The sequence below is a fragment of the Hibiscus syriacus genome, unplaced genomic scaffold (assembly GCF_006381635.1).
Source record: "Hibiscus syriacus cultivar Baekdansim isolate YM2019G1 unplaced genomic scaffold, ASM638163v2 tig00112912_pilon, whole genome shotgun sequence".
NCBI classification, from domain to species: Eukaryota; Viridiplantae; Streptophyta; class Magnoliopsida; order Malvales; family Malvaceae; genus Hibiscus; species Hibiscus syriacus.
The window spans coordinates 54,516-126,604 of NW_024063418.1; the positions used below are offsets into that span (position 1 = coordinate 54,516).

Below are 72,089 nucleotides of genomic sequence, written 5' to 3' on the forward strand. Positions count from 1 at the left end.
ATCGACTCCCGAACCCATTTTAATCGAATCTTTGGTAAACGCAAACCAACTTTTGTCTTAAAAAATATTTTTTCTTAAAATTATTTTTAAAAGACATTTTTAGGTATTCGATCTACCTAACTTAAAGGTCGATGGCGACTCTATCCATTCATACAAATTAATTCAAAATCACCCAATTTTTCCAAATCAAAGACATAACTATTTTTAAAACAATAAACAATTGTTTCCACCCTAAAAACGGTTATGACAGCTTGGCGACTCTGCTGTGGATGACTTTTTTAGAGAGTCAGGCTGTAGGTCGATTACATTGTCGTTGTGGTCAAATTTATGAGTTTGAGTCTTTAGTTAATCTATGATCCTTTTATTGAAATTTTAATTGCTTCATTTTTTATTGTCATACTAACATTTTAATTTTTGCTTTCAGCTAAGTTTTTGTTGAGAGTTTTTATTTTTTCATCTTTTGCGTCAAAGGTAGGTAGGCTCCTCCCCACACACATCACGTGCATCTGCATAACATGAGCTCTAGAGACGAGCTTCGATCTAAATTAGTCAGGGTGATTACTTTACTCTCGTAAGAATTTATTCTTCGTATGAGTTTTAGCAATTAACCCTTGGGATAAATACCTTATACCTTCGTAGGGATTTATTCCTCGTATGGGTATAAGGCAGTGAATCCCCTCGAATTGAACTCTTTATGTTCAAAACCTATAATGGGTGAGGATCGAGGGTTTGGCAGCCCAAGGGGGCACCGACATCAAGGACAGTTCGAGTACCCTTTTCCTGTTAGAGCCGTAACCATGCATATAATGAATCGTAGAACGGTCACCCTAGGTATAGTCATACCAAACCTCTGTCCATCAGTAGGTACCCAAAATAGGTGTACACAAAGGAGGAATGTTTTTGAACCTTTCCTTTTTGCTTTAAATCCTGTTGAATAACAACATGCGAACTAGATATCATGTGGTTATGATTAATTTCTTGAAAATTATTTTGGGTAGATAGCATGTACAGGTAGGAATTTTATTTAATCAAAGCATGTTCGGGTATATATCATGACGGGATAGATTTATATTCATCTATGAATAACGTTTTTATATGTATTGATTGTCTCACTTGTATTAAATGATTTCTTTCCTTTTGTTTGTGTACATTAACTAATTTATTTCCTTTTGTTTATGTACACTAACCTATTTATTTTCTTTTGATTGTGTCATTTTTTCATCATTCTTTGCATTGCATTGCATCGACATGACATAATGCGAAAAGTATTGATCCGCAAGGGGATATTCATGAGAAAAATTTTTCAAAGAAGAGATAAAAGTTTTCAATCAAGAGGTTGCGTACACAGACATGCACCGAGGGCTAAAAGAAGTTGAGAGCACAAAATGAAACTTGTTTGAAGATCATGCTACATTCGAAATGGAAGTGGTGATCCACTGATTCGAGGAGTAATCCAGCAGTGGAGTCTTCTCTACAATCATGTCATCACTAGTCATCAAAAAGTGACGCACTGACTTCAGCAACGTCGAGGCATTAACAGAGTTAGTTTACAGAACATTGAGGGGCATTAGTTCCAAATACGAATATCCGAGACGAAACAGTCATCTCAACGATTGTGCATTATTCGAGACTGAAATGATGATTCATTGATCCGAGGAGTAACTCAACAGTAGATTCTTATCTACGATCATCTAATCGCTATGAGCGATGTATTGACTTCCGCACTGACTTCCACTTAAGATATAACGAATGAAAAACTTCATTAGATCAAGTGGGATGTAGAAAATAACATTGTAAATCCATATGACACTAGCTTATCCTCATCCTATTCCTTGAATCCTTGCAAATCCCCAGTTTGCATATACAACAATTAAAGTAGCAACCAACTGTCCAATAACAAAGGCAGTGACCAGTAGCAGTCTGGGACTCTCAACATAAGACCAATATGTGATCTAGTCTCAAAAATTAGAGTCTGGCTCATAATGTTTATTTGTAAATATAAAGCACTCATCATTTGATCATTCATGTCCCTTAGAGACCTTACATCAAATTTTTCTGAGAATAAGTCGGTATCATGCATAACTCAGAAGAACACAATACTCATTAATGCCAAGTAGCCTCCAAGCACAATTCTGGTGGCAAATATTTCTTTCAGTTTCCAGCATCAGGCAAGGGAGACAGCTTTACTCTGTCCTTTGAGATTGTCATGATGGTTCCATCGTTTAGAATGGAAATGATCAGATCCATAAATTACCAAGATTAAGAGCTCTATGAATGGTCTCTGCACTGTCATGCCATGAAGGATCAAACAGAGGCAACAAACCAACAAATTACCAAAGAGTACCATCACCTTCTTTTGTTTTTCTGGTACATGTTGTTTTGCAACACCAAATGACCGAAGTCCACAATATGCAAACTTATCTATGATAGAATGAACATTCTTCATAACATCTTCTTTTGCATTGAAAAGGGTTAAGATCTGTTCAATAGCACTTTTTCTTGCTCGGTGCCAGTTACCATTTGAATCAATCAAGAATTCCAACAATGGCAGCATCAATGGCATCTTGATTTTCAAATCTAGTGGCTATTACTGCAAGCAGGACAACATGCTCTTTATCGACATCCTTTACAAACACCTCAATCAAGTTTCTATCAACACTCAGTTTGTTAAAAGTCAATGTTCTTGTCTTATCACTATAAAGGACATCCATACCGTCCATTTCTTCAATGACAGTCATTCGTTTGATAATACACCCTGCTGAGATAGCTATGAGATTCGATTGACATGGTCATGATTTTCAAAAACAAGGATCTAAAATGAAACAGTGGTCTACTTCAGACTCAACCATCCAAGAGAAGGCATGTTTGTAAAGTGGTCTGTCTTATAATGTGAAAGCTTTTATCACTGGTGAAAATTGTTCTATGATATCCATCGTTGGGATCAATATTTTTGCATATGCATTTGCATATTTGCATTTTGCATCTGCATTTTATTTTTAAGCATTTTCATAAAAATAATAGGAGCTAATTCATGGAGGATTCGATGAAATGGCCCTAACCACGTGACACCACATAGAAGCAAGAAGCTAAAATCGATACAGTTGGAGCTTGTCCAGCTGGTTGTAGGACCGAGCCTTCCAGAATGATCTGAGAAAAGAGTCCCCATATCATGAGGGTTGCGATGTTGATCTCATGTACAATGACCACATAGGAAGTTCCAGACATTCCGCTAAAAACTGTAAGGCACTGAAGCGCAAGATCCAGAACTTGATAGATTCAGGGGCATGAACAATTGAAGAAGGATAAGGGCATGCCATCTACCACATTGCAATGAGAACATTATTTTGTTTGAAATCGTTTTTGTTATGTCTTTTATATTTGTTTAATCTTTTAAATGACTGAACTTATGTTACCTTCTAAGGTTAAATAATTGAGCGAAATTTTAATCTTTAGTTCTTCAAAAATCGAATGAATTAAGGATTCTTTTAATTCTTCAAGAATTATAGATTTTTGAACATATGACAAGATCAGACCTTTCTTATCCTGTCTAAAAAAATCCCTCAATTCTTTACCCAGAATAATTCATGGATATACAAAGAGTCATATTGATACCTTTGAGTCAATAAAGTCACACCATCGTCGTTTTAGATGTAAAACCAACATTTTTACCAATAAAACCTAAGGCATCAAGTACAAGATGTTCGCTTGAACATGAACCTTCATACCAGAAGACACAACTTAGGGGGCATCTCACATCAATTTTATGAAGTTGAGCTTGTACAATTGAGGCATGCTGAGAGCAGGAAGCAGAAAGTAGAATTAATTCAAAATAATTATATCATGCATTAATTACATTTTTTCATGTGAATAAAAATTATTCTTGAAAATCCATTCCCCTGGGGATACCTCTTCTTCTAAGACTCATGTGTATGAGATGATGAACGACTTTGTTTCATTTATCCATATATATATATATCTCTTGTTGTCCCCTTTTGAGCCTATAGTATTTTCTTCTGATCCAACCCTAACCAAGGATCACCCTCCACATTTGGGGGTGCAAGGTGGAAGAAATCTGCTCACATGAGTGAAGAAATTAAACCAGAGGAGATACCAAAAGGTGATTCCTTTTGGACTCAAGAATGTCGAGGTAACATATCAAAGAGCCATGTTTACTTTATTACATGACTTGATGCATAAAGAAATAGAAGTATACATGAATGATATGATTGACAAATGACAAACTAAAAAAGAACATGTAAAGGTCTTAGGGAAGCTATTTTTAAGATTGAGAAAATACCAGCTCAAACTTAATCCAGCCAAGTGCACTTTCGGAGCTACTTTAGAGAAATTATTGGGATTTGTAGTCAGTGAAAATGGAATGGAGATTGATCCTGATAAAGTCAAAGCGATCTTGGAATTACCAACTTCTAGAATGCAAAAAAGAAGTACGAGGATTTCTGGGGAGGTTAAATTATATTGCCAGATTCATCTTTCAGTTAACTGAGAAGTGTGATCCAGTCTTCCGATTATTGAGAAAGCAAAACCCAGGAGAATGGGATGATAGTTGCCAAGAATGTTTTGATAAAATTAAGAGTTACTTGACTAATGCTCTGGTTTTAATGCCACCAATCCCAAACAAATCATTGATCTTGTACCTGACTATCTTTGAGAAGCCAATGGGATGTGTACTAACACAACATGATGAAAATAAAAGAAGAGAATGAGCTATTTACTATCTCAGTAAGAAATTCACTGACTGTGAGAGTCGATATTCCTCAATTGAAAAGTTTTGTTGTGCTTTGGTATGGACTACTAAGAGACTAAGACAGTATTTGTTGTATCACACAACCTGGTTAATATCAAGATTGGATCCGTTAAAATATCTGATGAAATCAATTGCTTTAATCGGAAGAATGACAAGATGGCAAATGTTGTTGTCCGAATTTGACATAGTCTATATAAATCAGAAAGCAGTAAAAGGAGATGATATATTTGATTCCTGGCAAGCAGAGCATTAGAAGACTATGAGCCAGTAAAATTTGATTTTCCAAATGAGGACTTAATGAGTATATTTACGGCGGAAGTAGATGCTCCGAATAATGAAGCCTGGAAAATGAACTTTGATAGTTCCTCGAATGCTGTGAGACATGAAATTAGGGCAATACTAGTTTCACCATAAGGAGATCATTATCCTTTTACTAGTAGGCTCGTATTTGAATGCACAAACAACATGGCATAATATGAAGCATGTATCTTGGGTATTCAAGTAGTAATTGAGCGCAAAATTAAAAGCTTGGAAGTATTTGGTGATTATGCTATGGTTATTTATCAACATTGAGGGGAATGGATGACTCAAGACTCCAAATTGATAGAATACAAAGACTTGGTGTTGAATTTGATCAAGGAGTTTAAAGAAATTTCTTTCACTTATCTTCCCCATGAAGAAAATCAAATGGTGAATGCTCTGGTTACGTTGGCAGCCATGTTTAAGGCTGATGATCAATCTTGAATGATGCTTATTCAAATGAGTATAAGAGAAATAACAGCTCATTGTTGCAACATTGAGGAAGAGGAGGAAGACGGTCTCCTATAGTATTACGATATTCTACAGTTTGGGAAGTATCGAGTTTATCCAGCTGAGGCAACTGAGAATGACAAACGAACTTTAAGAAGATTGGAAATGGAGTATGTTCTCGATGGAGACATTTTGTAAAAAAATACATAAAAAAGAGGCAAAAGAAAAAAGGCAAAAGCGAAAAAAAGAAAAAAAAAAAAAACAAAGATCAGGTGCTTTTGAGATGTGTGGATAGAATCGATGCCAAGAAAATACTTGAAGATGTTCATGAAGGAGTTTGTGGAACACATGCAAATGGATTCACAATGGTTAGATAGATCATGGGTTTGGATACTACTGGTCCACTATGGAAGGAGATTACATCATATTTGCTCGAAGATATCATAAATGCTAGATCTATGATAACCAAATACATGTTCCTCCTTCTCCACTCCATATAATGAATGCACCTTGGCCATTTTCAATGTGGGGCATCGATTCTATTGGAGTAATTTCATCGAAGGCTTCAAATGGAAATTATTTTATCTTAGTGGCCATTGATTGCTTCACCAAATGGGTTGAAGCTGCCTCTTATGCTAATGTCACAAAAGGAGCAGTTTGCAGATTCTTTAAAAAAAGAAATCATTTTCAGATATGGAATACCAGAAAGGATCATTACATATAATGCGTTGAATTTGAACAATGATTTAATAAAGGAAGTCTACACAAAGCTGAAGATCAAACATCATAATTCGACTCCTTATCGCCCTAAAATGAATGGGCAGTAGAGGCAGCGAATAAAAACATCAAGAAGATCATCACAAAAGCAACTGAAACATATAGAGACTGGCATGAGAAATTACCTTTTGCACTGCTTGCTTATCACACATCCGTTCGTACATCTACTGGGGCAACACTATTTTCTTTGGTATATGGCATGGAAGCAGTTTTACCTGTTGAAGTAAAAATTCCTTCTTTGAGAGTATAGATGGAATTGAAACTTGATGAGGCTGATTGGGTAGAAAGTAGATTTGATTAGTTGAATTTAAAAGACTGAGAGCTATTTATCATGGCCAAATATACCAGAAAAGGATGATGCGAGCTTATGACAAGAAAGTCAGACCTCGAGAATTTCATGAAGGTGATTTAGTACTGAAAAAAGATCCTCCATTTGTAAAAAAGACTTTCGTGAGAAGTGGATGCCAAACTGGGAATGTCCTTTTGTTGTAAAAAAGGCCTTTTCAGGAGGAGCTTTGGTTTTGACTGAAATGGATGGAGAAGATTTGCCTAATCCTGTGAATCCTGATTCAGCCAAGCGATATTACACTTGAAGAAGAAGAAGAAAAAGAAAAGAAGCAAAGAGAAAATAAACAAAGAAAAAGGGACAAGAAGCACATGTAAATATTCCCTCGAGTCAAATGGTGCATCAAACTTCAAACAATGAAATTGATCAAGAACAATCATTCCAGAATCACTTCACTCGAAGATCATGGAGTATCTAGAAAGCATCAAGAGAGAGAGACATGCGAGCAGATTCAAATTGAGTAAGACATGATTGAAGGCATCAAATGAAATGATCATTGGTTCAATACCCTGAAATACTTATTTGGGCCTATTTATCATTTTCTTTCATAACCATGAACCATGGCCTACATTACGTGCCTTAAAAAGTCTCTTCTAATCATACATGGATTTCTAATAAAAAAGATTATCTTTAGATTTTGTCCCGCCCATCAGGATTAATCTTTATTTGCAAAAGGTTTTCTAAAATATTTAATGCATGATAGAGAAAATAAAAATGAGGGTTCAAAACATAAATTGAATGATGTTTTGAAACCAAAGGAGGATTCGAGTTGAAAACCTGAAAAGGCGGCTCGAATATAAAAATTGTGCATCTAAGACAATCTCACAAATTCCTTGATAAGGCTTCGCACACCGAGTGTGAACATGAGAACTGGGAGTTGGAGAACACTTCCAGTAGAGAAGCATACAAGCTACCCCATCAAATCAGTGAGCATCAAAGAAGCAAGAAGGCTAAACCATTGACAAAAAAAACAACCTTAGGCATTTTTCCTTTCCTTATCTAACCATTTCCCAAAGATAGCTTTGATCTTGACACATGTCAAATATCTATAATTTATTGAATGATTAACAGTGTAATTAATTCTTTGATATTCAATGAACTCTAGTTCTATGATTTGTCTCAATTGTAAAACCTAGAAAGAGGCAATATTTTCAAATCTTTGATTAAACATTTTTCAAAACACTTTTATCTGATATTTTCAAATCTTGAAAATAAAAGGAGAAGAAAAACATTTTTCAAACAAGACAATCTCTCTAGAGTAGATCTTGGTAAATGAAATGTGGCTCTCAGACACAAAGCTCATGCTTAGAATCAGCGCTGAAGCAATAGATGAGGAACAATAAGGGCATATTTAAATATTCAACATCAAATGTTGGGGCATCTTTGGAAATTCAACATCGAATATTGGGGCATCTTTGGGGATTTAACATCCTGATGCGAATGATCAGATCTTCTGAAGGCATTTCCTTCACAAGCAAGAACAAGCAGATTATCAGTATCCTTTGATGTTGTTTCTCTCGAAACAAAATGTTGTCCCGCTTGAGACAATTTTCTCTTAAAACAAATTTTGTTCATTTGAGACATAAAAAAATCCTTTGATTTGTTTCTCTAAAAACAAGGTTTTGTCTTTCTTGAGACAATTTCTTTAGAAAAAAATCTTCGAGTTTATTTACTTTGAAACAAAGTCGTCTCACTTGAGATAGTTTTCCTCAAAACACCAAATTCTGAGATTGTTTCACTCGAAATAAAAATCATCTTTGAGTCTGTTTCACTAGAAACAACAACCATCTTTGAGATCGTTTCTCTTGAAACAAATCTTATTTTCCTTGAGACTGAAATAATAACCATCTTTGAAATTGTTTCCCTTGAAATGAATTTTGTCTCTTTTGAGACAATTTCTTGAGAAATGCCCATCTTTAAGTCTGTTTCCCTTGAAACAAAACAAACATCTTTGAAATTATTTCCCTTGAAACGAATTAAATCTTTGAGTCTGTTTTTCTTGAAACAAAACAATCTTTGAGTCGTTTCCTTTGAAATGAATTTTATCTCTTTTGAGATAGATTCTCTTGAAGCATAATCTGTGAGTTGGTTTCTCTTGAAACCATTATTCCTAAAGATAACCATCATCCCCGTCAGAGTGGAACCGTGTTATCACCTTTAGATGATCAGAACTCTTCATCGCGGATGAGCCGTGTCATCCCCGACCTGATCTCCTCATCACGTAGGTGCCGTGTCACCCCTAGATAACCAGTTGTCCTCATCACGTAGGAACCGTGTTATCACTTTTAGATGGCCAGAACGCTTCATCACGTATGAGCCGTGTCATCACCTGACCAGATCTCCTCATCACGTAGGAACCGTGTCAATCCTTGATAACCATAACTCTTCATCGCGTATGATCCGTGCTATCACCCTTCCTAAAGATGGCGAAGAACTCTTCATCACGTATGAGCAGTGTCATCCCCTGACTAGATCTCCTCGTTATGTAGGAATTTTTCACCCTTAGACGACCCGAACTCTTCGTCACGTATGAGCAGTGTCGTCCCCAAAATCAAACATATCAATTCTCCAAAACAAAAAAAGAAAACCAGATAAAAACTGGTTATCTTTTTCGTCTTTGCCCTATTCTTGTTAACACAAGAATGTGCAAAGAGGGGCAGTTGTAGACACTCGTTTTTGTCCGGATCGATTATTATTATTATTATTATTATTATTACTACTACTACTATTATTAATTATTTATTTTAATTACATTTTACAGGACCAAATCATTGTAAACTCGAAGCCCAACAAGATAAATCTCTGAGCCCAAGTGCATTAACCCAATCTACTATAAGAGAGCTCAGCAACCCAAAGAAGATTACAACATCCAGGACACAACCCAAAGGAGATCCGACCCAGTTCAACTAATGTGTGAACCCGATTAGGGTTTCCCAGCCAACCCTCTCACCAACCATTGGATTTGGAATCAAATCAACGGTCCAATCAGGAGCTATTTAGGATTTCTAAACCCTGGTCTAACTGTCACCGCACATCATTTATTCTGCTTCTCCAGATCATTGTCGAGCCGTTAAAGCCGAGTCACCGCCGAGCCACCAAGCCATCATCGTCGTTATCATCTGCGAATAGTCCGAAAATCCCACAAACCAAAGTCAAAAGAAAATCCCACTAAACTAACACTTAATCCCAAAAATTAGGATTCAACCTAATCTTTCACCTACCCTAAACCTAATCCACCACCAAGCAATGACATGCAACCATAAAGTGAAGACAGATTCGAAGGGAGAAGGAGGAGGCTCGATCAGAAAAAAATAGAGGCAATCAAAGGATGAAAGATTCGATGTAGGGGCTCTCGAACGAATGAGAAAAAAAGGAAAATAGGAGAGATTCGAACCTATTTTAGAAATCATAGTGAAAAAATAGAAAATGAGAGACATACCTGAGTTGTGGGTTCATCAGAGCCAAGTAAATCGAGAAGTTTTCCCTTAGATCTACGCTTATCAGGGCTCCTTTTGGTTAAAAGAAGCTCGGATCTATAACTGGGGCAAAGCAACGTGTCAACTGTGCCTTTTTTCTATAATCTCTGACGCCGGCATACGGCGGGGCCGCCGACCAGGTGCGGCCGATGAGGCAGTTGTCCTCCTGTATTTGAGAGTTCTCTAAGAACTCTCTCATTTTCTCTCCCTTTCACGAAATGAGAGAATGTAACAAAAGAAAAGGGTAAGTGGAGACAAAGCCTGTTGTTGGGCTTATATTTTAACCATAAAACGACATAGTTTGCTGGGGGGCTCAGCGTGTTTTGGCATATGGTCGAATTACACTAAAGGTCATTTGTAACTTTGTATGAATTCATTTCAGCCACCGATGAATTTCCAATAATTTTTACTTTGAGCTCCTGATTTATTTATTTTCTATTTTAGTCATGTTTCATTTTATTAAATATGTTTATGTTTATATCTACATGTGGGCTACTATATTTTTAACTTGTTCATGACTAAGCATCATAAGTTTTATTGTTTCATTTTAACCATTTTGTTCATGTTGTCGAATATATTTTAAAGATTCTGTTTTAGGTATTACATTTTACCTTTTTATATTTTAGTCCTGCATGCTATTATGGCTTGTTTATATTTTCTCTACCTTTTAATTTTTTATTTGGTTTAGTCAACTATTTTATTTTATTCTTGCCTTTTGATGGGAGCATATTACGTTTTTTATATATTTCCTTTTATTCAGTACTTACCATTTACTACCTAATGTATTTATATTAGTATTTACATATTACCTTTGACATTTGCTTTTTATATTGACAATAATTAACGCAATTATATATATATTAGATTTGTTTCTTACCTCTATATATTAATGATATATTTTTCAATGTTGACTGAGTGGTTTCCTTTTCTATTCAACTAAGATTTCAAAAATTACGGAAATTAGAAAGAAGATATAAGATTTGATGAAGTAGAATCCCAATTTCAGAGACATTTGCACGATACTTACCCTAATTACATTTGTGGGGTTTAACCCTTGAGTTTGATACAAAGAACGACCTTTTTTTTTGTTAACAATAGAGCACTGCACACGATGAATCCTTTTTTTATATATGTGTTACCTTATATACTTTTGTATTTACGTCTTACATGTTACTTTATAATATATTAAGTATATCTTATATGCTTTATTTTTATCTGAAGAGTGTGTCCCTATGTTCAAATTATTTATGTATTTTTATTTGTGTTGTTTTACTTTCATTATTATACTTGTATTTATCTATTCATTAATCTTATTTAAATATTTTCTTATATTCGATATTAATGCTTGTTAATATTTCATTATATTCGAATGTTTTTCAAGAACAACGATTTGTAGAATGGGTGTGGAAAGCATTGCTTGATCGAAGTGGTGTAATTTGATACGACATTTGAACAAATATGAACTTGAAATAAAATTAATTACATTTTTTAATTATTAATTTATTTTATTTTAAGTCAAATAATGTAGTGAATGTTTCTAAATAATTATCTGTTTTATTCAATGTGAAAATGTTTTTTAAAATTTATATTCAATTGCATTTTTTTATATAAATGAGGAAAGAATATTCTTTAAAGATAAGAAATAGACGAATTAGTTTTCATGACGGAGGATTTCTAACATCTAGATTTCTTTTCAAGTTAAAGAATTTTCTTTAATTAATCAATCTGAAGGATATCAAATTAATTTCGATAAATGGATCATATTTTAATTGTCGACGCGAATTCATAATTTCCATCATTTACGACGATATGTGAGCGACACAGTACCAATTTTGGGCGTTGTGGGGTGCTTATCCTTCCCCACGCGTAATCGACTCCCGAACCCGTTTTAATCGAATCTTTGGTAAACGCAGACCATCTTTTGTCTTAAAAAAATATTTTTTCTTAAAATTGTTTTTAAAAGATATTTTTAGGTATTCGATCTACCTAAATTAAAGGTCGATGGCGACTCTATCATTTTCATACAAATTAATTCAAAATCACCCAATTTTTCCAAATCAAAGACATAACTATTTTTAAAACAATAAACAATTGTTTCCACCCTAAAAAACGGTTATGACAAATAAGATACTTGTATTCATGAATATTATGTAATCAAAACATTGGAAATAGACTCATCACAAATCTTCTTTCCATATGATCATATTTCATAGTAATATGCACTCAACTTGGCCTCATTTAGTAAAATCAACACTTATAACTCTTAAACACTCTTATAACTTCAAATCGTCCAGAACTTGCCTTCGCTCGCTATCTACATAAACATACGATCTATATGAAAGTCGGAGTTCATATTACTATTAATCAATTCTTAATAGCTTAAGCTTAAACAAAGCACTTAATTCCCCAATTTATTTTGAATAGTATCGATACCCCATGTCAAGTACCGATACTTCCTTATTATGGTATAGATATTATACTTCATAATCGATACTCATTCTACATTCTGAATTCTACTTCAAAAAATGATATCGATACTTGTCCCTTAGTATCTATATCCTTGGTATCGATGCTACTCATTCGGTATCGATACTAATTAAAGGATTTCATACAATTTTACCTTATGGTATCGATAATATTCTTCCAGTATCGATACCCAAACTCATATATCACCTATTTTTTCTTTGAAGTATCGGCACTGTTCATCCAGTACCGATACCTCTTGCCCAAAACTTACTCATTTAAACCCGAAAAATTTCCAAAACTTACTTAAATCTTCCACTTTAATATCCTTTCAAGCCTTTAAACTACAATACACTTATTAAAACTAACTTGTCTCACTTTAATACTCCTCAACACCCAAAATCTAACTAGAACACTTGGAAACATAAATCACACCAAATAATCTACATACCCCAAATCCATTTCTAACACTTTAGATTTCTTATTCCAACTTATGACAAGTCAAATATGATTTCTAAATCCATTTATTAGCTCTTTCTCATCAATTTACTTAAAAACCCTTTATATTCAATCAGCCATAACTTGTAAATCTTTTAGTTTCTACTTCTCTTTAAGCTTTCTTAAACTTATATACTGCCCAAAGACCAAAACCCAACTTAAAAAATCAAGAAATAACTAAGTCAAAAATCCTTTACCTTAGGTATGAAGACACGGTAGAGAGGAAGAAGAAAGGATAAAGAGAATTATAGATATCTATTTTCTTCATCTCCACGTGTATATATTACACCACTAAGAAATTTTAAATTTATTTCTTGTCTATTGACCTTTTTATCCTTCATTCTTTCAATTCTTATTAATCAATCCTACACAAATAATTTCCAAATAAACCGCTAAACTTTTCAATTTATCTAATTTGATCATGAAGTTTTAAAATCTTACAATTTGGTCACTAACCCGATGTTTGGGATGTTATAGACATAGACACTTTTTTCGTAAAACTTGATTGACTTTCATTAGCACTCACAGTTCTCCTGACAATGGAAGAGTATTCATCAAACAAGCAATGCAATTCCTTATCGTTAATCTTCATAACCTCGCTAGCAATATTAGGAAAAAACATGTATATGCCAAAATTCACAAAGCCCATTTTCTGTCTCGAATATAAGATAATGGCTAAGTAAACTATGAAGTTGATATTCTTGACATCACCCTAATACTTGTTGTACTTCTCCCTTATTTTTGAAGTCATGGAGATTATTTCTAAATACTCACAATTTATCCATTTATAAAGTAAACATGCATGTATGCCAATATTTCCCAAAAGAAATTAGAGGTGACATGTAATGATCCGGACACCTTCAATGTAAGATGATAAAAAGGCTCTAAAACTTTTGCAATTCTTCGAACATTTTCCCAATCATCAAATATAGGGACTCCATATCCAACTGTGAGGTCGAGAAAAAACTTTTGAAATCACGAGCATATGAATCAAATGTATGCTTATATTTTTTAGCCACCTTCAAAATCATATACGTTGAGTTCCACCTAGTAGGCACATCTAAACGCAAATGAACTTTAGTATTTATCATTTCTTCTTCTGCTCAATCATAGAATTATTTTCTTCCTTGAAGATTATGCTCTTATGTACCTTACAGCAGCTCTAACTCTATCAACAGAAAAAGAAGCATACTTAACACCTTCTTGCATTATAAGATTAATAACGTGTGCAACACATCTCACATGCATATATTTCCCATTTACAACACAGGTATTTCGATGGTTCAACTTCTTTCTCAAATATTCAATACCAACACCATTAGCATATGCATTATCAGCTGTAATAGTGAAGACTCTCTTAATACCCCAATCTCGGATGCACTTTTCAAGGGTTTGACCTATGCTTTCACCTCTATGACCAGATATCGGACAAAAGTTTATGATTCTCTTTTACAACATCCACTCATAATCTATCCAATGTGTCGTTAAAACCATATAAGATACCCTTTGCAGTGAAGTGCAAGTGTTAGTTGTCAAACAAAATTCTTCTTGTATCTTTTTCAAAAACATTCTTCATTAATCTCTTCATGGAGTTGAATAAATCGAGACAATTCCTTCTAATTGTAAAACGAGAAGGGAGATGAAATCTTGGGCATGTTAAAGAAAGAAATGACTTAAACCCTTCACCCTTTACAATTTGAAAAGGTAACTCATCCATGATTATAATGTGAATCAATTCCTTTCTAATAGTCTCTTCTTCAAACTTCCAAGTTGAAAGTTTTATCGCTTCACTTTCAAGGTCAGACCGAAGTATTGTTATTTTAGATTGTCTAGAATCTGAAGTGTTGCCTCGAGGATTTTTAAGCATGTCTTCAAATGATTATTCAAACTAGTTGTAGAACCCCTAGTTTCCATACAGTAAGTCGTGTCAATAATTGCATTTTGCCCTATTTTCCCCATCTTCAGTTACATATTTTTTGAAATGATTCCAATATGTTGCTCTTGGTTTTTGTCTCTTTCGGAAATTTTTATTACTTGTTCGATTATTGAATTTACATGTAGAACTTTGAGAACTTTTAGGTAAACTATGACCACATGGTTGTGAGCTTTGAGTCCCTTGTGATTCACTCATCTACAATATCATAAAAAATAAGAATTGTGATTAATATACGAAACATAAAAGGACAAAACCAAATGATTAAACACACATAAAAGAATCAAGAAATTCATAAAAGAACATATAAATTTTGATGTCCACATGAAAATGTATCAAACTACATTGTTCAAATTTGTTATTTGAAACAATGGGCACACCAAGAACAATTTAATGGAAGAATAACAATTAATTGAACTTTTCAAACTTTTTTAGTTTATTTATGGGGTATAACATCTCTATACAATGAAAGAAATTTAAGTTTAGATAGTTGTTAAATCCATCTAAGTCAACCAAGAACTTCACATAATCATTTTTCTATGTATGGCAGCACCCTAATGCATTTAGTTAGCTTCTGATTTTTTTCTTGATTCATATCAAGTATGATCATAATGATTCATATTCCAGTTAAATATTGAAATTACTTGACTTCAATAATCATATGTTTGTGGAAGTTTCATTTTTACAATTTCTTATTTTGGTTGTGTACATGTGAATATCTGCAAAGTTTCTAACAAAACAAATGTTGTAGAGCTCTTGCTTTTAATAACATAACGGTCCAATTTAGCGAAAACTTATACTTTTTTTTCAATTTATAATGGATATTATTAATGCTAATCATTTTGTGATATATATACAAGACTAATTGTGTAGTTAACTTTGTTTGGGGAATATATGCAATTTTCAAATTGCGAAAACTAATGATTATGGAAATTAGAAAAAAAAAATCCAAAACTGCTATCTAATCCCATATATCACGCTTAAAATTTTTGTTTCCACCTCATTTTTATCTATCCTATTGCTTTACTATGAAATGCTTTTATACTTTATGTCCGAGAGATATAGAAGATTCATAATATTATTTGCGAGATGGAGAGAGAACAAAAAATAAAGATGTTAAATACTGGATATAAATGAAATTAATTACTAATCAACAAAGGAAAGCAACCAGCAACTTACTTGAATTCGTGAGGCTTCCTTAATAACAACACAGATATCAATTGTTGTTGATGAGAAAAGTTTTAGGGAATGACTTTTGCTGAATGTTGGTGTTGTTGGGCGTTGTTCGTTAGGTCAAGGTGGTCTGCAAAGGGATTTACAAAACTAAATGACATAGTTTTGAAATATTTAAACTAAATAGAAAAATGCCGTCGTTTTAAATTTAGGTTTTTCGGTTTTTTGAGTTGGCAAAATCTGAACTCGACTCGAACTCGAAAACCGAATTAAAATTTTGAGTTGAATCGAATAACTCAAACATAAAAAATTAATTTTTCTAGTCGAGTCAAGTTTTGCTCACCCCTAATTGTAAGTGATGTGGTTGAAACTATGAGTTTAACTGGGGTAAAACATTATTACAAGAGGCAAGCGTATGAACAGCAAAGCAGGCGTATAGTAAATAGTATTATTATAAGGGACTTTGACTCTATGAAGAGAGTTGTAAATACACGTGTTGGCCTGAGGGGTAGAAGTATAACTCCTACTATTTTGAGTGTTCCTAGCAAATTCATTCTTATATTTCATATCAAATCTATAGTAACACCTATCCACAAGATGTCTCATTTGACCACACAACTAACTTTGTGGTCTAGAAGAATTACGCCCACGACCCATTCCTCTATTACTATGAGTGTAACCAATATTATCATTTTGAACATTCTTATAGGAATTAGAATCAATACAGGCACTAGGAGCAACAACTTGACTAGGCATGGATGGCACATGATTAGTATACTATTGTGCAGTAATGTAAGCAGCAACACTAATGAAATCCACTATGTTCACCAGTTGCATCAACATCAAGAAGAATGGTACTAACAGTAGTTAAATATGGTGAAGTTTAACTTGCAGTTATGACAGTAACAATAGACTGTTATTGAATAAATCTCGATATATGTAGTAGGTGTGTATGATTAAGATATGATTTTTCCTTCCTACAAAATAGGAAATATATCACATGCCACTTGATTGAGTGAGACTAGAAATGCATGGCCATCCTCGAATAAGTTGATATGAGATATCACAAATTATTCGTTAATTAAAGTCTACTCTAGATATCAAGAAACAATAGATGGGCTATACAAGTGCGACTATTCCAAGACTTGTTCCTATTTTAGATATAAAGGACAAAAGGATATAATACATAAAAGAGTTAATCACGAAGATGATATGTCGAATCATATTTTCTTGTAACTAGGTGACAATGATATATTGTTAGATGTCACTCATTGTATGTAATATTAGAATTGTTCTAATAATTAATGCTAACGTTACAAGAACCTACAGGGTCACCCTAGGATTGGAATGAGTAAAGATGTTCAATTTGTTGTATGTTACTAAAATATATCTAGAGTTAATATATGTATATTTGATATACATATGTTTTAATTATCCCAAATATTTAATTTGAATTAATTAAATAAAGATTTAATTAATTCGAAATAAAAAATCCCTAATATGTTAGGGCAACTTGGATATAAAAGGAGGTGTAAGATTTAGAAGCCATTTTTTACATCATCTTCAGCAAACAGTTTTGGGAAAAGCAAATATTGCTCTCAATCGGGTGAACTGAGTAGAGGTCGAGACGTGGTTTTGTGGAGGTTTATGATTCGAACCGATCGTCACCACCATTAGTCGTTGTTGTCCTTGTTGTTTTTCAAGGAACCCGCTGTAAGTATTCGTATCTTTTCCTCCCGATTTTGGTTTATCATACTTGGATTGCTGGTATGACCATCAAATTTTTGTTTCTGTTGTGTCATGGGGTGAGCCGACGGTCCCAACACCGAAAGACTTATTAAGTAAGAAACTTTGGAAATCATTTTCTTACTTTTCAAAATCAATTTTCAGAAAATATTTAAATGAGAAACTTTGGAAATTGCTTTCTCATTTTTTTTAAAATCATGTGAAAACATCCTGCTCGAAAGTCTTATGGATGGCCCGAAAGACTTGCTTATCAAGAAACCCTTGAAAATCAAGATTATATTCTTTAAAAATTAATTGGAAATAATGATCTAAAAACCCCTGAAAATTATGCTTAGCTTATTTAAAAATTCATCATGTCAAGAAACCTCTGAAAATCAGACTTAGTGTCATTGAAAGCTCATTTAAAAATCATCAAGAAACTTCAAAAAACCTTACATAGTTTCTTTAAAAACTCATTTGAAATCAGACCCAGTTTCTTTAAAAACTCATTTAAAAATCATCAAGAAACTTTTGAAAAGAATACTTAGTTTCTTTGAAAGCTCGTTTAATAATCATGAAGAAACTTCTGAAAATCAAACTTAGTTTCTTTAAAAACTCATCTGAAAATAATCAAGAAACTTTCGAAAATCAATCTTAGCTTCTTTTAAAATTCATTTAAAAATATCAAGAAACCCCTGAAAATTAGGCTTAGTTTCTAAAAAAATAGCGTTAGCCAGGTAACATGCCCTACTTCAAAAATGATGATTATTCTGTGTATTGAGTTTCTCAATTCTTGAGGTTCTACCACTCTTAATGTAATTCCCTCCATTTGAGGCTTGAATTCTAATTTTTCTTTTCTTTCTCTTATTTCCCTAAAAGATATGTAAGAATTATGTATATGTATAACGATATGAATGCACTTAAATGTCTCTAAACGTACTGCATGACTTTCTTGTATGCAAAATGATTATCATTAATCCTCTTTTGACTTCAAAGTGGAGATCTCGGTCCTCCTTCACTTGATCCCTCTTGTATAGAGTTTGTCCCAATATCAATATGGTCAATCTAATCATCTTGTACAATCATGTCCTTCTTGTATTCTATCTTTTGTCTTGTTTCTTCAATATAATTTTGGAAGAAATGTTTTCTCTCTTGAATTCTTGTTGCGATCAGGTAGACAATTGGGCACCTTACTTGTCCCTGACTCGATTGTTCAATAAAATTGTTTCTCAAGAATCCTTTGCCAAATGAAGCATAAATGGTCAATTTCGTAAGGTAAGCTCTTTTTTGTTTTTCATCTTTTGAATATGGTACAGTGATGATCTCCTTCATGGTCTTCTTGATATCAATCTTGTTGTCTCCACATGATTGAGATTTTCTGGAAATGCCCTAATGTGGGACCATTAAGCCAATATTTGATTTTGGAAGACTTGATCCTCGTACCATTCGTTAATGACAACAAACTATCATCTTGTGCAAACGGAAGTGTCACATGCTTTCCCTTTCTATAAGGTTTTAAAACATATAGACATTTGAAGTGACCAATTTTTCCTTGATGTGAATTGAGATACCAGGAAATCTCGAGGTAAGTTGTGGCCCTTCTTGTTTAGTCCGTTGTCTCAATGCTTCCTCGTTGCTCATTTTTTGGCTTTGGTTTCTATTTATAAGCCTCGTCAAGTTCAATGACCTTTTTCTCGAGGGATTATCTTATTTGAAAATGTTTTTCTAATTTCTTTCATTTAAAAAAAATCAAAGAACGAAAGAATTTTGTAAAATATTGCCCCTTAATTCAAGCTCACAATGAAACAAATTATAAACATGAGTTTACAGAATATAAAAAAAATCAATTATTCTTTAAATTTTCACAGTTATACTCTTTTGAAAAGTGTCAGGACTAGTGGGTTGCCTTAAGATTGGCTTCATATTTTATAAGGTTTCAACCATCTATATATCTTCATTTGTTTATACGCTCATGTAAACCTTGTGACATGCCCCTCTTTCTTGGCTTGGCATATTAAGCGGATGCAGACAAAATGAAGTAATTAGCATATTTAATTGGTAGACTTTTTGAAACACTTCTATTTCAGTTCTTTGAAATCTTTCATTTGTTCAAGTTTTGTAAACTCCCTCGGTAAAGGCAGTGTCGAAAATATCAGTATAAATATAAAATTACTAAGTGTTTTTGTGAGGTCGACTTTAACAGATGTTCCTCAACTCCCTTAGTATATTTTCATCCAAACTCATTATTAGATTAACATAGGCATTAGAGACTTTATTTATTGGAATTTATTTAGTTTGATTTTGTTCAAACATAGCTGAATAATTCATCTCATAACAAAGTCTTCAACTTGACAATCGCAATGGAACAAACACCAAAGTGCCAAGTATCCGATCAATGTCATGGTTTGAATATAATCTATTCATAAAGTTAGGGCCTTTAAGTTGCCTAAATAACCAATTAGTTTAGTGGAATAGCTGAGCTTTATTATATACATATATGGGTATGTCATTTCAATTTCTTAAGCTCGTCGAGAAGAATCTGTTATAGTCTTGATGTCGTAAAGGTCAGGAAATCTCATCTTTAAAATTCAATTCCCAAGCAGCTGATCTAAACTAAAATCATGTACTCAATTATTACATCTGAATAGATTATAATCATCATTGAACATCATCAATATAAGTAAAACTCAATTAGTTTTCAACCTCGTATGCAATATGCCCCATTTTGTTTGGTCCTATAATACTTGAATGCCAAGCCCATAATTGCCTCTTCATGCAAGGAGAAGGATAGGTTGGTCCCTGCAAGAGAAGGGTATGTATTCGAGTTTATTTTTTGGGGTATGGTTAAGGGTCCTTGCTTTATCAATTTACAATATTGTCACTTTGTCAAAGATTTACAACTCTAATTATTTAAAGAACCTTTAATTCATTTGATATTCAAAGAATTTCAAGATTGCAAATTTGATTCCATGCTCACAATCCTTAAAGTAGCATAAGTTCATTTAAATATCATTTACAAGAAAGTTAATAAAGGACAAAAACAAATTCAAACAAGACAATGCGAGTAAAATAAGGCTTCATGATGGATGAAATGATATCTTTCTTAATTAGAATGCCCCATTATTTATCTAATGTAGTGGCATTTGACTTGATCAGATGCTACATATTATGATTTGATACCCTAATTGAGTTCGTCATCCACTGTTCAACCAACTCTTGAGTTAACGTTCCATTACTGAGAAGCCTCTCTATTTCTTTTATTAATGGGCTGCAGTTCCCTATAGAATGCCCATGTGCTCCCATGTGCAAATCACAGACATTATCTTTGTCATAGCTATGACCAAAAGGGCTTGTCATTACTTTCATTGGTCTCGGAGTGATATGTTGACCTTTAACAAGATGAGGGAACAATTCTGATATGGGTGTTTGGAACACCTCTAAAGCTTTTCTAACTCAAAGAATCTTCTTTGGTCGATCTGGCCGACTAGCTGTCCTTTTTCTTTTACAATTGTAAAAACTCGGGGACATGACATTCATTCACCTCAACATCTTTTTATTTTTGAATGGATGATCTTTCAAAGGCAATTTTCATATTCCTTTTGGTGATTATATACTCTATTTGCTCCCCACTTCACACAAGATCTTCAAAATCATTTATCGAATCTGCAAGCAATAACTCGAAGAAAGGGTTCAAAATGGTGCTATGAAACATACGTGACATTTCATTTTTCAGCATCAGAGGTTAAACTTGTGCTGCCATGCTTCTCCATCTCAATATGTATTCTCTAAAGCTTTTAATAGCTTTCATCTTCAATTTTGGAGGTCTTGGACAATTTGGAGCCAAGTCTTTGACATATTTGTATTTCTCACATTGGCCAAATCGATCCATGACTTAATTTGCTCTTTGCTCAAGCGACTATACCATACCGCATCCGATCTAATAAGACTGTTGTGGAAGCAATGAATCAACAAATCATTGTCAATCAAGTACCCCCTCCATCTTTCTACAGAGCATCTTCAAATGGATTAAAGGGCAAATGATACCATTATACTTTTCAAACTCAAGTACCCTAAACTCGTAGGGAATGACCAAGGTGGGGACTAAGCTTAGCTCTCTCGTGTTTAAATTTTTATGGGATACCTCACCAATCTTTATTGCCTCAATCGACCCTTCTAACTGTTTAATTTTTCCTTTGAAATACTTGGTAACCCCGAGATTCTTCCCCTTATCCAAATAGGATGCCCTAGGGTGGTCAACCAAACTTGGTGTGTCAATTTGTTGACATTAACGCCTTTCAGCAGACGCTTTTTCTTTGTTAACGGATATTGTAGCTAATATTTCAGCCATATGACCCAACACTTCTTCTTGAGAAACTAATGTTTGATTTATCATACTCTATTGCAGTGCGACCATCGGGTCTCGTATTTGAGCTCGTAAATAACCCTGGGACTGCTCTATTAATTCTAACCTTTTTTTCATAACGAGAGTAGAGGAGAATATGAATGGGTGATCTTGGTATTACTATCATGTAACCTTCTATAGCCAAACTACAGATAGTAAATAGCTTTAGCTCCTAGCTTTTCTATCTTATTTAGGAGCCAGGTTATCTTACAGGCATGATCTGGTGTTGAACCATCCATATGCTTCAAATCACTTGCAAAGACAGCTAAGTCGACCAACTTTGAGCCACGTTGCTTGCTTGAGTAATTTCCTCATTCATTTGTTGTCTTTTTTCTCCACTTTACATTTCAACCTTTGAAGTTGTAGGCAACATTAACCATTCTCTCTCGTAAGTGACTCGATACGGCCATGAAGTTCTCGTGCAAGATTTCTATAATCATGTACCTTTGAAGCTGTAGGCAATATTGTTTTATTGTCTGCTCTACTGGATTCTAGTTCAACATTTTTCTTATGATTATGGTTTTGAAACGAGGCCTCTGCATTGGTAAGGGCTATTCTCAATATTTCATTCTTTGTTTGCCATGTCCCCAACTCTTGTAAGGTTGTTTTACGTTCATTTTCTACAATATGTAAATCACGAGAGCACCTCATTGGTTTTCCTTCGTGCATTTTACAATTCAAGTTCCATTGTTCGATGTCACTCTTCAATTTAGAGGATTTTTTTACCCACACTTTTGGAGTATTGCCTAAACCCACACTTTGAAAGACTTGACTGATTCTTTGAGAACCATCTTGTATCCAATGCTCTATTCAAAATGTCCTTTTTGTTTTGCAATTGACATATTTGATCTTCTTATTTCAATAGACGATCTTTGTTTTGGATACTCTCATTGATTCTTTTGTACTTGGACTCTCTCGGCTTCACCTCGACCAGAAGTTCAACTACTGAACCAGGTTGACCCTCCTTCTCTAATTCCAATGCTCCATGCTCTAGCAGGCAATAAATTCGATGCTTGAAGGCAACACAGGTCTTGATATAATATCCTTGAGCTCATCTGTGATATTCACAGTTGGCATTGGCATCAAACCACTGTATAAATCTCCGTACGCAATAGGAGTAATATCAAAGTCAGGATCACTACCTTTTAACTTTCGGTCATCAATGAGGTGAGTTTCTGTTGAGTGAACATTAGTTTTTGAAGATGGATTCAAATGCTGAGCAGTTGTAGTTGGATTCCTGTTATCATTTATTTTCACATACCCATGTACCTTTGTGGCATCTGGATCTTTAGGGAACATGAATTTACCACGTTTGAAACGATCATGTGCCTTCTCTTCCTTTATCTTTCCTTGAAATTTTACAGTTGTCATTGTTTTCTTTGTACTTCTTGAAACTTGTTGATGAAATAATGATTGCACGTGGTTCCTCAAGTTCGCTTGGATCACCTTGTTCAAACGTAGCCTCTTATGTTACGAAATTATTCTTGTTAGGTTCTTTCTCCCTTTGCGTAAAAGCCTCTTTTCCTTTGGCCAACACAACTATTTTATCCATCATCTTGGACATTTCTCTCTTATTTGTTGCAGTTCGCTTTGTTCTTCGTTATGCATGCAATCTTTAGACATACAAATCTCTATTCTTCTTGGAACTTCTTTCGGATGCCCTTTCTTAGTTGTATCGTGGTCTACCTGATCATGAAACCCCTTGTCTATTGTGAAAACCTTTTATTTGGTGACCACTCAGAATCGACACCCTTTTGCACATGTCATGACCATATAATGCAAGAAAAACAAAGGAAGAAAGAAAACCAGTTAGGATATATAGCAACAGGTAAGGTGTAAAGGTAAATGCAAATGCTGATGCAAATGCAACAAAGCACAAGACCAGACAAAAAGAAATCGAGTTAATTAAAAACAAGACAAAAAGAATTAAGTTAGTTAAAATGATTATTCAAAGAAATGTAAGCTTAGCAAAAATAATTAAATACAATTCGATGATGAGATTGAAAAATAAAGCATTCAAAGGAAATTAAGAGTCTTAACCACATGCGTTCTAGTTCTCTTAGGTTATCCACATGGCTCTAGTGGGGTAGGTTTACTAAATTCTCTACATGAGGTTGGGTTCTCGCAAAGGGGTCCCAAACCATCTTTACAACCTGCTAAGGTTGACTCTGATTCTGGCCCATTACAAATTTGCGAATCAGATTCTTCTTAGGGGATAACACTGCTAAAAGCATGCCATGAAACTGATATTCAGACTGGCAACTTAGGATGCTTTCCAGAGGTAATTTGTCAGACCCACAAGAGAAAGCCCAATGCTCCCCATAAGGTGTGACGTTTCCCCTACTTAGGTAAATCAAGATTGAGCTCGGGTTTAGAGCTATGATATGAAACAGTCCTAAATATCCACAAAAGTGTAAGTATTAACCAGAGAAAAATCATTTTTTCTTTGTTTCTTTGAAATAACAAAACGTCCCCATCAGAGTCATCAAGCTGTCGACATCGTTTTTCACTCGGGCGAGGAAAAACAAGTATCGACTTGGGGGGTTTTTCTTTGAAAAGGTTTGGAAATATCAAGAGTCGCCACCAATCATTTTAAGGTGCGATTGGAACACCATAAAAACCGGGTGATTTTAATAGAACATTTTATTTTTATCAAAATACCAAGTTTTGAGGTATGTAAAAATCCAAAAATCAGGTTCGGGAGTTGGTTACGCGTGGGGAAGGATTAGCACCCTCCACAAGCGTCCAAAAATTGGTACCTAGTTGATTACCTCATATTTAGAATCGAAAATTTTGAGTTCGAAATTTATTTAATTAAAAAATCATTACGGATGCCAAGTTGAAAAGGGTATTTGTTTATTAAAGCCAATAGCATTCGTCGCTAGCATGAATGTGGAAGATCATCTATTGTAGCATATAATCGGACATTACCTTGATATTTTAGAAAATCATGATGCGAGCTTGAAAAGGATGTCGACCTATTTCGAGAATCACCTATAGGCACCCCCTAAGCATACTTGCGGTAGATATACTATTGACTCTCTAATAAGTTAACATTGCCTTAGGTTTTAAAATAAGATGCAATCAAACAATTTATTACTAACCCTAATTAAACTAAAGATATATTAAGGCTTATTTTAGCTTAAAGTGTCAAATTATGAAAATTAAAGAACACAGAGATATAAACCTAAAAATGTTGGCTCTAATATTATTCTTATTTGATTTTAATTAATTATTAAATCAAATAATCGAGATGGTTCCTTGAGCATTTAGCCGAAGGCCAACTCGAATTATTCCCTAAATTAAAAGGACTAAATTGAAATCATATCTAAAATGGAGGCTCTAATATTAATTTAAATTAATTTTATGATTTGAATAATTAAATTGGAATCTCGAGCAATAGCGAGGACCAAATTAAGAATTCACCTGATTTAAGGATTAAATCTAAAATAAAAACAATCTAGATTAGTACTAGAATATTCTAAATCTAAATTGAAAGGTTGAATAATTATATTTAAAATTGGGACTAAATGTAAAGAAATTTAAAATTAAAGGCAAAAGCTTAAAATTAATTACCAAGTAAAGGACTAAATATGAATTGAATAATTAAAAGGTTCTAGACTAAATCTAAAAAAATCTATCAAGGACTAAATTAAAATAATATAAATATTAAAGCCAATTAAATTATATAAAATGACTAAAATTAAAGTACTGAAAAATGAAGGGTAGAAATAAAATTAAAAATTAAAAGTAACAAAATTTAAGTACTGAAATTAAATAAATAAAAGTAATGGCATAAATTTGAATGTGCATAAAATAAAAAATCAAAAATAAAATAACAATAAAAATAAAATGTTAGTGTTAATTTTAATATGTAACTCGGACCGTAAATAATATGAGACGTACTCGGGGTGGGTCGTCACAAGGTCGTACTATGGGTCAACATAAAATAAATATATAAATAAAAAGTTAACGGTTACAAGTTAGTGGTTAACAGAGTCCGGATCGTAATAATGTGGATCATACTCTGGATCGGGTCACCACAAGGTTATATAATAATTCGAAAGTAAAATAAAATACATAAATAAAAAGTTAGCGGTTAAAAGTTAGCCTTTAGTGGTTAGATGTTAACATACTCCGGACCATAATAATGTGGATTGTACCTTGGATTGAGTCACTACAGGGTATAATAATTCAAACAAATTAATAAAAATTAACATTTAGAAGTAAATAGAGTCCGTACCATAATAATATGGATCATATCCCGAATCGGGTCACGACAAGGTCATATAATGATTAGGAGCGATAAAATAAAGTTAATGGTTAATAAATAAAACAAAACAAAATCGAATAAACATAAAACAACGTATAGAATTGAACATAATTAAATACTAATGGACATCGTAATAGAATATAAATGCAAGTAAATAAAACAACCAGCAGATGACCAGAATGCAATTAACACAAAATGATGCGTCAATTATAAAATAAACAGAAAGCCAGATGGTGATCGGAATGTAAAATATTGAAATTAATATGTGAAAATAAAAATAAAAAATAAAATTTGGTGACTAAAAACGGAAAATACAGCAATACTTTGGGGACTAAAAAATATTTATCATTTTTTAACTTTAATAATATCTAAGAAAACAAAAAGAAAAAAAAACATAGTTAGACCCTAAAAAATCAGAATAAAATTAAAATAACGCATAATCAGTGACTAAGATGCAAATATGCGGCTAAATTTTGGAGGATTGAAGTGTAGTTTTCCTCTTAAATAGGTAGCCATATTACAAAAGAGTACTAAATGAGGGGCCTAGGCGTGATTTACGCTTTTACACAAAACACAAAATATTCACCCTATCCATATCACGTAGCCCAGCCGAGAAGCTTACCAGGCTTCAACAACTCACTCGGTTGCCGCTCGCCAGCCCTCCCACGCCAGACATTGGAACAGTGACCAACCTACACCAACCGGCGATACCGACACGAGCGGAGGAGGATTGGCCGAACTACTTTAACCGGCGAAAAAACTCCCCGTTCCATTCCTATCTTACTCTTTCTCTTCCCCATTCAGCGGCCGAGAAGGCAAAAAAAGCGAGCCTCAACGTCGACCACCATGCCTTGGTGACCCCCTCACTCCCTCACGGTCGGCGTCAACCGAACGGAGAAGACCTAAACGACGTAAACCCCCGCCCCACGTTCGCTCATCACTCACAAAATCGAACCCCAAAAATGAAGCTTCAAACGTCAACCTCTTGGCCAAAACTCCCATACATTAGCCGGCCACCAACAACCGGTGTTTCTTGACTGTAAGTCGATCTCTCTTGCACGCTGGCCACCGCTCAACGGTGGCCACCCACCTATACTATGCTATCACGAAAACAGAAGAAGGAAAGAAAGAAAGAAATAAAGAAAGTCTGGAGAAGGAAAATGAAGAGCAAGTTACCTTTTTTTTTCTATTCTTTTCACAGATTTTGGGGAGAAAAAAGGGATATGATACATGGGTTGGTTGGGGTTATTATACCCCAACTACTACAATATTATATTGTTTTTTATAAATTATAAAATAATAAAAATGAAAATATATGATGGTTACAATGACCATGAGTGTATTTTACCCAAACAAATATTGTTTATTTTGATTAGGTGAAACTAAGACTTAAAAGCTACAACTATAAGGATTTCGTAGCCCATCAAAAATAATCTAGTTGCTGTCTTAAAGTAGTCATTCGGATTGCGCAAGTAGTTATCACTTGAATTTGTCTTTGTTAGTCGATCCACGCAACAATACTTCTTTACCACATTTTATTTATTTTAGGATAAACTATGTATTTACCCTAATTATCACTTTAGTTTCGTTTTGGTCACTTAACTATTTTCTTTAAAATCATGCCTAACGTTATGCTTTAGTTTTATTTTGGTCACTTATTGTTAAAAAATTAATGGTGATACTGACGTGACATGACATGCCAATTTTTTTAAATTTCCATGTCAGCATTGTCGTTCACTTTTTTAATGGCGAGTGACCAAAATGAAATTAAAATGTAACATTGGGAGTGGTTTTAAAAAAATTATTGAGTGACCAAAACGGAATTAAAGTGATAATTAAGGGTACAAAACATGTAGTTTACCCTTTATTTTATAATGAGAAGAGGATTATTTCTCTTATCAAAGTATCACATATATCTTTACAACATTATAAATTTTTGGAGTGCCACTAAGAAACTCTACAATTATTCTAAAGAATAATCAGTCTAGTATAATTATATATATAATTTCAATTTGATTTACATAAACCATTAATAACATTTTTGATACGATATTATTTTAAACGCAATCATATTTAATAAATATATAAATAATATTTTTTAAAGGGTTAGGATTCACTTACATAATATAATTTTTTTAATTTTATACAGATTTAGGGCTGTTAGATGAGTGAAAATAGATGATTGAGATTAACTCCTTTTTTTTTTACAGTGAACATCTTCTCATTTTCTAATATTAATCTTAGTTTTAAATATGTATAAAATTAAAAAAGTTTTATATTGTATAATAAGATTTTGCTTTTTATATAAATTGAATTAAAATCAAATTTGAGATATATATTTTAAAAAAATTGTCTACGTCTAATTAAAAATAAATAAATTCTCATATAAAAAACAGAATCAATGTATATTTTTGAAATTTAGTTTAATTTAATGAAAACATGTATCATCCAATCCTAGGGATGAGTGTTCGATCGAGTTAAGCTGAGTTAAAAATTTTTGAGTTATTCAATTGATGAATCTATTTTATAATTCAATCTTGTTTTTAAATTTTTTCAAATCGAATTGTTCGAATTTATATTTAAATTTAATTATAAATATTTATAATATTATGAAACTATTTTATTTCAATTTAAATGATTTTCTATAACTGTATACAATACATATATAGTTATTTATATTTTTTTTCATTTGTTATACATATATCATATAAGATCGAAGAATTCGAGTCAAACTTGAAAATCAATATACTAATTACTGAATTTTTTGAATTATTTGAGTTAATATTCGAATTATTCGAGTTTAAATTTTTTTAAATCAAATCGAGTTTTGCTCACCTATCCAATCTTATACGAAGCTTGAAAACCTAGTGAGCAATGCTTGAAGGAAAAGGCTCAATCTTCTAGAAGCAAAATTCTCCAATTCTGCACTTCAAAGCAACAAATCAAAATCTATAATCCAATCCCAATCCCAATCCCATCCTCAAATTAACTCATTAGTCTCTCTTAGAAACCAGAGTTATATGGCTCTCTCTTTGCTTTCCAAACTCTCCATTCTAACATTCACCGCATCAGTTTTCATAGTTTCATCTCTGGCTCATGATTTCTCCATTGTGGGATACTCACCAGAGCATTTGAGTTCCAGGGATAATCTTCTTCACCTCTTTGATTCATGGGTATCTAAGCATTCCAAATTTTATGACTCCATTGAAGACCAGCTGTTGAGGTTCGAGGTTTTCACAGATAACTTGAAGCATATAGACAAGAGGAACAAGGAACTCAGCAGCTATTGGCTTGGGTTGAACGAGTTCGCTGATTTAACACATGATGAGTTCAAGAACAAGTATTTAGGATTCAAACCAGACGTTTTCAGAAACAAGCAATCACCTAGAGAGTTCACTTATAGAGATTTTATTGATTTGCCCAAGTCTGTGGACTGGAGAAAGAAAGGAGCTGTTACTCAAGTCAAGAATCAACGTAACTGCGGTAATTTGTTAAACCAAAGGTTCGTAATTGCACTTTTCATGGCAGTTTTGGTTAAAAAAGAAACATGAATGCAGGTAGCTGTTGGGCTTTTTCAGCGGTGGCGGCTATTGAGGGCGTAAACAAGATTTTGACGGGGAACTTAACTTCGTTATCTGAACAAGAACTGATTGATTGCGATACGAGTTTCGACGACGGCTGCAATGGAGGTCTGATGGATTACGCATTCAAGTTCATCGTCACCAATGGTGGACTTCGCAAAGATGAAGACTACCCCTACCTTATGGAGCAAGGCATCTGTGAAGAAAAGAAGGTCCACCACGTACATGCATAAACAATTCAATGAAAGCTGCGTAACCTGTTTTGCAAGCAAGGGTTGATTGATTAATCATGTCTTTGATTGTTTCATATTCAGGAGCAAATGGAAGTGGTGACGATTAGTGGTTACCGTGACGTGCCTGAAAATGATGAGCAAAGTCTTTTGAAAGCACTGGCTCATCAACCAGTAAGTGTAGCCATAGAGGCTTCTGGCAGAGATTTCCAATTCTATAGTGGGGTAAGCTTCTTTTTAATATATTAATATATTGATAATGTATGTACAGAAACATAACTACTCGAACTCCGGTAGGAAAAACAACATTCTCTTTCTTTTACTTAAACTGGGTTTACAGGGAGTATTCGACGGGAAATGTGGAACGGACTTAGATCATGGAGTAGCAGCAATTGGGTATGGAACATCAAAGGGATCAGATTACATAATCGTAAAGAATTCGTGGGGGCAATCATGGGGAGAAAAAGGGTACATAAGGATGAAGAGGAACACTGGAAAACCTCAAGGCCTCTGTGGAATCAATAAAATGGCTTCGTATCCCACCAAGATGAAGTGATTATAATTTCTATCTACTAATAGTAAGCAAGGTTCAGCATCGAACAGCATAAAAATCCTTATTTTTAAGAGTATAAAAACCCTGTTTCATGTTAACTATGAACACAGCTCAAATTTGTATAATGATCAAATTGTCCAGGCAGGGATAGCTGGCAAAAAATCATCACAAATTGCGTACATATACATGCATAAACAGACGATAAATGGATGTATGATCGCTTCCCAGCAGTCAAATGGATCTCCAACCTACCATAGAAATGTCGAGTTACCTCTGTACTTACAGAGCTATAAGTTACCCCCAAGGACCAATCGGGTCTATCGCTATCCTTATGAGCGACAAAACACATCAGCGTGAGCGTCTAAAAGCTTATGCCACACGCATAGAGGACCCAACAGTCAAGGAGCCACGTATGCACCAGTCGCGACTCTGCGAAGGGATAAATGGTCAATCATCAACACAACTCATTTCTTCTCTAATCAGAAAATAGGCCTCCAGAAACCTACTAGCCTTCGTCAGGCTGGACACTATAAAAACTGTCAACACTCTAACAATCAACTATAGTGTATAGGTCACTTCAAAAAAAAAAAACTATAGTGTATAGACAAAATCTTTAATTGATTTAATAAAATGAAATTCAAAATCTGAATATCAATCTATCTAACCCATCAATCTGCTAATAATTATGATGACCTTACACTAAAACACACTGAAATAACCCCTCAACCCAATTAAAGAGGGGCTAACACATTTTACATTCATATTCATGATTAACTTTATGCTACAATGACTTTTTTTTACTGATCATAATTATCCATGAGTCAGAAGAGATGATAAGTTTGTTGTCATCAACCCTATGCAACAAGATGTATGACAACAATTATGATGATTTTGAATGAAATTCTTACTCTTTCAATCCTTTCTTCTCTACAACATTCTCGAAATTCTTCAATTTATACAACAATTCCACCATTTCACATTTAAACTGGGATGGTAAAAAGAACTTCAATCAAAAGCGGTTAAATGTTAGGTTTTCTTCTACCTTTATCACCCATACACTTATTATTTTCTATTTCCATCTATAAATTCACAGTTTTAATGAAATTTGAACTCAAGATCGGTCATTGTGTATATGACTGTCACTAATTAAGGATGTGAATAAGATGAGATAGATCGTAAGTTACTTAAGATTGATTCATTTAAAACTTGATAAATGCTCAATTTTGAATGGATTCGACTCGAGTTCGAGCTCAAATCGATTTCTTCACGAGCCGAAATGAGTTGTTTGATACTCGACTTAAAAATGTCGCAAGCAAATCGAAAAAATAGTACATTAAAATTTTATTTTATAAAAATTAAATTATTAATAATATTAAAATTTATGTGTTTTTTTAAATGTAATATAAGATTTTCATATATTTAAAGTTCGAGTTCGAGTTTCAACTTTAATCGAGTTAATTTAATAATTTTTTATTTCAAGTTTTTTCGAACTTCAATTTCTAATTTCGAGTTTTAGTCAAACTTAAAAATATTAATCTCACAAATTTTTAAACTAAATCAAATTCTATTTTAAAATTTTTAAATTAAATCAAACTCAATAACAGTCAAACTAGACTCGGCTCCTTTACGACCCTACATGCTAATGAGAGCTTCACAACAGTCAAAGGGCCCCTATTTTTTTCACCGTGAAGTCCATCACCTCTTTCTTTTGGTTGCATAAAAAGACGAGAAATGGATGTATCTTGACTTTATTTGCACAAACAAATCTAATTATGTTATTAGGATTCTTAATTATTTTAGTATAATCATATTTATTGATTAATTAATTTTAATAAAGTATTGATAAAGAAATGATAATATTATTAACTGCTTTATTTATAAACACCAATTTTTTAATATTTAACTTTACTTAAAAGATCTAATGACTTATTATATTAAACATATTAAACTAATTGATAGTTGGTATTAAGATTCTTAATTTAAATTTTACTCTTTTGTTTTTCTTATTCCCTCAAGACTTTCCGCCTTTCCTGTCTGCCACCACCACTTAAACCCTTATGGCCCTTTCATCTGTACCAAAATGCAGCCTTCTCTCTCTCATTTTCCACTACAAACAAAACAATATATGAAATTGGGACAAAAAAGAAACATACGTTGTTTTGTTTTCCATACGTAGACAAATACACATATTTTAAATCAGAAATTTAAATTGCAATTGTGGTTAGTTTTTTATATTGTTATGTTTATTGCTATTACAGTCATAACATAGGTTGTTGCGTTCATTTTGAGTATTGAAGCATACAATGACGGTATCGCTACCATTATTCGATAGTGGGGTGCTATTTAAATAGCTGGTTTAAACTGTTTTGGGGTACAACCCCATAATGTGAACTAAGGACTTCCAAATCCTGCTTGTCCTTTTGCCTAACTTCGAAATTATGTATTGGAATGCGGTTTCCACCCTACTACCAGGGGTTTGAGGTCCTTTCCTAAGGGAAGAAGGCTTTCTTTAATTACCCTTCTCACAACAATCCCAATTATTCGATAGTGGGGTGCTATTTAAATAGCTGGTTTAAACTGTTTTGGGGTACAACCCATAATGTGAACTAAGGACTTCCAAATCCTGCTTGTCCTTTTGCCTAACTTCGAAATTATGTACTTGGAATGCGGTTTCCACCTATACTACCAGGGGTTTGAGGTCCTTTCCTAAGGGAAGAAGGCTTTCTTTAATTACCCAGGCCATTCCCAAGGATGAACAATGGAAGTCAGCTTCTGCAACATATACCAAAGAAACAGATGGATCCATCGTCACAGGTACTTTCTTTCTAACAATTCTCTAATTTCATATTGGCCCTTAAATATCTTTCACTGGCCTCATCTTGCAGAAGGAGCTTGTGGTTATGGGGACCTTCATAAGGCCAGCTTTGGGAAATACAGTGCTGGACTAAGCACCATGTTGTTCAACAAAGGGAGCACATGTGGAGCTTGCTTTGAGATCAGATGTGTTGACCACATCTTATGGTGTCTCCAAGGGAGCCCTTCCGTCATTCTCACCGCTACCGACTTTTGTCCGCCGAATTACGGTCTTTCGTCCGATTACGGTGGTTGGTGTAACTTCCCCAAGGAACACTTTGAGATGTCTGAGGCTGCATTTGCTGAAATTGCAGAGAAAAGAGCTGATACTGTGCCTGTTCAGTATAAGAGGTAAAAACATGTTCAAACTAAACAACACTTTTTGGCACATGAAGGGAACAGAAATGAATGAAATGAGTGTTTGATGTGTAGGGTGAAGTGTGAAAGGAGGGGTGGGATTAGATTCCGCATGAGTGGCAGTGCTCACTTCTTTCAGGTGCTGATTACCAATGTGGGATTGGGTGGGGAAGTGGTGGGAGTCAAAGTGAAGGGCTCTAAAACAGGGTGGATACCAATGGCCAGGAACTGGGGACAGAACTGGCACTGCAACATTAATCTTATCGGACAACCGCTCTCTTTCGAGGTGACGGCGAGTTCCGGCCGGACGGTTGCGTCTTACGGTGTTGCACCGTCGAATTGGCAGTTTGATGGGACGTATGAAGGGAAACAATTCAAGTAAGGGAACTCTCTCTATATATTGAGATTTTAATGTACTGAAAAGATGGTAAGAGAACCATTGTTTACAGCAGTAACCTCATCTTCATCCCCTCTTAGCTGCCTATGCAGTGGTGAACAGAGTTTTTGGTGCTTTGGAAGACAACTTTTATACATTGTTATTTTTGGGAGATGAATTTATTTTACGGAATTTGGTTTTCGTGAAACAAACATATCAGCTTCAATTACGCAATTCAGCCTCTACTTTTTTTTTAAACTCAAAGCGTACAACTTTGAAAGCGGCCTGCAGATGAGAAATCGACCAACCAATTTATTAATTATTTTAATTAAAACACTAAGAGTTGAATAAAATAAAAATCAACCCAACAATAAAATTAAGCTTCATGGGAAATCAACCTCAATCGATCCAAGAACATACTTGTTCTCTTTAAGCTTCATCCTGCACCAATTTGCCCCACCTTATTCGGTACATATCAAACTTTCAGATTCGAAATTATAATTGTAAGAAAAATATTGTAACATCTATAGATTCTCAAACTGGAATTCTTTTAACTTAGATGATCAAAAAAGCATTCTATGGATTAATTTATTAAATTTAATTATCGAGAAGTGTGTTTTATTCAATTAAGTCAATACGATAAAAAGAAAGTTCGATTTGGGATTAAATTGAAAATCGAAAAGTGAAAACGGAAATTTGAGGACCAAAGTGTAAAGAAAGAAAATGTTGCACAGCAATTATCCCAAAATTTCCATTTAGTGGAAAATGAAGAAAATGGAAATTTAAGTGTCAAGTATATATAGTATCGAATTTAGTATTTTTTTTTTCTAATACAGAAACAACTAGAAGTTAACTAGGCCCTTTTACAGAATAGCATTCAGATCCTTCGACGGCACCATGAACTCAATTACACCAATGTCAGCACCACGACTCAATGCAGCCAGCCAATCAATCTACAACAGCGTTCTGCTCTGGACGGACATGCCATATCTTTGTAACCCAATCACGATCTCGAAATTCATATATGTCATCTACCAATGCACTTCCCTATAATTTAGTATTTTGATGATTAATAAGTGAGTTTATAATTTATTTTTATTGATTCTTTTAAATATGTTTGCATCAAAATATGTTTATGACCAATTTTCAAATAATATGTCAATATGGCTAAGGAAATGAGAAAATCTGAATTTATCGAATAATATGTCAATTCAAGAAATATCATAAGCTCAAATTAGATGATTTTAATTAAAATTGAGTATGTTTATGTTTAATACTTTGTTTGAATTTGACTTCAGTATGGCATAAATTGCTAAAATGTGATTTTGGTTCGAGCAATTAAATAGCATATATGATGTTAAGTTTTGCTATTGAATATTTCAATATGATTCTTTTATGTTTTGATATGTTCAAACATGCCAGTATATATGTGAAATGTGAAAATGTGTTAATTACAATGTTTGATAAGTCTTGTCATTGGTAAGAAGAACGAGAGGGTCTTTTGTCTCTCTTATTACGACAAAGGCATCTCTACACTCATAGTTGCAACAGAGAAATTCTTGTTGTTGAGCGGAGGCATCTCAACACTCTTTGGAGAACCCGTAAAACTGTGACAGAGTGTGAGGTAATCCCTTATCGGTATGAGTTATGCAGAGACATCTTGACACTTTCGGGTGGAGGCTTTTCTACGTCGTATGGAGAGGTAATGTGATGCAAGGGAGGTGTGCACGCCTTGTTTGATGATGAAGACGACAAAATCTTTGATTGTGGATCTATGTAGGAATTAAGCAAACATGCAAGTAAGATAGGCTCAAAAGAGAATGGTTAAGGTAGGTTGATGTAAGGTTATAAAGGTGTGCTAGAAATGATAGAAGAAAGAAGATAGAATGTTGATAGAGTGAGCTGGTTTAGTAATGATATGGGAGTGGTGATGGTTCAAAGAAAGAATGGAAATGGTGAAGGATAGTATGAATAAGAACAAGGAAGAAACAACTAGGTTATATGGAAGCCTAACCCCAGACCTACCTTATAAGTTAAAGATCGGGTGGTAACAATGACTTGGATCCACTAGCTATAAGAGAATTAGGAACCACAAGTATATATGAAATAGAGAGGTAGTTGAAGCCACAAGCACCAGGCTTAATAATTCGACAAAGTTCACAAAAGAACTTAAGAGAGAAATATCTCACAAGAGTTTTAATTTGATGCAGAATAAGATGCCTTACAAAGCCAAGGCATTTGCTATTCATAATAAATGAAAGGGCATACTGAATGGTTACAAGAGGATTCGACCAAGTTTGCACCCTTATGAAGATACATAATGTTTGAATGATAAATGATGTTTTTAGGAGAATGTACTTGGCTAAAAAAGCATGGTGTTGTTTCAATAATTCTCTTGTATGATTAGAACTCCTCATGGTCGAATGGAAGTGATGTTTTGGCCTTGGATGATGCTCAGTGAAGGTTTTATCGAATGGTGATGTCTTCTCATGCTTAGGCACTTAAGTGAATGCACATGTCTTTCTAAGGCCGAATAGGCTTGTGATGGTTTAGGTAAGGGTGTGCCTTGCACATGACATAGGTTTTGTGCCAAGGTAGGTGATTAGGTAGCTAGCTAGGTGACTTGTAACAAGGTAGGTCCAAGCTAGGTGCCTAGTGTCGCTCCAACTACTCAGCTCACACTCTAGCTCACTTGCAGCTAGCTACACTTCAGTGGTCAACTACTTGGTACTCAGCCCCCCTTCAGCTTCTTGGATTAGCTCTAAGCTATCCTTTAGCTGGTTCAGCTACTCTCCTTATGCATTGAACTTCTTTTAAGCTAGGTGAGCTATTATTCTTTGTCAATAAGCTATTTAAGCTTTTATTCTTTATTAATGAGGTTCCTTAGCTTTCATATTCAAGCCTTGCACCTATGAAAGACATGTAAACAGCCAAGTTAGCTAAGTATAAGCTAAGAACATTAAGGAAACAACATGCACGCCTATGCTAAGTATGCAAATGTTATGAAAACATAGGTAAATGATGTGTAACATAAAATATGCATGACATAGCTATGTATAAACATAATATACATATGTGGAACATATAATCATTCATGTAACTTATGTAATATGCAAAATATAAAGAGTAGGATATAAGAACATAAATCCTAATATAAGATGCATATTATATAGTATATTAATGACATGATAATGTTTGATATGCAAGACATAAACATCAATGCATAGAATGATATGGATGATATAAGTAATAATATTGTCATAACATCTCCTTGGGGATCCTTTAGACTTAAAAAATTGGTTTTCGGGGAAGGTGATGAAATTCAATTTGGAAAACAATTTGATCTTCGAGTTGCCACTTGGAAACCTTAAACATCAAAAAATGGTTTGTGTTTTACCAAAGATTCGTTTTTAAGAGTTCGAGAGTCAGTTACGTGTGGGGAAGGGTTAGCACTCCCACAACGCCCAAATTTTGGTACTAAAAGATTATATGTTGTTTAAATACTGGGAATTAAAAACTTAAAAATGTGTATTTAAATTACGATCCTTCTATTTATTTGAATTTATTCAAAAAGTGTCAATTTTCGGATAATTAATGCCCTTTTGTGTGAACAATCTTCAGGAATGCACTTCCTTTATAGTTAGGAGACTTTCCCATATATTCCCCTCACAAAAGATATTATTTCACAATTTTTCGCAAAGATAAAATGAAATAAAATAAAATAAAACAAAATAAAAGTGAAAAGCGGTGAAAACTACTTGAAATAAATAAACGTGGAACAAATAAAATTATCGAATATAAAACAACATTTATGCGAAAAATCCTCGAAAATACATCTTCCCTTTAGTTGGGAGATGTATTCGTAGATTTCCCTCACAATGAAACTTTCTCATTTTTATATATTAGAAAACAAAATGAAATATATATATAAAATAAGGAATAATCATATTCGATTTAAAGGACATAAATAGCAAAAACATAAACTTAAAGGGCTAAAATAGTAAAACCTAAAACTTAAGGGTCTAAAATGGTATTAACAGAAACTTAAAGGACTAACAAAACAAAACAAAAATTTAAAGGAATAAAATGCCAAAAACTGAAACTTAAAGGATTAAAATAACTAAAACAGAAAGTTAAAGGACTAAAATAGAAAAAATATAAAGTTAAAGGACTTAAATAGAAAAATAGAAATTTGAAGGGCTAAACAATAATTACAAATAAACCAGAACCAAAATCACAAATATTAAGCAGTACAAATAATATAAATGAAAATAACCCATAAATAATATTAAGGACTAAAAAGAAATAAACAGAAACATAAAGGGTCGAACTATAATTAAACCAAATGCTAACAGTGACTAAAATAAAATATTTACAAATGTGGTGGCCAAATTCGAATAAAAACAAAAATTATACAAATACATGGAATTAGTGGCTAAAACATATATATTGTAAATATCATAGTCAAAATCAAACATTAATAAAAGTTTAATAGTCAACCAGATAAGGACTAAAATGATCTAACATGAAAACATACAACTTAATTATAAATAAAATAAGGAACGATGGCCCATGCTTAAATAAAACCATAAAACATTCAAATGTAAATAAGGACAAAGATACAACATAGGAGACCAAAACAGAAAATATTAAAAGTTTCATTGATGATAATAATAAGAAGGTTACAAACAGTGGCGGACCTATATTGTAAATCACCCATATTCTAAATTACTTTCTGGGTCCTTCATAAAACAACGTCGTTTCACATTTATATAAATGGCTTAAGCCTAAGCCAAAATTGACCCAACTCCTCACTTCCCTCATTCTCTCTTCATCCCACGACAAAACACAGAAAAAAACTCTCTCAAAACTTAACCCCCTTTCACTCCCCTAGACAACCGAGTACCTTAAAACTCCACAGCCGGCCACCGACCACCGTACTTCATAAAACGGTGGCCCAAATGAACCCCATACTCCCTATTCCAATAAAAAATAACACTTTTCTCCTTTCCCCTCTTTGACATGGTTCAACCGAGCCTAATAAAGCTCGATGAACCCCATAGCCAAATCTCTTGGCCACGAAACAACCCCTCAATCGAGACCCAATGGCTCGTAACTTCGACGAGGGCCTAGGAAAGGTAAGCTCTCACCCCTCTCATCTATATTTTCTCTGTTTTTCTTCGTTAGTTTGAATGGGTTTTTGGTTTTCTGTTTTTACTATTTTTTTCTTCCCACTTTTTCTTCTCACCCGAATACTCTGTGATTTTTTTCTCTCCCGAAAACTTTGAACCCCCTATTTATTCTTTCCCTTATTCCTTTATATTTGCATCTTGATGCCTCCCATGGCTTCGTGATTGATGGTGGCTTTATAGTCACTAAGAATATAGGATTTGATTACCCTATATTTCTATTTGACAGAATCAGATTACATTGGGATTTCTTGGATTTGTCTTGATTTTCTGACCGATTTTGGGTCACTGTAGGTGATGGAAACAACTTGAAAGATGTTCGACAGTGGCTTGGGGTCAACAGCGGTAGCTCACACGGGTGGAGTGATGGACAATGGAGTCCACGCGTCGGTTGGGAGCTGGAAGGCCAAGCGATGATGATTGATGATATTTTAGGGTTAGAGAACCCTAATCTAATAGGCTTCGGGTCAGGTCAGTTGAACGGGTTGGATCGGGTTTGATCTTGGGTTCTGGGTTGGTTGTTGTTGGGTTGTAATCACTTTTGGGCTCTGGGTTGGATGCTGGGCCTGCTGAGTGTTGAGTGGGCTAAGTGATTGATATTGTAGTTGGGCTCGGGTTTAAGCCTATAAAAATGTAAAATGTAATATATGATAAATAATAATAATAAACATAATAATAATAATAGTAGTAATAATAATAATAATAATAATAATAAATTAATAATATTTTTGGTAGACCAAAAAAATGGGTGTCTACAGCTGCCCCTCTTTGCACATTCTTGTGTTAACAAGAATAGGGCAAAGACGAAAAAGACAACCAGTTTTTTTCTGATTCTTCTTTTTTTGTTTTGAAAATTTGATAGGGTTTGATTTAGGGACAACACTGCTCATACGTGATAAAGAGGTCTGTTCGTCTAAGGGTGACACGACTCCTACGTGATGAGGAGATCTAGTGGTGGATGACACGTCTCATACGTTATGAAGGGTTTTGGACATCTTTAGGAAGGGAGATAACACGGTTCCTACGCGATAAGGACGACTGGTTATCTTGGGGCGATACGACTCCTACTTAATGAGGAGGTCTGGTCGAGGGATGGCACAGTTCCTATGTGATGAGGACGGTAGGCCATCTTTAGGGATGATAACACGATTCCTACGTGATGAGGACGACATGTTATCTAGGGGTGACACAGCTCCTACACGATGAGGAGGTCTGGTCCGTGGATGACAAAGTTTATATGTAATGAGGATGGCAGGCCATCTTTAGGAATGGTGATAACACAGTTCCTACGTGATGAGGACTGATGGTTATCTAGGGGTGACATGAATCCTACGTGATGAGGAGTTCTGGTTGGTGGATGACAAAGTTCCTACACGATTAGGACTGCATATCATCTTTAAGAATGGTGATAACACGGTTCCTACGCGTTGATGACGTCTGGTTATCTAGGGGTGACGCGGCTCCTACGTGATGAGGAGGTCTAGTCGGTGGATGACACGGTTCCTACGTGATGATGACGACAGGCCATCTTTAAGGATGATGGTTTCTAGAGAAACCGACTCACATATGATGTTTCAAAAGAAACTATCTCAAAGAATACAAAATATGTTTTAAGGGAAACGACCTCAAAGATGTTTGTTTCAAGAGAAACAGACTCAAAGTCTATTGTTTCAAGAGAAACAAACTCAAAGATTTTTCTTCAAAAGAAACTATCTCAAGAACAAAATTTTTTTTCCAAAGAAATAAACTCAAAGATAGGTCATGTCTCAAGTGAGACGAAATTTGTTTTGACAAAATCTGTCTCAAACGAGATAACATTTTGTTTCGAGAGAAAAAAACATCAAAGGATACTGATAGTCTACTTGTTCCTACTGGTGGAGGAAATTCCTTCAGAAGATTTGATCGTTCACATCAGGATGTTAAATCCCCAAAGATGCCCCAATATTCGATATCTCCAAAGATGTCCCATTATTCATTATTCTTGCTTCATCACTGATTCTAAGAACGAGCTTTGTGTTTGAGAGCCACATGTTAACTATCAAGATCCACTCCAGAGAGATTGTCTTGTTTGAAAAACATTTTTCTTCTTCTTTTATTTTCAAAAGTCTAAAAATATTAATTAAAAAGTATGTTAAAAAATGTTTAATCAAAGATTTTGAAAATGCTGCCCCTTTCTAGATTTTACAACTGACACAAATCATAAAACAAGAGTTCATTAGATATCAAAGAATTAATTACACTTTTAATCCTTCAATAAATTAAATCTATCTAACAAGTGTCAAGGTCAATTCTATCATTGAGGTATGGCTAATTAAGGAAATGATAAAATGTCGTAGGTTATTTTTTTGTCAAAGGTATGATGTTATCATTTTTTTGATGTTCACTGTCTAATGAAGTAGCTTGTATGCTCATATACTGGAAGTGTTCTCCAACTCTCAGCTCTCATGATGACACTCAGGTTTGCAATGCCTTATCAAAGGACAATAGTTGCATAGTCTTTATATCTGAGCCACCTTTTTCAGGTTTTCAACTCGAATTCTCATTTGGTTTCAAAACGTTATTAAGAATTTATGTCTTGAACCCCCTTTGTTATTTTTTATCATGCATTAAAGATTTTAGAAAACCTTTTGTAAATAAAAGATTAATCCTGATGCACAGGATGAAATCTGAAGATAGTCTCTTCTGTTTACAAATCCATGTAGGATTAGAAGGGACTTTTAAGGCACGTAATGTATGTCCTGGTTCATGGTTATGAAAGAAAGGGATAAACATGCATAAATAAGTGTTTGAGGGTAATTGAACCAATGATCAATTCATTATGATGCTTTTAATCTTGTATTGCTCAATTTGAATATGCTCGTATGTGTCTTTCTCTTGATGATCCATGATCTTCGAGTGAAGTGATTATGAAATGATTGTGCTTGATCAATCTCATAGTTTGAAACTTGATGTGTCCTTTGACTCGAGAGAATCTTTGCATATGCTTGTTGTCTCTTTTTTTCTTCTTTTTGTTCTTTTTTTTCGCTTTTGATTTGATCTTTGCACTCTGCATTTAGTTCACCTTTTGGTATCTTCTTTGTATTGGTATCTTCACTCATGTGAGCAAATTTCTTTCACCTTGCCCCCAGTGTAGAGGGTGATCCTTGGTTAGGGTTGAATCAGAAGAAAATATCATCCAAGCTCAAATGGGGACACAAGGGATATATTTTCTCCTTTTCCGAAGAGATAATGAAAGAATGTCGTTCATTATTTCATACACAGAAGTCCTTGCAGAAGAGGTATCCCAGGGGGATAGATTTTCAGGATTAATTTTTATTCACATGAAAACAATGTAATTAATACATGACATAATTTATTTCGAATTAATTTCCTTTTTCTGCTTATTGCTCTCAGCATGTCTCAATTGCTCAGGCTCATCCTCAGAAAATTGCTTTGAGATGCCCCACATGGTTTTCTTCGAAGAAAGTTCATGTTCAAGTGAACATCTTTTACTCAATGTCTTCAGGTTTTATTGGTAGAAGAAAATGTTGGTTTTGAATCTAAAAAGACGATGCTGTGATTTTATTGGCTCAAGGAAAGGTATATGTATGACTTTTATGTCTCAAAAAGATAAAAGCAATGTTTCAAAGTCTCAAGGAAATATAATGTCAAAATTTGGTCTTTTGGTAATGACCATGAATTATTTCGGGTAAAAAAATCAAGATATTTTATTTTTGGTTTTGGATGGTATAAAATGGGTATAATCTTGTCAAATGTAAAAAATTCATAATTCTTGAAGAATTAAGAGAATACGTAATTCATTTGATATTCTAAGAACTAAAGATTAAAACTTGTTCAAATATTTAACCTTATAAAGTAGTATAAGTTCGATCATTAAAAGGTTAAAAATATTTAAGAAAATATGAAAGACCGAACAAAAATGAGTTAAAAAAACAATGCTCTCAATGCAAGTATAGAGGCAATGCCCCCATTATTCTTCGATTGTCCATGCCCCTGAATCCATCAGGTTATAGATCTTGCACTTCAGTGCCTTACAGTTTTCAATGGAATGCAAGTATAGAGGCAATGCCCCCATCATTCTTCGATTGTCCATGCCCCTGAATCCATCAGGTTATAGATCTTGCACTTCAGTGCCTTACAGTTTTCAATGGAATGTCTGGATCTTCCTATGTGATAGCTGCATATGGTTTTAACATCATAAACCTCAAGGTATAAGGACTCTTTTCTCAGATCATCTCAGAAGGCTCAGTCCTATAACCAACAAAATATCTCCCACCGTACTGATTTTAGATTGTTCTTTTAATTTGTTCGTATCTTGCTTCTATTCTCAATGTGGTGTCACCTGATCATGATCACTTCCATCGAATCCTCCATGAACTAATTCCATGTTTTTTATGAATGATGCCTATGAAAATACTTAAATGAATGCCATGCAGAATGCAAATGCAAAAGGTATTGATTTCCAAAAGTAATCATTCCTAGAAAGAGTTCCATTCCTCTAAAAGAGTTTTCATTTTTACAAGATATATCAATCTATGAATGTGATTTGACCCTTTTATTTGGCTCAATGATCTCAGTCATGATCCCAACAACTTTATCTTCTTTCTAGAAATAACTCCAAATCCAGACGGTGAGTAGTTGAGCGCAAGCTCTGAATCAACTTCCCTCTAATCTACGGCAGTTATTTAAGATCAGAATGTCTATGTCAAGACAGCCGGTTTAAGATTTATACATCCCTCCAATTTGTCAAAGAAATATTCTTGAGATAATGTCACGAAAAGACACTCGCTTTTGTTGGATGTGCTCTTCTATCCAATCTTCAACTCTACTCATAATCTTCAAAAGCTTACTTTTAAAGTATTGGACTTTTGATGCAAGCACGTTTTCACCTACAAAGGGAGTACTCTTGAACATCTTTATATTGGATTTACTTTATATTAGTTATATACTATATGCTTTTATAATACGTTTCATGATAAGAATACTTGTTATGTAGTTAATGAATAACTTATTATGAACACAACATATACTTGATATTTAAACATGTTAGGATAGTCTTAAAATCATATTAAGCATGATTATCATATATACATCAAGGCAACATCATTATAAATCATTTCATTAGTTCTTATGCATTCATATTAGCTCTTATGCTTCATACATTATCTTACACATATTTTGAGATGATATAATTAGCTCATGACCTTCAAACATAGCTCACATCACCATAATCATACATGACAGCAAGGTATTTAGCTCAAAACAGCTCAATATCATGGACTTACCTTGTTTTCTTGCACATATAGGTACATTGGAGTGTGATACATGTTAAGGTAGCTTGGTGGATGATTTGGACGTCATATGCAGCTCACAAACAGCTCCCAAAGTACAAGGCAGCTCATGGAACACTAAGGAAAGCTTGATTCAGCTGGAGGAGCTTAAGGCTATCTAAACTCGGTTAGTTGGACTATTTGAAGCTAAGTTACCAAAAGTGATGTCAAAGGTAGCTGAATGTAGCTGAACATGCTGTTATGGAGCTCATAAGGACTCGGCTAGGAAGCTTGTTCACAAACAGCCCATGCTTGTTAGCTAGCTCCACACTCAAGCTAGCTTGTAAGGAGACACATGCACGCCCAAGATGGAGCATATGATCAGCCATCATTCCATGTACAAGGCTTCACCACAAGGTTCCCTAGAACACCCATGTGCGTGCCATATGACCAGCCCCCATGTGCCTTGCATGTGGTCTTATTTAGGCGCCAAGATGAAGAGTCTTCTCCCTATTCGGCCAAGCATCATCTCCCATCCAAATTAGCGCCAACATGAAGGGACACAAGAGCTATTCGGCCAAGGGTTATCACCCTCCATTTAAATTAAACCATCATCTCTATTTTGTAATTAATTATGACTTTATAGGAAGGCACAAGGATGGTCGAATCCCCTTGTAACTATTCGGCCATGCCTCTCCATTTCCTATAAATAGGAAAGCATATATCATTTGTACTCAGACCTTTTTGATTAATATAAGTGAGATTATTCTCTTCCTTAAGTCCTGGTGACTTTTATCGACTTATCAAGTATTTTATACTTGTGGCGTCAACCCCCTTTTCACCTTGATACTTCTGGTTCCTAGTTCCTATAACTAGTGGGTCAAAGTACTTAATACCACCCTTTGAAGAAGCTATATAAAGTCTGGGTCTTTGCTCTCTATAGCATTGGTTCTTCTTTGAGTCTTATTTGAGATACTATCCTCACAACCATCCCTTTGTTTCATCATCCATAACCCATATCCATATCAATCATATTACGCTTCCATCTCTCATTTAAACAGCCCACATATTCACCCTAACGTCCACCACCCTTAACCATCTCTTTTTGAACCATTCACTTGTTCATGTTGTTTTGCTTCCTTTCTAGATCCACAATCAATTGTTAAGGTACAAGTGCCTTACATCAAGCGGTAAAGCAACGTGCAACAACAACAAAAAGAAAAATACAAAAAGAAGTGCAAAGTCAAAGAAAAAGAAAAATCAGAAAAGAAAGTGAAGCACTCAAAAGAAAGAAAAATCCACCACTCAGAAGAAGAAAAAGCAAAGAAAAGAAAGAAAAGAAGTTAAAGTACTCATCAACAATTATCATCACCAAGCAATTCAAGTAAGCCGTTTAAATTAATTGTGGTGATAGAAGGTTGTGAAGTGACCTGTGTAAGTAACCCTTTTTGTTCTCTTCTTTCTATTTCTAAGTCACCCTTTCATTATATTTGTTTTTTTATTCCTACTAACCCTTTTGTAGCCGACGCCAAACAAGTAGAAATTTACTTGATACGGTCTTGAGTAAAGTTCTCTAGAACTTGGGACAAGAGAATTGAGAGGAAAAAGGCTGGAGTGTGTGTGAGATAAGAAGAGGACAAGTAAAAGCCATTAAGTCCTAGAGTGCAAACACGAGCGGATTGAATGACCTTCAAGTTTTCTTGGAGTGACTCGTGAGGCTTTATGAGAGTATATTCTGGTAAGGTCTTTTACACATCTTATTATTTTCTTATTTCACTAACCATGTATCGAAGTCCAGGACGAACCCCTGAAAGAGAACCCACTAATTTGCAAACTCAAGCAATCATGCATGAAATGACCAGATTGCTGAAATTAGAATTGGAGCCTTTGCATGATCGTATGGACCAATTTGAAGCATCCCTAGGCAATCGAAGAGTAAATCGCCCTATAATGGAAGAAGAAGTCAAAGAAGAGGAGGCTGAAGTACCATCAGTAGCAAGAAGAGATGTTCATCGAAATCAGAATGAAAACTTCAGCAACATCAAAGTGACCATTCCTCCATTTGAAGGACGAACTAATCCAGAAGCCTATCTTGATTGGGTAATCAAGATTGAACACATTTTTTAATGCCAAAATTATACGGAGCAAAAGAAGGTCAGGCTTGCTGTTATGGAATTCGTAGACTATGCCTTAGTTTGGTGGGACCAATTGGTGAGTTCAAGAAGGCGAAATGGTGAACGCCCCATCAATACGTGGGAAGAAATGAAGGCCATTATGAGGAAAAGGTTCATGCATACGTATCACCGAGATCTTTACCATAAATTACAAAATTTGAAACAAGGAAGCAAGAGTGTTGAAGATTATTTCAAAGAAATGGAGATAGCCATGATCCGAGCCAATGTTGATGAAGACAGAGAAGAAACCATGGCAAGGTTTTTATCTGGCCTAAATCTTGATATTGCTAACCTTGTTGAACTTCAGCATTATGTAGAGATTGAAGAGATGGTACATGTGGTCATGAAAATTGAAAGACAACTCAAAAGGAAATCTTACACTAGGAGCAGTCCAAGTTCGACCACCAAATGGAAGCAAGTGCCTATCACCTTTAGGAAACTAATTCCAGCACAACCAAAGGATCATATAGAAGTTTCTAAAACAAAACAAGTGGGCGAATCAAGTAAGGGAAAGAAAAGCAAACCAGTACTTTCGAGAGATCCAGAGACATCAAATATTTCAAATGTTTTGGGAAATGACATGTTGCTAGTCAATGTCCCAACCGAAATGCTATGATGGTACTAAAAAATAGAGATATTGTATCGGATTCTGATGAGCCTATTTTTGATGAGGAACCTGAAACAAGACAAGAAGAAGAAACTGAAGAAAATGCAGACCATGGTGAGATGATTGTTTCGAAAAAGTGCCTACAATCACAAACATCCCAAGAGGATATTCAAAGAAACAATATCTTCCATACAAGATGCCGTGTCAAGGACAAGGTTTGCATAATGATCATCGATGGAGGAAGTTGCACAAACGTAGCCAGCACTCTTATGGTTGAAAAACTTAGATTGACAACATCAAAGCATCCCACTCCATATAAACTCCAATGGCTCAGTGAAGGAGGTGAGTTAAACGTTACCAAACAGGTTCTAATTCCTTTTTCAGTTGGTAGGTACAAGGATGAGGTGCTTTGTGACATTGATCCTATGCATGCTAGCCACATCTTACTTGGAAGACCATGGCAGTATGTCAAAAAGGCCATTCATGATTGTTATCATAATCAATACATTTTTAAGCATGATGGACGCAAGGTAACCTTGATGCCTTTGACGCAAAAAGAGGTACAACAAGATCAGATGTATATGCGAAAGAGTGTACAAGCATGGCGCAAGGACAAAACCCCAATGAAGAATGAAGAGGAACGAAACATGACACCAAACTTCTTCATAGAGAAACACGATGGTTCAATGTTGGAAAATGAAGAGTCTCCTATGAAAATTGGTGATGGTTGGAATTTAAAGTCACAACTCTTCACCAAGGGATTTAATTACCAAAAGGTAAGTAACTCTTCATTTGAAACCTCTTCTCTCCTCACTTTTCAAGACCAACCATGTGAAAGGTCACTTTCAAAAAGAATATCCTTAAAGGAAGATCACTCTCAAAAGGTACATGTTGGTAAATCATATTTCAAAAAAAGACCTAAAGGGAAATCTTATGAAAGGATACCTAATGGAAGAACACAAACGTTCAAAGGATGTTTTTTTAGCAAGGAGATGTGAAGCTATGCAAGGATAGAATAAACTCGATTTGTGGACAAATCTCCCTAAAGAAGGGGGAATGATGCAAGCACGTTTTCACCTACAAAGGGAGTACTCTTGAACATCTTTATATTGGATTTACTTTATATTAGTTATATACTATATGCTTTTATAATACATTTCATGATAAGAATACTTGTTATGTAGTTAATGAATAACTTATTATGAACACAACATGTACTTGATATTTAAACATGTTAGGATAGTTTTATAATCATATTAAGCATGATTATCATATATACATCAAGGCAACATCATTATAAATCATTTCATTAGTTCATATGCATTCATATTAGCTCTTAAGCTTCATACATTATCTCACACATATTTTGAGATGTGACAACTGTCGTTTCGAAGTCAAAATAAATTCCTTATTCTCAATCAATAAATAAAGGAAATATGTAGTAAAGAGAAGTAAGGGTCGATTCCACAAGGACTTAAAAAATTATAAATTTCTGTCTGATTTATTTATGCCAGGCGTGAAACAGTAAAAATTGGGGGGAATTTTGGTAAAAAGATATTAAAATAATAAAAGCGATTAAATAAATAAAAATAATTAAAGTAAAAATAAGAAGATGAAGATTGTGAATAAATTCGGTAAAAGTAGCCTCAAGCTTCGCTTTGAATCAATTTCCTTATGATCATCGAATAAGATTTTATCTTCGGGATTCACGTCGGTTACTTTGTCAACAAGGGCTATCCCCATGACTCTATCTTGTATACCGAACACCCAAGGCAATCTTTGATTCCGGCTTTGATAATTGATTCTAACGGCATCAATTGTTATAGATCAATTACCGTTTAAGTTCGTAGCGTCCGACTCGGATTGTTGCTTCTGTAATCGTCAAATCCGATCTCAATTCCCTCTTGGCGAAACTTTCTCGCCAAGTGTGTTCCCAGGAACTTGAATTCCTTTCTATAAGCTGAATCTTCCTTCCACACATTTAATCGCAACAACCTCTTGACCAAAGTCAATCTTTGATTTTGAAAACTGTTTTGATTTTGAAAAATAAGCGCAGAGATTGAGAGAGATATTTCGAAGATATTAAGGGACAGTTTTAATTCTCCCGTTGGAATTGAATCATCGCGACAATTCTCGGCTTTTGAAAAGTTTAGCTAAGCATGACAAAAGTCATACTTAGCATTTTGAAAACAAAGCTTGAAAATAAAAGAAAAAAGGGAAAAACTTGAAAAGTAAAAAGAGAAAACTTTACTAAAACTAGAGAGAAAAGAAGAATGTAATTTGAGTGATGAGTTTAGGCCCCCAAGTGGGTATTTATAGCCTCTCAAAGACTAAGAGATAAACAAAGAAAATAAATAAAATAATCCTAAAAGATAATTGTTTTAAATTTAAATTCAAACTTAAACTAGTCTCCTAATGCAACTCTGCTCTTCAATCTTCCAGAAGGCGTGCGGAGGAAGTCTTTAGAAACCATCACTGATTGGACCTTCTAGAAACTACCACGTCAGACCGTGTCATGCCCAGAGTCGTGCCCATGTCTCCAGCCGTGACCAAATAATAAAAAAATGTAGAATGCGCCTGTTTTGTCACTAATTCTGGAAAGTAAGGACATGCACGAAAACAAGCATAACACAACCAATTTAGCAGTAATAATTCCTCAAAACCGAAGAATTAACGACCAAAGATTAACGATTCTGAAACTCATCAAATTCCCCCTCACTTATCTCATGCTTGTCCTCAAGTATGATTAATCAAACTAGTCAAAAATTTCATTTACCGTTGTTTGTCAAGTTTCACATTCGAGGAAGCAAGGTAAAGACCACAATAACTATTCAAGTCAAGAAATCAATTAATTGAACATCACTAATTGGAACAACTCAAATGCAATTGTAATATCCATTCATTCATTAATCTCAATGCTCATAACTCAACACCTTACCGGGATTCACTCAAATCACTCAATGTGTTTGGGGTAAAGAAACGCTCAATGTCAAAATTTACACGGTATTACCATAAGCCTGCAAGTAAATCAAATCTCCACTATAATAAGAACAAAATGCATAAATCAAAGGGTCTTTTATTGGTTGTAATGGGGCTTAGGTAAAGGTGGGGAAAAGGCTAAAAATATGGCCAAAAATTCAAGGCAAGGAACTAACAAATAATAATCTTAACTCCATCAAAACATTAAGCACAACAAGATAAAAAGACGACATATCAAACAACAAATTTCTTATCAAAATGCATTTTTTCACACTTTTGTTGTTTTTTTTCCATTTTTTTTCTTTCATGTTTTTTTTTCTCTTTTTCTTTCGAACAACTTTTTTTTTTTCTTTTTTTTTCTTTCATTCAACATTTTTTTGATAGAGAATACAACGGTAAAATTATTCACTTGCCCTGAAAAAGGTAGAAAAGAGGGATAAAATAAAAAGGCTCGGGTTTATGAATATGGTGAAAATAAAGAAGCGGGAATAGGCTCAAAAGTGGTTAACTAAGGGGAAAATGTATGGGTAGGCAATTTAGTAGGGAAACGAATTGTTAATCCTAAGGTACCCAAATCATCTTTAAGCATCATGTTCATGTGTAATCTCGACAGTATTTAACATACAGGTTCTATAATACCAATGTCAAATTCGACACATTCAATCCAACAAAATGAGAGCGAAAATGATATGCTCGTAAAGGCTCAAATCTCACCAAATTATTTCATGCATTGAGCTAATCACATTTCAACCAATAAAATCATGGAATATCACAAAAACACCAACTTATCACAATTCATGCTATTCACTATCAAGAACATCCTAACCTAAACAATTATGTGTTCCCAAACAAGCATAACATTCCAAAAAATATTCAATAAGACAAAAAAATTCAATAAAATTTCTGACAAATCCAATCAACAGATACTAGCATCGAAACATAAAGATAAGCAAGGTGAAATTCAATCCTACACTCTACTCCCCCTCACTTAAAGCGTTTTGCCTCAAAACAAAAACTAAAGTGCAAGAAAAGGAATAGAGTACTCCCTGGATTTCATGTCGGTTTTGCTAACGTGCGCCGTTTAATTAAACGGTGCGCACGACTGGGGCATTATTTTTTCTACTTTTTCGATTGTTCACTGCTTAGTAGTCTCCAAAATTAGCACTGTTCGAATCATAATTTCGTAAATCTTCGTCGTTCAAGTTTGAATAAAAAATTTGACTCCTACAAAATAAAAATAAAATAAAATAAAACATGCTCGATCGAAATGAAAAATAAAACAAAAAAAATGTAATGGAATTAAAAACAATGGGTTGCCTCCCATGAAGCGCTTTTGTTTAACGTTGTTAGCTCGACGACCTGGTTCAGACTACAGGTTCTTCTAAGTTGAGATATTCAACCAAGCAAACTTCGCTATTCGCATAATACGGTTTAATCCTGTGTCCATTTACTTTAAACCGAGTGCCCGAGTTGTCTTCAATTTCGACTCCGCTATGAGGAAATATTCCAGTTACCGTATAAGGTCCGTTCCATTTTGATCAAAGTTTACGATCTTCGTTGGATTGGAAATTCTTTCATTCTCATCTTGCACCATTTTTTTTCTCAAAATGCTTCACATGTTCAAGTCTTTGCTTCTAAATCAACAATCTAAAAAATAAAACAAAGTTATAATTACATAATTTATAATCAAAGAAAAGGAAAGGATTAAATTTATTAATGAATGAGTTTGGACTCTTAATGTTCTCCATGGTTAGGTTCATTGAATCTTCTCTTTCATAAGGTTTATTCGATCTTGAGTATGGGGTGAATGTACTTTGAAGGATAATGAACATGTTCTTTGTAATTTCAAGTGACACATCTTTTATAATTTCAAAAGAAATGGTGCTTGAATCATCTTGAATGTCCTTTGGAATAACCTGCAAATTCAAAGAACGAATAGAAGAAAAAAATTGATTAGTATAAAGCAAAACTTCCTTCTCCTCAAATTATTTTCTCTCATGCTCTTGTATGTTTTTAATTCTCTCTTCAATCTCACTCTCATGTTTTACAACACACTCATCTTCACACTCAATGCTCTTACTCTCATTTTCAATTCAAATGTTTCTCACATCAATTTCTCATTTTCATTCTGATCTCCCTCCAGTATTTTCTCACATAAAACTTCTCTTTCAACTTTCTTCATGGCTTTAGTTTTCTTATATTCTTCTATATGTGATTTGATGATAACTTGGCATTCATGGACTTGACTTGGAAGCATAGGTGCCAATATGATTTTCCTTCCTTGATGTTGGAAAGAATACTCGTTGGAGAACCCATCATGGATGGCCTTCTTTTCGAATTGTAATGGTCGACCCAACAACAAATGACTTGTATTAATATGCACTACATCATAAATGACCTCGTCTTGGTATTTCCCGATTGAGAATGAAATAATGACTTGTTTAGTGACCTTCAACTCCCCTCCATCATTTAGCCATTGCAACTTGTAAGGGCTCGGATGTTTGGCAGTCTTCAGGCCAAGTTTTTCAACCATGTAAGTGCCTGAAATATTTGTGCAACTTCCACTGTCTATATTTACAAAACACACTTTACCATTTACATGGCAACGAGTGTGAAATGCATTCATTCTTTGTTGTTCATACTCCATTAAAAAATTATTAGTGAAATAAAGAATGGAAATGTGTAAAAGGAACCTTACCAAGAATGCTCTCACAAAACCTCACAGTAACACTCCAAAAAAAATTGTGATGTCACTCCACTCAAGCACTCGTGGTTTACTTGGGAATATTTTTTTGGCTTTTGTAATTCCCTTTCTTATCCCACATGCTCTTTATGCCTTTTTCCACTCGTTTCTCTCTTTTTAAGTTCTCAAATAACTAACTCAAGACCTACAAATGAAGTGCTTAGGCGTTTGCTGCAAAAATGATGTTAGGTAGAAAAAAAAACAAACAGAAAGTAAAAGGTTGGCTTAAGAAGAAAGGAAACAAGACACTTACAATCTTCCCTAGCCACAATCAAAGTCTTGAAAATGGCTTCAGGCTTGCTTGCAATTGTTGTTGTAGATCACCTTTTGATTTCATGTTTTTCTTTTCTTTCTTGCTTTGATTTTGACTTTCCTTTTGCTTTCTTTTTGAACGTTTCTTCAACAATTTTTGTATAGAACTTCTTTTTCCTTTTTGTTTTGCTTGATTCGTTTGAACAACACTTCACAACTTGCTTGCTTCCACCTTAGCTCTGAATACCATATGATACAAGCATGCCCTACTCCACTTGGTGAGGTAAGACTTTCACTTTGATTGTAGGATCTAGGAAGGCAACAAGTGTTCCTGAAATAAGAAGACTTAAAAGAAAATGCTTATGTATGAATGAATAAGTTGCTAAGGTAAAGATGAAAGAGGAATAAATGATGATGATGATATGTTTGAAAGGATTTAGAGAAGTATTTGTATGGTGGAATGATGGTATGGTTATGGTTGAGTTTATGAAAGAAAATGGAAGATGATAGATAGTATCTTAGAAAGACCAAGGAAGAACCAGTGCTACAATGAGAAAACACCCAGCCTTACAAATCTCTCTAAGGGGTGGTAGAAAAGGACTTGGACCCACTATCTATAAAGAGATAGGAACCACAAGTATCAAGGTGGATAGAAGATAGGTGACACCAGAAAGAGAGAAAATCTCACAAGTTTTGAATAAAAAAAGTTGGTTCCTTTACAAAATGAAAGCTAAACTGTTTATAGGCCTAAGGATTCCTAGGATACACATACATGATTTAATGAGTGAACATTCATGGATGAATGTTCATACTTTAAGTAGATAAAAAGCATAGCTTAGTTGAATGAATTTGATGAATGGATGTTCATCTTTTAATGGAATGCATCCTTTGGCCGAATTCATCCCACCTTGTGTGAACTTGTTTATTTGTCTTCTATGGATGAATGTTCATCAATGTATCTTGGCTGAAATTCTTCCCCCTTGTGTGAACATGACTATTTGGCTTCTTACATGAACATGCATGAATGGATTAACTTAAAAGCCTTTGAATGAATCCTTGCACCTCCTCACAAATGTGCTGATTCATTTTAATATTGTTTTCTCGTCCATGCATGTCTTCATTAATTCCTCCCATGCATAACTCATTTGAAGGAGATGAATGGTTGCAAATCCCGTATTTATTTCCAGCCTGCACTGTCTTCAATAATCTGCACATATATTGAGCTCCCAATATCGGATTGATACGATTCAAAGAGAGTTGAAAAGCTAAGAGTTAGGGGATTAAATGGTAAGAAGACTTAATCATCCAAAGATACTTGGAACATGTTCAAAAATAGTGATCAATCTGACTGACGTGAACTGTCCATTGAAAAGCCTTGAATGTACCTTGCACTAAATACAAAATGTATATAAGTTACAATGCTCAAGTTCATGAATAAGAAATAAATAACATTATAATGTAACACATGATACCATGGCTAATATAATAATGCAATTTATATGATAACATAAGTAAGGAATGTGTAACATATGCATGAAATAAGATAATTAAAAATGTGACATGCATGAATATCATATAGGATGCAAGCATAGGAAAATATATGAATATTCAAGCATAGTTTGGAATATCAAAGCATGCTTATAACACATATAAAGTATAAATGAGTAAATAAGTAATAAAATGAGGAATAACTCCCTTGGAATCATCTTGGAAGAACTTCAAAGTTTTAAGCATGTTTTGTTTGAACTTGGTGGTCGGTAGGATGACATCATGTGCGGTCCCCGTCATCATAGTTCCAAGGAAAGATGGCACATTCTAAATGTATGTATATTTTGACCTATCAATCACATAACAATCAAGTATAGGCATCCTATTCCACGTCTAGATGACATGTTGGATGAACTACATGGTGCAAGTATCTTGACCAAAATTAACTTGAAGAGTGGTTACCATCAAACTTGAATGAAAGAAGGTGACAAATGGAAAACATCATTCAAGACAAAGTTTGACTTGTATGAATGGCATGTTATGCCCTTTGCACTCACAAACGCTTCAAGCACCTTCATGAGATTGATGAATCATGTCCTTAAAGAGTATATAAGTAAATTTGTTTTGTTTACTTTGATGATATTCTTATATACTCGTATTCTCTTGACTCTCATGTCATTAACATTTGAATGGTTCTCGAAGTTCTTCGATGAGAACATTTATATGCTAACATGGATAATTACGTGTTTTGCAGTGATAAGCTTATGTTTTTAGGCTTTATAGTTAGTGTAAAAGGTATACATGTAGATAAAGAGAAGGTCAAGGCAATTCAAGAATGGCCCACGCCTACTTCCATCACTGAGGTAAGATCTTTTTATGGTTTGGCAAGTTTCTACCGTCACTTTGTCAAAGATTTCTCAACCATTGCTGCACCATTAACCGAGATCATCAAAAAGTCAATTGAATTCAAATGGGGACCACTACAACAATAAGCTTTTGAACTTCTTAAAGATAAGTTATGTTCTGACCCTATTCTTCGTCTTTCCAATTTTTCTAACACCTTTGAGATAGAATGTGATGCTCAAGCATAGGCATTGGTTTCGTCCTCATGCAAGAAAGACAACTTATCGCTTACTTTAGTGAAAAGTTAAAAGGTGCACAATTGAACTACTCCACCTACGACAAGAAACTTCTTGCACTCATCCGAGCACTGGAGGTGTGGCAACACTATCTTCTCCCTAAAGAGTTTGTCATTCACACGGACCATGAATCACTTAAATGGTTAAATGCACAAGTAAGTTAAACAAAACAACATGCTCAATGGGTTGAGTTCATTGAATCTTTTCCTTACATCATCAAATACAAAAAAGGGAAAGATAACATCGTAGCTGATGCATTATCTCGATAATACACGCTTATCACTCAAATGCATGGTACTGTTATGGGTTTTACACATATCAAAGAACTTTATCCTAACGATCCAGATTTTTCTGAGATTTATGCACAATGTGTAAAAGGTGTTTTTAACAAGTTTTATCTTGTATATGGCTTTCTTTTTTGAATGAACATGTTGTGTATACCACAAGGCTCTTTACGAGAGTTCTTGGTTCATGAGTCACATGCCGGAGAACCATGGGACACTTCGGTGTTCACAAAACACTTGATATGGTCATGGAACAATTATTTTAGCCACACATGCGCAAAACAGTGGAAAATATTTGTGCATCATGTATCATGTGCAAACAAGCAAAGTCAAAGGTAAATCCTAATGTTTGTACACACCTTTGCCTATTTCTATTTCTCCATGGATTGATTTATCGATGGATTTTATACTTGGCTTACCCCGCACTAAGAAAGGGTGAGATATTATTTTGGTGGTTGTAGACAAATTCTCAAAGATGGCACACTTCATTCCTTTCCATAAAACGAACGATGCCACACATGTTGCTAATTTATTCTTCTGAGAAATAGTTTGCCTTCATGGGATTACTCGTACCACTGTGTTCGATCATTACACTAAGCTTATAAGACACTTTTGGAAGGTATTATGGGGTAATATTGGCACAAAACTTCTCTATTCTATCGTTTTTCATCCTCAAGCCGATGGAAAAACCAAAGTAATAAATCGAATTCAAGGATCTTTGCTAAGAATTGTGGTAGGTAAGAATATCGTAATTAGGAAGAATACTTACCTTTTATTGAGTTTTCTTATAACCGATCCATTCTCTCCACAACAGGTTATTCTACATTCGAAATAGTTTATGGTTTTAACCCATTAACTACTTTGGATCTCATTCCCTTGCCTTTAGATCAGGTTGCAAGTTTAGATGGTGAAAAAAATGTTTTCCTTGTCAAAGACATTCACACCAAATCCAAACTCAAGATGGAGAAAACCTACGAGGCAATTGCAAACAGAGTTAACAAGGGCCGACAACATGTCACCTTTGAACTAGGAGATTGGGTTTGGGTTCACAAGAGAAAAGAGAGGTTCCTAACACAAAGGAAATACAAGCTAGACCCATGAGGCGATGGCCCATTCCAAGTCCTTGAATTAATCAATGACAATACCTACCGCATTGGATCTTCCCGGTGAGTATAATGTGAGTGCATCCTTTAATGTTTCTAACTTGTCTCTTTTGATATTTCAGATTCCTGGATGAATCCTTTTAAGGAAGGGGGAGATGATACATGTACCACATGCCCTAAAGATAAGGATGATGAATTTACTATACCACTTGGCCCTATCATACGATGTCGGACCAAACTTCTTAAAGACAAGCTTCAAATCGCAGTTCAAGCATTCATCTGTAAGGGTGTAATAGTAGCAGATTTATAGAACCTTTTTGAAGGGATCCAATTTTTATCCGGTTGTCATGTCTTCTGGAGATACAACCTTCTATCTCTTAGCTTTCCAACGGTTCTTGAATCGCATCAATCCAATAACGGTAACTTAAGATATGTTTATTTTAGTGAAGACAACCATGTAGAAATTCCTATACGAGATTAATACGTGATTTTGTAAATATTACGAATTTTCAATATTTATATTGATTATTTGTAATATAATTTAATATAGGATGATGCATTATTTTTTAGGAATAGATTTATTATTTTATTAGGAATTAAGGTCGAGTTAAAACATTATTTTTTAGTTATTATTAATTTATTAGGAGTTTGAGTTAAGATATGTTTAGTTTATTATTATTTTATTCATTAGTCATTTAGGACCTTTAGAACCCACCCCTTATTTAAAGGAGGCTTCGTTCAACTTTGTAAATCAGATTTCTTTGATTAATAATACAACGAGAGTTCATTTTTGCAAGTCTTGATTGCCTTGTGCCTTCGAAGCTTCTTCTCCTGAAGTTCTTTCAAATTCTTGTAAGAAAGATTAATCTTCACACTCTAATTTGCCTTTTCATCACAACTAGGAGGGTTGTTAGAGTCATATTATCATGTTTTCCTTTTCATTGCGACTAGGAGGGCTCGATAGGACATTATCCATCTATTTTCCACAAATCCATCAACACCATCATCACCTTTGCCATCCACCTCACAAAGGAGATCTTTTGATTTATTGATTATCATACTTTATTTTTTTTAAGTTCTTTATTTTTTGTTTAATTATTCTAATAGTATTTTCTACCTTGTTTTCCAACACCTAAAAAAAACCCTAAAAACCCTACTTGTTGCCGTCACATTACACTATTCATTCTCCATTATTCTTCATCGAGTCTAGAGCTTTCTAGGTTTGATTCTTCAACAAGAGCAACGTTCATTAATCCGCCACCACTTTCCTATCATTTTCTCTGCCCGACCGCCGTACACGGCGGTCGGAGCTCTGAAACTTACCCAAAAACTCCTAAATGCTCGGATATAGACTCCTAAGCCTAGATCAAGGACTAAAACTCCCTAAGAGTTCAAAAAGCCCCCCATCTCCCATCAGATTTCTCACTCTCTAGCGACCTCGGACGAAGACGAAACAACCCTCCCTCAGTTCGAATCCCCTAACTAAGGTAGATCTAACCCTTTTCGATTTATTTTCGGTTACATGCAAGGCTTGATTTGGGTGCTTGGTTGTTTTTATTTTTTGATGATTTCCAAATTGTAAATAATAAATAAATGAAATACGTTAAAAATGTTTCTATTTTTTTTTTGCTTTTTTTTGCTTTCTGAAAACCAAGAAAAAAGAAGAAGCCCCTTTACCATGTTTATTCGGGGTTTTATAACCCTGATTTTACATCTTTTTCTTTTTTGCCTAATAAACTGAAATTAAGAGAAAGATGAAATCATTGTGATGTTTGCGTGGAGTGTTTGTTTGTTGTAGAGGTTGGCATGTTAGGGTTGCCTTGAACGCGGTTGGTGGAAACAACAATGGTAGCAGACTTGTGGAAACTATGGTGGATATGATTGGCTAGATCTGGACCGTTGGATGGGTCCAGATCGGACGACCCATGATGAGTGACGGCAACAACAGGGGGAAACTGAGGGTGAAAACCCTAATTTTATAACATCTAGATCGTTGTTGGATCTAAAATCAGATCCAACGACTGGGAAACGGCTGCGCGAAGAGAAAATGAAGGGTTCAGAAAACCTTAGATGGCTCGGACTTTCACATGTGGGTTACATCTTGGGCTTCGCGTTATTGGGCTAGACAAGAAACGGATAGTTACAGTTAGGCCACTGATTTTGGCGGGATGGAACTTGTATTTTGGGCTTGTATTGGATCTATAAAATATAAAAGCATAGTATATGCTAGTATTTTATTTATAATAATAGTAATAAATAATAATAATAATAATAATAATAAAGTCGGGACGAAAAAGAGTATCGATAGTTTCTATAGTTATTGAACATACATAACATACTTGAAGCATCCAAAACATATCAAAACACAACTTAATCATGCTTCTTAACACCTAATTCACAATTCATCATGCCTTGAAAATTAAAAATTCAATTATGCATTATGATTAACTTTTTATGATATAATAAAATCATTTTTGGAAATTAAGGTCATTCTCTTATACTAGCAGGGTTAACATACCATTTTCATGCTTGTTTCTTGCTAAAAAAAAACTAAACAACATTACCATTTACTCTAATATACTTGATCATCTTGCATGCTTGTCCAATTTCCTAAACATGCATTCTAGAATTATACCAATCAATCAATCAACTACAGCATACATTCACACAAAATCAAACACATGAAAACATTATTAAAATGTCCATAGTCCATGCACAAGTCCAAAATAAACCAATCAAAAGCCTAGTCCCAATAGATATACTCACATTGCCTCTAAAATATTTTCAAAATGAATCTTAGTACACACATCAATTTTCCTTTCTAATGATCAATTGATTGACACCTCACTGAGATCTCAATTGCCTATTTCTTTGTAAAGGATAGGGTTGTAAATGAGACGAGACAGATCGCGAGCTACTCGAGATCGACTCGATCTTGGCTCGATAAATACTCGGATCGAATGGACTTGACTCGAGCTCGAACTCGACTCGAGTTCTTAACGAGCCGAAACGAGCTACTCGATACTCGACTCGAAAAGCTCGTGAGTAGCTCGAAAAAATGTTATATTATAATTTTAGATTTTTTAAAATTACATTATTAAAAATATATTAAAAATACATTATTGATGAATAAAATTCCAAATGATCGAATACTCTTTGAATCATACTCAGCAGTATAACCTTTGGAAATCAAGCCTGCAGTGTCGAGTTAATAATTAAGATATTAAGTAGAATAACATTGATATTTGTTCACAACACCATACAATTGTGGTGAATGGAATTTAAAATGGATAAATTTGTACTAAAAACCTTGAGTCTGTCGAAACTGAAATTTCCCTGGTATCACTGGCTATATATTTTACGGGAGGGGTGACAACTATGCAACCATTTCTTAAGAAATTTTTCCCATCAGTATTACGAAAAGCAACAAAGGCTAAAAGAAGAAAAGATTAAGTAGATGAGCGTGAAGCTTCATCTTCATTGTCATCTTCTCCATGCTGACAGAAAAGTTACGCAATGAGGAGACTGTTATAGACTTATAGTACATGAAAAGCACAAAAGAAAGAAGAAAAGATGGTCAGCAAATGTGAGTAACGTTCAAAAAGAGAAGGGAAAAGGACGAAATGAATGAAATTGAAATGCAAGAGGTTGGTGTTCAAATGTAAATTTCCTATTAATCCTATAAAATAATCTTTACGCTTGTAATGTATTGAACGTGCAATGACATTAAAAATTTAGAAACTTCAATGACCATAAATCAATCACATTACTTACAAAACCAATTGATCCGATCATTGTTGATTATTTCGGACACAGGGAAATGCATGGTAGAATTTGAATCTTTCTTTAGTTTATCACTGTTGGTTATTAGTTTAGGTGATAATGCAAAGCAAACAATTTTAACACATTCTGATAACAAGAAGCCATTACCGCATATAACAGAATATAAATTCATAACAAAAATTTCTAAAGCCATTGATGTTTACAAGAACACTGTTTCCAGAACACACAATTCCATCTTTATCATAACAAAGTTCAAGATGGTTCTTTTTAAAACAAAACATTTTTGCCAAAATTTAAAATGAATCCCTTTCACACCCAACCTGTGGGAGCAGGGGCCATGACATCGACGGGAACACCTGGGATTTGTGCTGGAGCGGCTGCAACATCCCACCCTTCGGCACTACCAACTGCAACTGCATTCGAAATTTCAGAGTAGATTAAGCAAAGGAAACAATAAGTAAGACGTAAATTAAATGATATAATCAGAAATAAGTTATTACCTTGGTCACCCCAGTTAACAGCAGCAGGGACACCAGAAATGGGTGCCTGAACCATATCAGCAGACCATTGATCGCCTATTTGCGCAGGCCATTGATCAGCTGCTAACCCACCCATTCCAAAATCTGCTGGAGGGAGTCCATAATCAGGGGCCACAACAGCCTCCTCCTCTTCTGCCTCTTTAGCTTCCTCAGGTTCCCTGTAGAAAAATAAATCCACCTACATACAAACCATGTATAAGTAACACAAATTAACACATTCAAATTGTATAAGAGATATCATGAAAGTGATATATCTTTTACCATCACATCCCACTTCTGTCCGGGAGCAATTGTGCCGCGCATCTGAAGAACCATCCTTGCCAACAGCCAGAAAAGGCAACCGATGTTGTGCTTTCCCTTGTTATTAGCAGGGATACCAATGTCAATATATCGCATCGGCGAGTCGGTATCACAAAAGGTAATGGTCGGAATGTTTCCAAGAGCTGCTTCCTTGATGGGCTGCAGAGAACAGTTGGTTGCAGAAAAGGCTTCTTAAATGGTTATTGATTTCTCGAGAAGAAAGTTTAATTATGCAGATTGCTCTTCATTTAATGGTATTTATTGTTTTTTTTGACAAGATTCTGTTTGCCATTTTAATGAAAACCGATCACTTGATTCCTTCTTATCTACATTGATGCAAAGGGGGTTTTCTGTGCCGTCAATCCACTTTGGAAATACAATGTCCTATGTGAGTTGATATCCCACATCGTTGGTTTTTGGGGAATAAGGGGTAAGTCTAATGTATAAAAGGGGATGGGTTTCAACAAAAAAATATTAACCCATCCTCGAGCTTAATTCGAGCTTGAATCGAGCTCACAATCGAGCTTCAATCGAGCTCAAAATCGAGCTTCAATCGAGTCTCGAGCTTCAGTCGAACTCTTGAATTTTTTTTGAGTTCGAGCCTTTTCGAGTTTGAGTCGAGATTCAATATTATCTTTCGAGTTCGAGTTGAGCTTGAAAATTTTAGGCTCGCGAGTTTTCGAGTCGAGTCGAGTTTATGTTTAAAGTTTTCGAGTTCGAGTCGAGCTTGACAATACTTGAGCTCGATTAGGCTCGTTTACACCCCTAGTAAAGGATAATAAATAACGAGAGTGAGCTTAAATAAACTTAGTGAATGTCCTAAGCTATTAGAAACATTCATAACGGCAAAGGTGAAGAAGAAGCATTTCACATGCAACCTTACTTACTATTTTGCATACTACATGCTACATATTCAAATTAAGATAATAAAAACGGATTGTCATTCTACTGAAAATTCAGATTTTAATGATATGATTCATTCATTCATGTTATCCTTTTTTATATAAGAATTTACTCATGCTTTATTTTCACCTTTATTGATCATCATAAATGATTTATTAACTCCTTTGTTCAACTTGAAACATAATTAAATTCACTTACACATTGTATAAACAAATCTCCTTTTAATTATCATTTTTATGGACTCAACGGGTCAAGCTTAATCCAATAATCTGTAGTATAATCTAACACCCTACACCACATCAATACATCACCTATAAATACAAATATATTATTACAAATTTTATTTGATTAAATACAAATATATTATTTATGGATTTATATTCAATTAAAATACGAATATATTATTACAAATTTAAATTTAAATACAATACGGTGATGTAGCTCTGGAAGGATCGCTTTACCTTATTTTTTTTCCTTTGAAAATCTCCTTAAGTACTGTGCTAACCATCTAGTTTAAACACAAGTTTCGAAAAGTTTTACAAGTTTTCATAATTTAGAATTTAAGAACTTGAAAAGAAAATCTTTTTCTCTTCCATTAGTTTTCCAATGATAGATAAAGACAAGGATAGTTCGTTATCTCTACAATTGTGCTGCTGTAGATGATCATCTAGTGTTTGTATCCTGAGAGACAGACGACCAACGATCTCAAGCACAAAAGGAGTGGTCGAAAATTTGTCTTATGGAAATTGTGTAGCGACAGGCCTCAATTGTTCCCAATCGATTGATCTATCAAAAAGTGTATTTTCTTTCTAATTATTTTATTTTTTAAGAAATTTAATATGATTTATTTTATCTTCTCAGATGTGATTATGGTCTCAGATTATTATACTTTAACAATCCTAAAACACGATAAACTCATTCTAATTTTTATAATGATATTTGGATATTATTATCATTATTTTCTATTTTATTCTCGGATTTAACAATTTTGTCTAATAGTCTTAAGACATTTTATTCTTATTTTTAAATCTATGATGATAAAGATTCGTTTGAGTTTAACATTGTTGTGAACATGCAAATTACAATGATGGACGAACATAGTTGGGCTCCTTGCGAATTGGTTCAACGAATTCTAAAAGAATTAATTTATGGCTATTATTTTCTAGTGAGACGATGGCTTGCATGCTATTATTATCATTTAACCTTTTTGTGTTTAAAGGTTATTGCATGTTGGTTTATAATTTGCACGCAAAGGTCAAAGGAAATTGAGATTCAAAGAAATTCACAAATTCGATGATGTTAATAAAGAAATCAACCAGATTGATGAAATTTTAGTATTTGTTTAATCTGATACGATTTGAAACTCCTATTTTTCTTTAAATCGATAAATTCGAAAATCGTGGTAAAATTGAGATCTGAATAAATTTGTTTCAGAGTTTATCTTATCGTATTAATGAATTTACTTAATCTCGAAGTGAACAATTCTATTTAACAGAAATTGTCATTCAAGTAACATTGGTTACTGATTTTGATTCTATCCGGTAACAAAATAACAAAATAAACGAGAATTAATTTTCTCTTTATTGAAATTTCTAGTTCTGTGCTTAAAATCAATCAAGATTTTAAAAAGATTTATTCTATTACTATTTATAATAGAAATCGTTTGAAAGTAATAACTTTATTATTTAGTTCTTTCAAAATTATAGTTTCTAACTAAAATTTGTTGGTAGAATAAATCAGAATTTATTTTTGGTTTATCGTTGGAATAATTATTGATTCTAATTGTGTATCTTAAACGAAACAATGGGTAATGCAATCGATTCACCAAACTCACAATCTGGAATATTAATTTTACTCATGCTTTGAATTAAACTTCAACGGTGTTGATGGTCATGAGCCACAATGAGAAGCTTGTGAAATTATGTGGATAGAATTTCAAGACATAACAATAAAATATGTTGTTCTATTTGGTCATGTTGAATTTGACTAAATATTGGATGATCCTCCTATTATTAGAGAGGATGAGGTAAATGTTGTTACTGCATTCATTGATGTTAAAACTTAGATTCTGTTCTGAAAATACATCATAAATGGATTATCGGATACACAATATAAAGAGTATAGTATCCATAAGATAAATAAAATAATTACGGATGACACTAGACCATAAATACAAAACGAAAGATGCTGGTACTAAAAAAATGTTGTTGATCGAGTTCTTAAAATTCGTAATAATGGCACAAACAAGAGAGAATAAATATTTTTATTACCTCCATTGATGATCACAGAAAGTATTGTTATGTGTATTTTCTAAAAGATCAAAGACGAAGTTATAGAGAAATTTATTTCCTATAAACATGAAGTTGAAAACCAACTTAATAAATAGATGAAGATAGTAATAAGTGATAGTACTGTTGAATATGTTGAACCATTTGGTGAATATTATTCACAACATGGTATTATTCACATGGTAACACCTTCATACTCTCCTCAATCAAATGGATTATTTGAAAGAAAAATTGGACTCTAAAAGAAATTCTTAATGATAACTCTCCAAAGCGTTATTATTTAAAGCATTTTTACTTAGGTTAAGCTTGAACTTTAGCATGTTTAAGATCACATTTAGAATAATTTTAGCATATTTTACATCATTTGCATATTGGGAGATAATTGTTGATACTTGGACTGGTTTTGATGATTTTGTTGTGAATTTGTTAATCTAATGTTGTGACTTTGTCTGATGTTGTAGGTGTTGTTGTGAGCTGATACGAGACAAAATTATTGAGTCGTTGCTATAGCATTTGACACATCAACAAGCAATTAGAGAAATTTTAGGAATTGACTAGCTGGTGAAGATAAGGTTGAAATTTAAATTTTAAATAAAAGGAAATTTAAAAAAGAATGAAACTTTCTACTGGTCGAAAGTTTGACCTTATAAGGCTATAAATATAATATTTTCTTCATCTATTGGAACCATAATTTTAGAGAGTCACCTTTTATTTTTCTATCCTACCGTCAACCATAGCTACCTAAATCCACCGCCGGGGAGTGCTGTAGTAGCAAGGCTATATAGCGATCAAGAGGATTCAACTTTATTTTCTATCCCTTTGTTGAGATAGAGAAGTGATGATTATTTAGTTGAATGTTATTATATTTTGGATGATACTTGGTTCTTGAACATAAGGTGTTTGATTAAATGTTTCTTACTTTGTTTGTTATTTCTATATTTTTTACATATGAAAGTTGTGGATTTTCCATCCTATCTTTGTGAAGTTTTGGTGTTTTTGAAAAGCAACGTTGGTGTATAGAAATATATGTAGCAAATTGTTAAGCATTATTAACTATTTGATTAAGTTGAATTAATGAAGGTTGATTCTTGTTAATTGAATGTTGTTAATCTTTTTGAGACACTTGAATGCATTGTCTTAAGCATTGTATTGTGACTACTATATATGATCGTGCAAATATATGCAAGTATACACAATCGAACAAGTAATACAGTGATGAGTGACTATCGTATCCACAGGGATTGGACGAAATTTATAAGTTCAGTTAAAGCCATTAACTATTTCACCTAAGTATAGTTAGTAATGGTATCTACAAATGAGAATGCCGTGGCAAAATGAAATAGATGTTAGTGGGAATGGCATGATAGTGTGATGTGGTAGCAAATGGATATGTTGTGAAAAATTATATTTTGTTCAATGCAGACAAATGAAAATGTAAAGGCAAACTAAAATATAAAGGTTGGATTTGATTATCATGACTTTAAACTCCGCACATGACAAGCTACCATGGGAATGAATGATAGGAGTCACTTAAGAAATTTAAGTCTACTTCTCAGGATGGTCTTACTTCTATGCCTTATTTGCCCGACAAAGTTTACTAAGAGTACCCTATGCTATCTCTAGTTAAGATACTCGACAGGTTGAATATGCCTTGGCAAACCGATTGGCGTTAGCTACTGCAAGGATCCTACTGGTCCAGATTACAGGATATGTCACGACAATACCTTTTTGCTGAAACATTAATATCTAACCTCTCGATCACGTACTACTCCTTTTAGTCGACTGAAATCCTAGCCTTATCTTTAAGGTGGATTAGGCCTAGTTACTTCCTAGAACCCCTTGCTTATATGGTTCCTCCCTAATTTCTCTCGAACACTAAGGATGTGCTACTTAGTCATTCTCTGGAACACTAAGTAATCTCCTAAGGAATGACTACTCTCATAGCTCCTACAACCTTAAGGCATTAAACATCATAAACAAAATATATAACAACGTACAAAAACAACCATTTATTAAAGTTACACTTAAAAATCCAAAATGAACTCCCACCAAATAAGACTAGTTCATGGTGGGGTTCGAATGTTTCAAGCACAAAGCAAGAAGTTAATCCGTTCCTTACAACCCAAATGATAAAAATGAAAGCAAATAGCAAAGGGAAGGAGGAAAAACCTTCAACAAGCACTGTCGGGGCTTCCCTCGGCCACCACTAACTGCCCAGTGAGTTAGTTCCTCTCGAACGCCTAGTTCGCCACTCCCTCTAGCTTGTTAATGGAGGAATGTCATGGAAAATAGGATAGGTGGAGAAAGGAGATACCTTTTTCCTCTGAATTTTCTAGCTTAAGGCGGCGAATGTAAAGTCCCTTTTCAAAGTGGCATCATCTCCTATTTATAGGGGAGAATAAATGTTGAATTATGTTTCAATATAAAAAATTTAAGGCAAAATGTTTTTGGACTTGAATTGAATTTATTCAAAGTTTTAAAAAGGTTTCAAATATAATTCAAAGTTCACTAAATTCGGATTTGAGCAAAAATTCTAAAGTGTACCGATACACCATGCAATGTATCCATACACTGGTGTACCGATACACCCTGTAGTGTATCCATACACCTTTGACCGCTCAAACATTGAATGTAATTAGTGTACCGATACACTCTGAAGTGTACCCATACACCCATGCTGCAACAGCTAGTAACAGTTAGTTTAATTTGAATTTAATGATAGTGTACCAATACCCTATGAAGGTGTACCGATACACCCTGTTATGGCATCATATTTTTGTAGAAAAATTATCCCCAAATGGCTCCAAAACATCCCCAACGGCTATATACGACTTCAAACTCATTTCAAACTATAAATACAAGCTGAGGACACTTGAAGAAAGAATAGAACAAATATCCAAGCAATCAAACATAAGAGAATATTTTTTCATTCTTATTTCATCTTTCTCTTGTAAATATTGTTGTTCTTGTGAGCTTAATTCTTGTAAACACCTACCTTTGAGAGGTTTTCTTGTTTACATTTTCATTCCATTGTAAAGGGGAAAAGTTCTAGCTAAGCCCATGCAAAAGCTAGGGAAATGTTCTATTTTATCCCGTGAAAAATAGGGAGTTGTAAAGATTATCTCTTTGTCCTTAAAAAAAAGTACAAATTAGTAAATTTGTTAGAAAATCCTTGGTGAGGAGCTAAGGTAGTGGATGTAAACTTGGTTGAGAAGTCGAACCACTATAAATTGTTGTACAATTCTCTATTTTTCAATCTCCTTACTCCCTAAACACAAAAACTATTCCGACCCCTATTTGTAAAATGATCTAGTTGTCGATTCGAGCTTCCACAAATCCCAACAATTGGTATCAGAGCCTAACTCGTTAGAATGCTTAACATCCTTCAAACGATCCTCGAAGAAGCTCTATTGATTCCCGACGCAACCGATAAAAAGATGGCTTCAACCTCCGATGCCTACTATATTGAAGATTCACCTATTATGGATTCACAACCAGACAACAAGCCATCCTTCTTCAATGGAGCAAATTATGCTCATTGGAAGAATAAAATGATGTACTTTATTCGAGCCTATGATTTAGGAGCTTGGAACTTAATCATGAACGGTTACTCCTCTCTACCCGGAGAGTACGACGATTGGAGTAAAGAAGAGCAGAAAAAGTTCCACTTAATTCTAAGGCTATACATATTCTCTTGTGTGCTTTAGGCCCAAATGAATATGGAATAATATCATCTTGTTCTAGTACCAAAGAGATTTGGGATAAGCTCTAAGTCACTCATGAAGGAACCGACGAAGTGAAGGAATCAAAGAAAAGTCTTCTCAACCATAGCTACGAGAACTTCAAGATGAAACGCAATGAAGACATCAAAGCTATGACGAATAGATTTTCTGTGATAGTCAACAGTCTCAGGGGATTTGGAGAAGTAATCCCTAATGAGAAGCTTGTAAGGAAGATGATCTACTCTCTTCCAAGTTTATGGCAATCGAAGAAGACCACCATTTTCAAAGCTAGAGACCTAAAGTCTCTCAGTCTCGACGTTGGTTCCCTTCTCACTCATGAGATGATGTTGAAGGAAGAGGAGAAATATAAAGAGAAAAAAAAATAAGAAAAAGAAGAAAGAGGTAGGCATTACCTTCAAATCCACCAATGAAAGCTATCAAGATTCAAGTGATGAGGTGGATGAAGAAGATTATGAACAAGAAATGAGATGGTCAAGCTCTTAAAAGAGTTAAAGAGATTCATGACTTCCAAGGTAGTAAAGTATGAATCAACCAAGAAGAAGAGTTCCCCGGTGTGCTTCAATTGTCAAAAAATGGGCCATGTCAAATATGATTGTCCCCTTCTAAGAAAGAAAGGATCCTCCAAGAAGAAGGCATATGTGGCAGCTTGGAGTGATGAAGATGACTCTAATGATGATGAAGTAGTCAACCTACGCCTAATGGCCACTCATGAAGAATACGAGGTATCTTCAAACTCAAATGAGTTTAATTCATTTACTTTTGATGAGTTACAAGATGCTTATAATAGGTTGTATTTGGGATTTGAGACCGTGAATTCCAAATATACGAAATTAGTTTAAAAACTTAAAATTGAAAATAAATCAATTTTGAAAGCTAGAGTTTATTTTGAAAATCAAAATGAAATTTTGAAAAATGATTTAGAGCTTTCAAAAATCAAAATAAATGATTTAGAAAAAAGAAAATTTTGATTTAAAAGTTAAGCTTGAAAACTTAAGAAAAGAAAAAGAATTAATTCTAAAAACAACCTATTATGTTTAAAAATGGAAAAAAGCTCACATTTCCATTATCATGGTCATAAGGAACACACTTGTCATTTAATGAAAGGAAAACGTTTCAAAATTATACAAGTATGGGTTCTGAAAGGAACAAGGGGCATTGAAACTAACGTTCAAGGATCCAAAGCAATTTGGATACCAAAATATACTTAAATGTCTCTTGTAGGTGTATGGGAGAAATGTTGATGAAGATGACGAAATCAAGATGCTCTAACCACACATGAAAAAGGACGGTAACCTCTAAGCTTAATGCTTTTGATTTTGATTATTTAGTTGCTCATTTTAGTTTAAGCATGCATGATTTTTGATTTTAAATAATTATATATTTTTTATCTCATGTTTGTTGAAAACAATTGGTATGATGAACATTTTAAAGTTTTAATGATTTTTCATAATTTTTGTTCATCATAATAAATTTTGGTTAAAATTAGTTTTAAATGCAAATGATATCTCTCTAATAATTCATATCAACTTTTCAAATACTTTTATTTTATAAATTTTAAAATTTTGACCTAAATTTAGATGTTTATGCATGTGGTTAAAATGAAAATGATATCTCTCTAACAATTTATATCAAAATGTTTCAAATGCATAACATTTTTGAAAAGCTTTATGCATATGCACCTAATTTCAACAATTGATTTTGCATAAAGTATTTTAGACTTAGATATATTGAATTTCATGTGCTACTAACATGTTTGTTATTCTTTGTTGAAATTCAATTTTGTTTAAGTGCCAAGTTTTTAAAGCTAAATTTTGTTTGGAATGCACTTATTGAGGGGGAGCTTTGATTTTTCAAATGATTTTTAAATTTCAAATTTACTACTTACTCTCCAAAGTTATTTTGAACTTCAAAGATTGAATTATTTTTTATATAACAAAAAGGGGGAGAAGTTTGATTTGAAAAACTCAATTTCTTAATGAAAAGGGGGAGCTTAACATTTTCATATATTTTCCAACAATTGGTAACAATTTGTATCTTTTTAACAATTGGTATCTTTTTAACAATTGATATCCTTTTGTTAACAATTTGTATCTTTTTCATTAAACATTTTATTAAGTGGGAGTTTTGTCAAAAACAATTTTTCAAATGTTTGATATATCAAAAAGGGGGAGAATGTTGAATTATATTTCAATATAACAAATTTAAGGCAAAATGTTTTTGGACTTGAATTGAATTTATTCAGAGTTTTAAAAAGGTTTCAAAAATAATTCAAAGTCCATTAAATTCGGATTTGAGCAAAAATTCTAAAGTGTACTGATACACCAGCAGTGTATCCATACACTGGTGTACCGATACACCCTGCAGTATATCTATACACCTTTGATTACGTAAACATCGAATGTAATTAGTGTACCGATACACTCTGAAGTGTACCGATACACCCATGTTGCAACGACTAGTTTAATTTGAATTTAATGATAGTGTATCGATGCCCTATGAAGGTGTACCGATATACTCTGTTATGGGCAGCCAATTTTTGTAGAAAAATTATCTCCAAACGGCTCCAAAACATCCCCAACAGCTATGTACGACTTTAAACTCATTTCAACCTATAAATACAAGCTGAGGACACTTGAAGAAAGAAGAGAACAACTATCCAAGCAATCAAACACAAGAGAATATTTTTTTCATTCTTATTTCATCTTTCTCTTGTAAATATTTTTGTTCTTGTGAGCTTAATTCTTGTAAACACCTACCTTTGAGTGGTTTTCTTG

At 34.1% G+C, this 72,089-nt stretch overlaps 3 protein-coding genes and 1 pseudogene across 3 annotated transcripts; 2 read left to right on the forward strand and 2 right to left on the reverse strand.

Moving 5' to 3' along the window:
* Positions 1-2,237: 2,237 nt before the first annotated feature.
* LOC120184482 lies at positions 2,238-3,225 on the reverse strand (annotated as a pseudogene).
* A 26,321-nt stretch (positions 3,226-29,546) lies between these two features.
* On the forward strand, positions 29,547-31,110 carry LOC120184474 (cysteine protease XCP1-like). The gene is made up of 4 exons (XM_039188934.1): positions 29,547-30,064; positions 30,139-30,374; positions 30,477-30,617; positions 30,733-31,110. The coding sequence occupies exons 1-4, from the start codon at positions 29,602-29,604 to the stop codon at positions 30,946-30,948; spliced, it is 1,056 nt and encodes a 351-aa protein (XP_039044865.1). The 5' UTR covers positions 29,547-29,601; the 3' UTR covers positions 30,949-31,110.
* A 2,283-nt stretch (positions 31,111-33,393) lies between these two features.
* On the forward strand, positions 33,394-34,590 carry LOC120184483 (expansin-A20-like). Its single transcript, XM_039188937.1, has 4 exons — positions 33,394-33,398; positions 33,635-33,759; positions 33,831-34,149; positions 34,231-34,590. Exons 1-4 carry the CDS (start codon positions 33,394-33,396, stop codon positions 34,535-34,537), a joined length of 756 nt encoding a protein of 251 aa, XP_039044868.1. The 3' UTR covers positions 34,538-34,590.
* A 27,261-nt stretch (positions 34,591-61,851) lies between these two features.
* Positions 61,852-65,560, reverse strand: LOC120184484 (40S ribosomal protein SA-like). The gene is made up of 4 exons (XM_039188938.1): positions 65,555-65,560; positions 62,343-62,540; positions 62,043-62,259; positions 61,852-61,955 (listed from the first exon to the last, which is right to left on the reverse strand). Exons 1-4 carry the CDS (start codon positions 65,558-65,560, stop codon positions 61,852-61,854), a joined length of 525 nt encoding a protein of 174 aa, XP_039044869.1.
* Between the last annotated feature and the right edge of the window lie 6,529 nt (positions 65,561-72,089).

Excerpts from the sequence above, each read along its gene's own strand:
- LOC120184474 (XM_039188934.1), top strand. The coding sequence starts at position 29,602 with ATGGCTCTCTCTTTGCTTTCCAAACTCTCCATTCTAACATTCACCGCA. Across the intron at positions 30,375-30,476 it reads GCATCTGTGAAGAAAAGAAG|GAGCAAATGGAAGTGGTGAC; the intron begins GTCCACCACGTA and ends TTTCATATTCAG. Across the intron at positions 30,618-30,732 it reads ATTTCCAATTCTATAGTGGG|GGAGTATTCGACGGGAAATG; the intron begins GTAAGCTTCTTT and ends CTGGGTTTACAG.
- LOC120184483 (XM_039188937.1), top strand. Across the intron at positions 33,760-33,830 it reads AGATGGATCCATCGTCACAG|AAGGAGCTTGTGGTTATGGG; the intron begins GTACTTTCTTTC and ends CTCATCTTGCAG. Across the intron at positions 34,150-34,230 it reads GTGCCTGTTCAGTATAAGAG|GGTGAAGTGTGAAAGGAGGG; the intron begins GTAAAAACATGT and ends TTTGATGTGTAG.
- LOC120184484 (XM_039188938.1), bottom strand. Across the intron at positions 62,260-62,342 it reads GACAGAAGTGGGATGTGATG|GTGGATTTATTTTTCTACAG; the intron begins GTAAAAGATATA and ends GTTTGTATGTAG. Across the intron at positions 61,956-62,042 it reads TGTTAACTGGGGTGACCAAG|TTGCAGTTGGTAGTGCCGAA; the intron begins GTAATAACTTAT and ends TTTCGAATGCAG.